The 72,089-nt window shown below is 38.1% G+C and overlaps 4 protein-coding genes and 1 pseudogene across 4 annotated transcripts; 4 read left to right on the forward strand and 1 right to left on the reverse strand.

Annotated features, from left to right (window-relative positions):
• Window positions 1-690: 690 nt before the first annotated feature.
• Window positions 691-2,862, forward strand: LOC110737941. Its single transcript, XM_021918290.1, has 2 exons — window positions 691-1,059; window positions 2,248-2,862. The coding sequence occupies exons 1-2, from the start codon at window positions 691-693 to the stop codon at window positions 2,860-2,862; spliced, it is 984 nt and encodes a 327-aa protein (XP_021773982.1).
• Window positions 2,863-35,695: 32,833 nt separating this feature from the next.
• LOC110737672 (phytosulfokine receptor 2-like) lies at window positions 35,696-40,495 on the forward strand. Its single transcript, XM_021918007.1, has one exon. It carries the CDS (start codon window positions 37,135-37,137, stop codon window positions 40,285-40,287), a length of 3,153 nt encoding a protein of 1,050 aa, XP_021773699.1. The 5' UTR covers window positions 35,696-37,134; the 3' UTR covers window positions 40,288-40,495.
• A 4,069-nt stretch (window positions 40,496-44,564) lies between these two features.
• On the reverse strand, window positions 44,565-46,563 carry LOC110737942. The gene is made up of 5 exons (XM_021918291.1): window positions 46,410-46,563; window positions 46,092-46,353; window positions 45,389-45,980; window positions 44,937-45,293; window positions 44,565-44,858 (listed from the first exon to the last, which is right to left on the reverse strand). The coding sequence occupies exons 1-5, from the start codon at window positions 46,561-46,563 to the stop codon at window positions 44,565-44,567; spliced, it is 1,659 nt and encodes a 552-aa protein (XP_021773983.1).
• A 15,327-nt stretch (window positions 46,564-61,890) lies between these two features.
• On the forward strand, window positions 61,891-66,058 carry LOC110737673 (annotated as a pseudogene).
• Window positions 66,059-70,337: 4,279 nt separating this feature from the next.
• Window positions 70,338-71,777, forward strand: LOC110737944. Its single transcript, XM_021918292.1, has one exon. The coding sequence runs from the start codon at window positions 70,338-70,340 to the stop codon at window positions 71,775-71,777; it is 1,440 nt and encodes a 479-aa protein (XP_021773984.1).
• Window positions 71,778-72,089: the final 312 nt, after the last annotated feature.

The raw sequence follows: 72,089 nt of genomic DNA on the forward strand, positions 1-72,089 counted from the left end.
GGGCAACATCTGGCACGGCCGTGCTAATGGCCTGCACGGCCGTGCGGGTGCGTGGATACTGACACGGCCGTGCTATTGGCTTGCACGGCCGTGCTGCCTTGCCTGGGGTTGCTTGCTTATAGGCCAGCACGGGTGTGCCTATGGTAACACGGCCGTGCTGCCTGTGCTATGTAATCAATGCACGGCACTTGAACTTCCTTAACTCCTCGGACTCCGGTCAAGGCTAGCTCGGTTACGCATCAAGGGCTCGGGATCCGATTAAACTCGGTTGATATTACCTGAAAACACATCAAAAACAAACCGAAAACCCGTGAAGCACGTAATATGGGGAACGTAAGCATAACAAGGTAATAATCGGCCAAAGCGGCCCCAAATACATCCAAAATCATCCTAAAATATGCTCTAAAGCGCGCCCTAAAGTGCGCTTGTCAGGTATACAATTACATTGCCATGCCTTTAGGGTTGAAGAATGTAGGGGCCACGTTCCAGAAAATAATGGAAAGGGTGTTCATCCACCTGAAAGGGTGAAATGTAGAAGTGTATGTAGATGGCTCGATCGTCAAAAGCATCACGCAGGGAGGGCATACCTTAGATCTGGAGGAAACGTTCGTCACGCTGAACAAGTATCACATCAAATTGAACCCGAAGCAATGCGTCTTCGGGGTGTGTTTTGGAAAATTCCTCGATTTCATGGTGAGTGAAAGGGGAATTAATGCCAACCCTGAGAAGGTAGAAGCAGTTCTTAGTCTCCTAGAGCCTAAGTGCACTAAGGATATTATGCGTTTAATAAGGAGGCTGGTAGCGCTGACCCGCTTCATCAGTAAGTCAGCAGACAAAGCCTTACTGTTTTACCAGTTGTTGAAAGGAAACAGAGAATTCAAATGGGGTGAAGAGGAAAAGAAAGCCTTCGTAGGGACTAAGGAACATTTGACCAAGCTCCCCACAATGATCAGCCTGGAGCAAGGTGAAAAGCTCCAGCTATATATTTCATCCTCAACACAAACCATAGGAGCAGTCCTCTTGGTTGAAAGGAACAAGCAGCAGCGACCAGTTTATTTTGTAAGCCACGTGCTAACCGAAGCTGAACAAAGATACCCGCTGGTGGAAAAGTTAGCTCTGCCCGTAATAACGACAGCAAGGAAGCTCAAACCTTACTTTAATGCACATATAATTCATATTCTTACAAACCACCCACTGGAAAAAGCTCTGCAGAAGATAGACGCTTTAGGGCGACTGCTGAAATAGGAAATTGAGCTATCTGAGTACGAGCTGGAAGTCAAGCCAAGAGCAGCCATAAAGGCCCGAGCTCTAGCCGATTTCATAGTAGAAGCTTTGTACGAAGAAAAGGAAGATGAGATTGGAATCTGGAAAGTGGCGGTAGACGGATCGGCAACCCAGACAGGCAGCGGCACCGGAAAAATCCTGACCTGACATGAGGGCAATGTGTTTGAGTATGTCATCAAGTTCAAGTTCAAGGCATCAAGCAATGAGGCTGAATACAAAGTGACCCTGGCTAGATTGCGCATGAGCACAGCTGCCGAAGCTAAGAAAGTACACTTATAGACTGACTCTCAGCTGGTAGCCAGTCAGCTGAAGCGGAGTACGAAACTAGAGAGCCAACAATGCTGAAGTATGCAACCAGGGTCAAAGAGTTGGCAGCCCAGCTAATGCATTTTCAAGTAGACCTGGTCCGCAGATCAGAAAACTCCCAGGTTAACGCACTATTAAATTTAGCCAGCTCCACTCTTCAAAGCCTCACAAGAACATTCGTGGTAGAAGTTCTAGAGGAAAGCAGCATTGCGGAAAACAAGCAGGTGAACTGCACCTTTCAGTAGCAAGTATGGTTCTCAGACATATTGACATACAAGATTCATGGCATACTGCCTGATGACACAGCAAAAGCCAAAAAGGTTAAGAGAGATGCCAATTGATATGTAGTGATGAATAGAGAGCTAAACAAGAAAGGGTTCTCCAAGCCACTCTTGAGGTGCATCCTAGAGTGGGAACAGGAAGGAATCATGGAAGAGGCACACTCTAGAATCTGCGCAAATCACATTGGTGGATAATATCTAGGAGTTGAAGTACTCCAAAGAGGAGCATACTGGCCATCATTGACATAGGATGCCTTGGCATATGTTAAAAAGTGTGAGAAGTGCCAGAAATACTCTCCAGTTATCAATTAGCCAGAAAATGATTTAACTCTAATTCTCAGCCGAATATCGTTTGCTCTGTGGGGAATGGACATAGGCCATTCACCACTGGATCAGCGGAAAGGAAGTACCTCATAGTAGTAGTGGATTACTTCACCATGAGGCTGAACCCACAAAGTACATAGCGACACCTCAAGTCAGAACGTACATTTGGAAGAACATTATCACAAGATTCGGGGTGCCACAGTGTATAGTCGTTGACCATGGCTGTCAGTTCGACTATGATACCATTAAGGACTACTTGGAAGAGTTGAACATCATGTATGCAAGTGCTTCAGTATGCCACCCACAAAGCAATGGCCAAGCAGAGGCAATGAACAAGTTGATCCTAACAGCCTTGGAGAGAAAGCTAGAGGAACATAAGGGACTTTGGGCTGACTTGGTGCCAGAAGTGTTGTGGGCAAACCGAACAACGGAGAAAGAAGCTACTGGCAAGAGTCCATTTGCCTTAGCCTATGGAGCAGATGTTATTGTTCCCGTAGAAGTACAAATTCCCAGCCTACGAATTCAGCACTACGAGCAGCAAGGAAATGAGAAGCGCCTGCTGGAAGAATTGGACTTCCTCCTAGAGATACGACTGAAAGCTGCCCTCAAGCAGGCTGCCCAGAAGAGCAAAATCTCAAAGGCTTTTAAGAAAAGAGTTAAGCACTGAGAATTGCTACCTGGAGGCTTAGTTCTTAGGAGAACCGCAGTAGTTGGAAGAAGAAATCAGCACGGAAAACTGTCAGCCAACTGTGAGGGCCCTTTCCTCATCCACGAGCAAGTAGGACATAGTGCATTCCTCCCCTCTAACCAAGAAGGTAGAGTTTTAAGGAACAGTTTCACTGCGGATGTGTTAAAAAGTATTTTGTTTAAAGTCGTGCAATCAAGTAAAAGCATAGAGAAACTCCTTTTATTTTTTGCAATTTTAATCAAGGCAATTTAAGTCATTCAATCAATGAAATACAAGCCTCTACATGAGGAGTATCCTATATGAACTTGTCTATACATGTTTATAAGTTATGTTATGCTTTAGCACCAAACACTAACATGCAGAGACGTTAGAAATATCAAAGTTGCCATGTCTATGCCAAAAGTACCAAGGCAACATATGGCAGGACATGTCACCAAAGGGGTTGGTCTCAAGGATCACCCAGAGTCATACTTTTCACCCAAGAAAAGACGACACCACTTCCTAGTTAAACTTACCAACTCAAAGTAAAACAGGGCACCACCATGGGGACGCTTGAGGTGGTTGCCTAACACGTTCAACTTGAGATGGTAGGGCAGAGCGAAAAACAAAAGGAAACTGAGTGGCCAACACCAAGGTTCTCTTGGTCTCACCTAGCTCACTTTCGTGGGAAGTAGAGGGGACAACACGCTCGCAAGCTCTCACATAAATTGAGTGAGAAATTAAATAAAACGCCTTCACCAAACAGGCTGAATGGCATACACATAAGTCCTTACATAGCCAAGTAAGTGACATAAACATAAGCTCTCGTCACATAAGATGAGCAGCACAAATCTATGTCCTCACCCAGTTAGTGAGTGACATAACCTTAAAGTCCTCACCAAATGAGAGACAAAATACCAACAATACCATGCAGAGAAAAAGGCTCAGCAATAAAACCCCACATAGCCAAGTGGGGGGTGGACAGGCTAAATAGCAGGGTGTGTGAGCTCACGTTGAAAAGAACGCACAAGCACAGCAAGCAAGAATAAAGCAAAAAGCGTATAAGCAGCAGGTCCAATGGGCAAGCACATCAAACGTAGTAAGAAACGCTAAAGAAAGCACTCAAGAAAAAAAGACATGCATTTCTTATTCAGCGTGGAAACCTAACCTAAGTGGTTTCACCTGGAAAGGGGAGGAGATACTGAGTTAAGGCTTAGGATCACTATACCATAACTCAGCAAAACTCCCAGAAAAGGAACATGCAAGAGAAAGCGAGCAATAGACAAGGTAACAACAAAGTTATCAAAGTGCATACATATATCCAGGCCGAACCTTCACCCACCAAGGTGAAGAAACACTCAGCCAAGAGTTGAAACAAAAGAAAATAAGTCAAGCTGGACAAGCCCATCAAAGAAGAAATAAAAAGTGTCAAGTACAGACACACATATAATAGAATCTCTGGGACTATACATCCCAAAGATAAAAACAAACACTACCTAGTAATTACAGACCTAGGTGAGGGAAACTCCGAAGAACCACTAGAGGATGTGGGAGACAGCCGCCAAAACCTTTATTGCTCGTCAGCCAGAGTCTCAACTCCAATGGAAGCAGCAATGTCAGGGCAGAAAGGCACCTCCAATTTTAGCACAGCATGGTTGGGAACCTTGCAATTAACAGCACGAGGATGATCAGTAGGGAAGTTGTATTGCTCAACATTCCCAACATTATCAACTATAGCCTAGAATATCTAAAAGCGAGCTTGTTGATCATCACTATCCCCATATAAGCGGCTCACACAACGGATTGCCGCTTCCCAGCCCCCATCGTGATGGTTAATGAGCAGCCTGGCAAAAGTAGGAGAAAGCACAAACGACTTAAGTGCTTCCTTCTTAACCGCCACAAGCTCAGCCCTCGTCCAGCCTATAGTTGAGCCACCTTAACCTCCAATGACTGCGCCTTAGCACGGGAAGTCTCCAACTCCTTCTCACAGTCTTCCAACCTCCTCTTGAGGGGCTAGAACTCCTCCAGCTGAAGTTGAAGGGCATTCACTCTCTTCTTCTGGGGGCCCACCTCACCAGCTAGCGCATCCCTCTCAGAACAAACCCACTGGATCTCTTTATACTTCTCAACAAGGGCAACACTCTGATTTCGATATTCCCTCTCTGCTGAAAGCAAAGCATTGGCTAAGTCCCCCACAGATTTGGTAAGCTGCAAAACGACAAAGAGCAAAAAGCAACAAGTTATAAAAAAGCAAAGTAAGCGAGAAAGGGAATAACGAAAAACAAAAGCAAAAGAAATAACAAGGGAGTAGAACAAGCTAACCTTTTGAAAGGAATGGTGTCCTTCCAAGAAGTGTATTATTCCGATAGAGGGTTCGGAATTATTAGAAAGTTAATTATTCAGTGAGGCCAAGTTATCGGAATGCCTAGGTGGAGACCGCTTCCGATTAGTAATATTAATGCATAATTAATATTACGGCTAAATCTTGACTGAACCCTTTGGGTCGCACCCCAATCGAATAACCGATCCGAAACGACGAATCAATCCGAAGGATTAAATGAGTCATTAGAGTATTACGAACAAAGACGTCGGATGTCGAGCTAAGAGCGTCGTAAGTCGAGTCGAATTTAGAATTTGACGAGACGTAGATTCAAGAAGCGACAAGTTCGAGCTAGGTCGTAGCCTCGCATTGGCCTAGCCATGCGAGTTCTAGGCTAGCCTAAGCTACCATGCACATCGCAAAGCATGCCGCAAGCCTAACATGCATTGCTTGCTAGGCCAAGCATGCTAGCATGGCTGGTGTTGCTAGTCGCAATCATGCTAGCGTGCTAGTGTGCTGGGCCATGCACCCAGCTGCAAGCATTACACGCACCTAGCATGAGCATCGCAGCATGCTGTGCGTGCGTGCCAGCTCTTCGCAGCCTCGCACCAAATAGTAGCATCGCATAGCAGCAGTGTGCTAGGCATGCTGGGCTATGCGTGCATGCTAGCGTAGCAGCGCGTAGAATCATCGCTTGCGTGCTGGATGGTTGCGCATGTGCTGCGTGCTAGCTGGCTACGCGTATGATGCGTGCTGGCTGGCTGGGCTGCCCGACCTTGGTGCTAAGCGCCAACTGGCAGCGAAAGCAGGCTGCCAGCCAGCCATGTGGCATGGTCAGCCGGTCAAGAGGAGGGGACCAAGGATTTGGTGTGTGGCTTGGGGAGAAAGGTGATTTGGTCCCCCCTTTGGTAGTCCTCACCTACTCTCTCCCTCCATGTGACACTTGGAGCTATTTGATCGCCTTGCATTTTTATTTTGTTTTTGATTAAAATAAAATAGAGGAAAATGCAAATCTCCTACATTGGTGGGAGAAGGTAGATCAAGTCTCTATTCCCTATAAATACCCAAGTTTTAGGTTTGGGAAAAATCACTTGAGTTAAACTAAAAAAGGCATGTCCTTGAAAAGTGAGAAAACCTTTAAGTTCGTAATGCTCTAGTTTTGTTTAGTCAAGTCCTGACTAACCTTCGAGATTAAGACCGTTCGGGTCGAGTCGAGGGTGCGAGCCGTAGGAGGTCGTCGCATGGCTCGAGCTTTGAAGTAAGAGCTCGTGAATCGAGCGAAGCACGCGTCAAGGTTAAGAATGTCTTTTCTCTTTCTCTCTCTTATGTTGTTAATTATATGATTGCATGTTTAGTTGCTTTAATTAGTGGGCGGGTCTTGGGCGGGTTTCTCTTCCGCATAGGTTTAGACGCTACGAAACCTAACAGCGGTATCGGAGCCGCGCTCATTTTAATTTTTGTAACTAATAATTAATTGAGGTGATTTAAAATGGATTTAAATTCCGGTTTTGCTTTCTAATTAGATTAGAAGCTCGTTTTAATCTCGTATTTTACTAATTTTGGCCAACGAAACCAGATTTTGACTCAAAAATAGTGATTTTTGGGTGGAATCGATGTTCTAAATCGTTTTTGACCTTTTTTATGACTGTCCGGAAGCCAAAATCCACCCAGAAACATGTTTTTCGAGGGGTTTTTCGTTTTTGACGAAAAATATTAAATCTTTTAAACCTTGATTAATTATGGCATGTTAAAGGTAGATTAAATGTATGGTGGCATCACTAATCTACTGCAATTATAAACCTTATTAAGCATGTTTATGAAGTCATAATTGGTGCTTAATTTGGTGAGTTTATTTTTCACATAAACTTGAAATTTTCACATTTTTGCAAATAAATTATTTCAAGTGTGAATGTTTATGGTGAACTTGTAATTTTGAAGTCCCTAATATGTTAATTGTTTATTCGGTTGGAACTTTGATTGCTAAATTCCATGTTGAACTAATTCTTGGATTAAATGATTTTTGAGTTGATTAAAGTCCTAAAAGTTCAAAACTTGTGTTTAAAATTTAATTAATCTTCATATTGGAAGATGTAATTTTTCAATTATACACAAGTTAGTATTGGAAATTTTTCATTAGATGAATGGGTTTATTTTTCCAACCTCTTTAATTTTGTCAAATCTCATTATTAATTTATGTATGGTTAAATTAATTATGAGTATAACCCATCAATTTTGTAGCATCAAGATAGACCTAAATTGATTTAAAGAATGTTTCTTGAATAATTTAGGCTTGTGCACTATTTAAATTGAATTTAATTAAGTTGGACTTGTTTTATTTTCATTTTGCTCTGAATTGGTTCTAAAATAAATTTAGGATTAATTTTATCACACATAAATCGGGAATTAAAATCCCGAGGCAAGTGCATGCAAATCGAGGCAAAATCGCCCAAGACACGCCCTTAGGCTAGCTATGCTGCTCAAGCAGCCCACATGTGGCTGCCAAGGTGTGTGATGGGCTGCCTTGCCTCGTAGATGCGCTAAAGTCTGGTGTGTGTGAGAGTGCGATGCACACTTGGTGCTATGGGCTGTGCGAGAATGATGCGTGTGCAGTATAAAGGTGCCCACAAGTGTTGCTGGGCAGCAAGGCAGCGAGCCCCAGCAAGCCCTGCACACGCTGCCAGCACCAGCATGCACGCAAGCATTCGTAGCTTGCTACGATGCGTGTGGTGCCAGCAAGCGTGTCATGCTCTGCTAGGCAAGCATGCCAGCACGCACAGCCACGACACCTAGGGGCAGCAAGGCAGCCATGGTGGGCAACCCAGCACCCTAGGCAAGCAAGCCACGGCCTTAGCGCCTAGCAAGCCTAGCCCCGTGGCTTTGATGCTAGGCACTTGCGACATGTTGAGGGCTATTGTTTTGCGTAATTTAGGTCCCTTTAATTATTTTATTTAATTATTTTAATGAAACTAAGCCTCGGTTCTTCCGGCACTTGCAAAATAATTTGGCAAAATATGGGTTTACCGACTTAATTAATTTGATTAACTAAGTTGGATGCGGAATTTAGTGGGAGCTTCGTTAATTACTTGAACTAATTGCGTTTTAATCACATAAAATGGTTAACAACTTTGACTAGTTTTAATTAGGCGCGTTATTTGGATTAACCACCTAAGTTAGTTACTAGTTCGCGCGTGTTAATGCATTATTACTTGTTTATCATTGTAAAATGCATGGGCCATTCACATATAGTGAATGGATGAATGGAACGTATGTTGTTTCATAGGTTTTGTGAAAATGGCTACTAGTGGGGCCCGACTAGGATAGTAAATACAGACTGCGATCCGTTATGTATTTTTGTAAATCTAAATACGGTATGCATACCGTTGCGTGTTTTTGTACCTTAATATTTAGATTATTCCTAGTCGTAGTAGCTAGTAGTTGCATAGATTGGCGTAGATGTCTCGAAGACGGTGTTTCTAAGAAGACAAGCCAAGAAGTTGCATTGGAGACCCTTGAAGATTTAAAGACTTAAGGGGTCATGCTAGTTGCCAAATGCATCTTATACTTATGATTTATATATATTGTGTTTATATATGATTGAATTGTATGATAGATGCATGTTTAGGATTTCAAATGTTGCGATGATTAATTAAGTTCACTTAAATCTACTAACATAGAAACCCTAGGTCCCTATAATATTGAGCCAAATTTTCCATTCCAAGAACGACACTTACCGAACTAATGCACGTGTTGATGGGCTACGCCAAAGCGAGGCATCACCGCTTCCCTAGGAACGTAAAGTATACTAGGTATACAAGTCGTCTTGGTTAAGATCAATGATATTAGTAAGGAGTCCTTAGATGTCGTGGAAATGGAGATAAAATGTCAAGGAAGCATTAGATGCGACGTTTTATAGAACCAAGAGTAGCTTGCAGCTATTAGCAATTGGATTGCTTACCCTAAAATATTTAGTGTTAAGACAAGCCAAAGCATGCTTAATCACTTTTCGATTTTTGGAATCTTGGAATCATTTTATTCTCGCCTAAAAGGGACTAATGTTTATGCGTGGATAAAATGCTCAATAAGATTGAAAGTTTGCATGAATGCTTTAAATTTCAAACTTATTGGTTTTATGAATGGTTTTTCATTTCAAATTATTTCAATTATAGAAACATGTCTGCAAGTAACTCAAACAACAACTCTATGTGTCCGGAACTCCATGACAAGTTGGCTTTTAGCCTTAACTTGGTCAACTTCAAGGAATGGGAAGAGGAACTCAGGAAAACTCTTCGGAATTGTTCCGGGGAGTATACTCTTGATACTCCCATTCCAAGCTTCTTCTCTAAGGTAATCATGAGCGATGAGGCTCATGATAAATGGTCTTCCGATTGCAAGAAAGTCTCACGACTAATGGCTAATTCCATCCCGGAAGAATGGAAGGAAAAGCTCTCCTTCTATTTTCCGGACATGTTCCTCAAAGCACTTGAGTACGTTGTCAATGTGAGAGTCACCAAGAGTGACAATGGAAACTATGATGGACTCGTGTTTGATGTGACTAGGTCACTTTCAAACATGAAGATAAAGCCACCGGAAGTAGGTTGTCTTGCTAAGGAAAGGCGCAGGCTTTGGTCAAGGGTCTACAATACCAAATTGAGACCCGGTATTCCCCTCCGACCTAGTGTGCTTGGAATGACTAGGCTCTTCAAGCACATGGAGCTTCTCGGAATGGTCATATCTTGCTTGCTTCACTCCACTCGGGCTATGATGCACTTAGCGTGCATATAGCTGCGGGAAAGGAGACACGCTCTTTAAGAGAGGTGGTGCAGCTGCTTCATCGAGCCACCTCCTATGGAGCAACCGAAAGGCCCTTAAGAGCAAGGAAGAGGGAGTTCAAGAACAAGGCGCAGATGAGATGCTTCTATTGTGGTGGGCAAGGCCACTATAAGAGGGAATGCAAGCTCTTCTGAAAGGATGAGGAGGAGAGGAATGTGGCATCTGCCTCAGGTATCTTCATTAACACTTGTGTATAAAGCTATTCATAGGTATTGGATACCATGTGTAACTCACTTTATGTTTCCTTTTCAGAAACCAAGTGAGAGGGCTTCATAAGTGGATGTGCAACTACAAGTGGACAACAAAGATGGTCTTTCGATCGTTCTTGTAGGCACATTTATTTTGTCTATGGCTTGTAATTAACTAATCTTAGTTTCTCATGCTTTTGAACATACTTTTGATCTATGGTGTTGGACACCGGGTTACTTTGATCACAAGACGAAAACAATGGTTGTTTTTGAAATGTCTTGCTTATATGTTCTATAAAATTGTATGTTTTACATATAATTAGACAAATTGATGATACCGCCAAAAGAGCTAAGACCATTGAGTCGAATCGAACCGACTTGTAGCATTGTTGTAAGTCGAATCGAATTAAGAATTCGACGAGACGTAGATTCAAGAAGCGACAAGTTTGAGCTAGGCCGTAGCCTCGCATTGGCCTAGCCATGCGAGTGCTAGGCTAGCCTAAGCTACCATGCACATCGCAAAGCATGCCGCAAGCCTAGCATGCATTGCTTGCTAAGCCAAGCATGCTAGCATGGTTGGTGTTGTTGGCCGCAAGCATGCTAGCAGCTAGCACATGCTAGCGTGCTAATGTGATGGGCCATGCACCCAGCCACAACCATTGCACGCACCTAGCATGAGCATCGCAGCATATTGTGCGTGCAAGCCAGCTCTTCGCAGCCTCGCACCAAGCAGCAGCATCGCATAGCAGCAGCGTGCTAGGCATGCTGGGCTATGCGTGCATGCTAGCGTAGCAGCGCCTAGCTGCATCGCATGCATACTGGATGGTTGCGCATGTGCTGCATGCTAGCTGGCTGCACGTATGATGCGTGCTGGCTGGCTAGGCTGCCCAGCCTAAGGCAAGCTGCCAGCCAACCATGTGGCATGTTCAGCCGGTCAAGAGGAGGGAACCAAGGAGTTGGTGTGTGGCTTGGGGAGCAAGATGATTTGCACCCCCCCCCCCCTTTGGTGTTCCTCACCTACTCTATCTCTCCATGTGACACTTGGAGCTTGTTGATTGCCTTGCATTTTTATTTTGTTTTTTATTAAAATAAAATAGAGGTAAATGCAAATCTCCTACATTGATGGGAGAAGGTAGATCAAGTCTCTATTCCCTATAAATACCCAAGTTTTGGGTTTGGGAAAAATCACTTGAGTTGAACTAAAAAAGGCATCTCCTTGAAAAGTGAGAAAACCTTTAAGTTCGTAATACTCTAGTTTTGTTTGGTCAAGTCCCGACTAACCTTCAGGATTAAGAACATTTGGGTCGGGTCGAGGGTGCAAGTCGTAGGAGGCCATCGCACTTGCGTGGCTCGAGCTTTGAAGTAAGAGCTCGTGAATCGAGCGAAGCACACGTCAAGGGTAAGAATGTCTTTTTTCTTTCTCTCTCTTATGTTGTTAATTATGTGATTGCATGCTTAGTTTCTTTAATTAGTGGGCGGGTCTTGGGCGGGTTTCTCTTCCGCATAGCGTTGGACGCTACGAAACCCAACACCTTCTAGAGGTCATGACAAGTAGTGACAGCTGGAAGGCTGATAGAGCCACTGGTAGAGTCTATAGGAATCCTGATACCTTTGGTAAGACGGTATCCTAGAGTACCACCCTGTTGCGGGTTGTCAACAAAGAGAGATTCGTCAGCCCGATCATTCATCAGAGGGAGAAAAGAAACATTCTCAGCCCTAGCGGGGCACAGAACAGGACGAAAGCAGCATCAATGGGCACCTCCCCAAACTCTATGGGCCTAGTAGGGCAAAAAGTGCCACCAGCTGATCGAGAAGTCGCTAAAAGTTGATTCTCAAAAGCATCACTTAGAAAATGGTGAATAAAGAGGTTGAGCTCATTGGAATTGTGAGTACTAGCCTCCTTTGCAACATTTTCGCCAAGAAGGCCAGTGAGAGGTAGGGGGATCCAAAATAGAGGAGGTGCGAGCCATCTTAGTAACGGGTTGCTCATCAGTAGCAAAACTGAAGACAAAAGGATCATCCTCCAAGTCAATATATTGGGGAGCCTGCTGCTATGTCCAAGCAGATTGAGAGTGACCACCCCTACTAGCGCTTCGCAAATGACTTGGAACCCCAAGAGAACGGAAAGAAATTTGGGAAGCTCCTTGATAACTTCACTAGGAAGCTCAAACTCAGCAGTTTGAGCAGGAGGAACAACAAATTCCTTGGCAAAAATAGAAGTGCCGATACTAGTACCAGAGAGCAGAACATGCTCAGCACAAGTTTTGCGTTTCTCACCCACCACAGTGTTAACCTCAACCTCTATTTCAGGAGGGAAGTTAAGAACACTGTTAGCAAAACCATCAACATTATCACCTTTAGGATCGACAGAAGCTCATTTTTCTGGTTGGTTCACTTGGGAGGACTGAGGTGCCACCTGGCCGGAAGCCGCAGCAGGGTCCTTCATAGAAAATGAAGTTCCCTGCGCCACTAACACCTCAGGTCCCGAAGTAACTTCTCTCGGCTTGTTCCGAGGTCCCCGCTGACTCCCCACAGTAGAAGAAGAAGGCTTATCTTCAGCTCTGCTTGGCCTTGCAAGGTCTGAAGGAATCACAGTTCCAAAGACAGACCTCAACTCAACTAGGGCCAAACAAATAACACCCTTTAACGCACTAACATGAACCTCCAAAGTGTCAAAAAGCTTAGGAGGGTTGTTAGGGGTGGTAGTGATAGGATCTTTCCAATTGTCCGGCAGACCGAGAATCTGCCTGTCCAACTTGTCATAACCTGAAACAGCAAGTAAACAATAACAAAGAAAAATATAAGACAAGGATAGGCAAAAATAAAAGGATGAAACTCTAAAGTAAAGGGAAAAAAATGCATACCAGACTCATGAGTAGAGCACAAGCGCATGGAAAAAAGTTGTGTGTTGCCTACAACGTAATGCGAGTTGGGTAGCCAGACCTTGGGATACCTAGAAGTACTAGCCCTTTATAGCGCGTCAAAAGCCTACGTCTCTTTGGAAGCCTCATAAGGAGTGATAGTAACACCATCCTTATTAATGCGAACAAACCTGAAGTTGCGCGGCACAACAAAGGATGAAGGAACAGAGACCCAAAAGAACTTACCAGTCCAGTCCTTGAAGCGACCAAACTTAGGATAAGACAACACCCTCCCATCTTTAGGAGCCACATAATACCAGTCAGACTCAAGAAAGCTGGAAGACATTCTCTTAAGGCTCATCAAGGACATAAATAGGTTTAACGATTCAGGGTAGCGCCTAAAGCGCAAGAACCATAACAAGCAGATCAGCGTGTGTAAGGAAGCAAGGTAAAGTATAGAAATGCAAAGGTTGAAAGCACGAAAAACCTTGTCTAGAGTAAGGTCCAGAGGGAAGCGCAAGCCCAAATCTAGCTGAGAGGCAAACCCAACAATGTGCCCGTTAGGAGGGGTAGATAACTTTGTGCCCTCACCAGCTTGTAGCCTAGTCCAAATCCATAAACTTTTAGCCCACTTCCGTAAGATCCAACTTCTCAGTGTCCTTACTCTAGTTGGAGTCAAGCATACAATTTTTTCAGCTGGCTGGCTACCAGCTGAGAGTCAGTCTGTAGGTGTATTTTCTTGGCTCCGGCTGCGATACTCATTCTCAATCCAGCCAGGGTTGCCTCGTATTCGACCTCATTGTTTGATGCCTTGAACTTAAATTTAATGGCATATTCAAATACATTGCCCTCTGGTGATGTTAGGATTATTCCAGCGCTGCTGCCTGTTTGGGCTGATGATCCATCCACTACTACTTTCCAAACTCCTATTTCATCTTCTTTTTCTTTGTATGAGGCTTCTACTATGAAATCTGCTAGAGCTTGGACTTTTATGGCTGCTTTTGGTTTGACCTCAAACTCATACTCAGAAATTTCAATTGCCTACTTAAGAAGCCTTCCTAAAGCATCCATTTTCTGTAGGGCTTTCTCCAGCGGGTGATTCATAAGAATTTGGATTATATGAGCGTCAAAGTATGGTTTTAGCTTTCTTGCTGTTGTTACTACTGCTAAAGCTAGCTTTTCTACTAGCGGGTATCTCTGTTCAAGGTCAGTTAGTACGTGGCTCACAAAGTATACCGGTTTTTGCTGTTTTTTCTTTTCAACTAGGAGGACTGATCCTATTGTCTGCACTGAGGCTGAAATGTATAACTAAAGCTTCTCACCCTGCTTCGGGCTGATTATAGTGTGGAGCTTGGTTAGGTGCTCCTTGATTCCTGCAAAAGCTTTCCTTTCTGCCTCTCCCAATTTGAACTCTCTATTTCCTTTCAGCAGTTGGTAAAAGGGTAATGCCCTGTTAGCTGACTTGCTAATGAAACCGGTCAGCGTTGCCATTCTCCCTGTCACGCGCATAATGTCTTTAGTGCATTTAGGCTCTAGGAGACTGAGAACTGCTTTTAGCTTCTCGGGGTTGGCATCAGTTCCTCTTTCACTCACCATGAAGCCTAAAAATTTTCCAAAACTCACCCCGAAAACACATTTCTTCGGGTTCAGCTTGATATGATACTTATTCAGCGTGGCAAATGTTTCTTCCATGTCCAGGATGTGTCCTGCTCGTGCGATACTTTTGACAATCGAATCGTCAACATACACCTATACATTTCGCCCTTTTTGATGAATGAACACCCTATCCATTGTTTTCTGGAATGTGGCCCCTGCATTTTTTAACCCGAAGGGCATAACTATGTAATTGTACACTCCCCCTTCAGTGATGAATGCAGTTTTCTGCCTGTCTGGTTTGTGCAGGCTGATTTGTGATATCCTGAAAAAGCATCCATGAAACTTAATAATGCATGTCCACTCGTTGCATCCACTAACTGATCAATTTGCGGCAACGGGTAACAGTCTTTTGGGCAGACTTTGTTGAGATCTATGAAATCAACACACAACCTCCACTAACCATTTCCTTTCTTGACCATGACCACATTTTCTAGCCACTCTAGGTAATCACATTGCTCGATGAATTTGGCTTCCAGTAGCTTGTCCACTTCTTTTTGTATAGCCTGGTTCTTTTCCGTAGAGAAACTTCATTTTTTCTGCTTGATTGGCCTGATGTCCTCTTTCACATTCAGCCTGTGAATCATGACCTCTGGGTCAGTTCCTGGCATTTCATCTGCCGAAAAATGCGAAGATGCTCTTGTTTTTTCTCAACAATTCTACGAGATTCACCTTTACTTCAGGCTCGATGTCCTTTCCGACCTTCACTATTCTAGAGTTATCCCCTTCTGTGAGCTCGATCGTTTCATGCACGCCACTGGGCAATGGTCTGGTTGCTTCTTCTTTTGCAAGCTCAAAATTTTCCATTACCAGCTTTTGCTTTTCTTTTTCTCCGTGGTATTCTTCTCGTTTTCTTTTTCTTGATTTCCTTTCAGCCTGGCCCTCTCGCTTCAGCTCTGAGATGGATTGCAGTCTTGCTTTAGCTGGCTGCTTCAGAGTTGTGATGTAGCACTATTGTGCTGTCTTCTGGCTTCCTTTGAGCTTGGCAGATCTTCCATCATTGGCAGTGTAAGCCATAGCTAGATGGTAAGTGGAGACCACTCCACCTATCTTATGAATAAGCATACATCCCATGATCAAGTTGTAGGATGAAGGTGAGTTTATTACTAAGAACTCAGCCCGGACATCACATCGCCTAAACCCTTCCCCCACACGGACTGACAGCTCCATTATGCCTTCTAGGATGAGACTTGATTCGTTGAACCCGATAACTTCATAACTCGCCCTTTTCAAGTCTTTTTTTGTCTAACTTTAGATCTTTGAACGTGCTAAGGTAGATTACATTGGCTGAGCTACCGCTATCAATCAATACACTATCTAGCTCCTAGTTCGCAATTCTCACCGTGACTACCAGATGATCATCGTGAGGATAGATTATGCCTTCTTAATTATACTCGTCAAATACTGCTCGCTGCAGTCGTAGTGGTGGTCATCTGCTCCTTTCATTATAATTTATTTGGTGAATCATTACTCGCAAGTCAGTCCTTGCCTTGTTCACCGTTCCTCTGTGCATTGGTCCACCACTGATCACATACACTCTGCCCTATGGTTTACTGTCTCGATCTCTGCCTTCAGCCTGGTCACTTTGTCCTCTTCTGCGGTCATTGCCAGACTTATCCTCTTCTCTTCGTCGGTTATAGTCAGAGTACTATTTGAACTGGCTTAGGTACCCACGTCAGACTAAGTCCTCTATATTGTCCTTCAAATGTGTACATTCATCAGTGGTGTACCCATGGTCTCTGTGAAAGTCGCATCACTTGTTGGGGTTACAGTTTCTATTCATCGTTTCTAGGTGGTCTCTGCCATTTATCATCAGTTTTGTTCATGATGAAGATGTGAGATCTCGAATCAGTAAGCGGAGTGTACTGCTCGAACCTTCCGGCTCGTGCTCCTCGTTTCGGGTCAGATCTCCTGACTCCTACTGACTTATCAGCATCCCTACGACTTTGTTCAGCCTTGCTCGGCTAATCCACCCTGGTTGTGTTCTCAGCCTGGGTGACTTCAGCCAGCTTGACTAGGTCATTGGGCGCTCTTCTGCTCAACATAGCCTTGTCAGTCTCGTCTGCTTTTATGAACTCATGCGCTTTTCCTAGCGCTTCAGCCAACGTCTTGAGACTTTTTCGTCCCATGTATGCTCTGAATGGTGAGCCGGGTAGGAGACCACTCTGCATTGCCAGCAGGGCCACCTCTTGGCTCATGTTTGGGATGGTTGTTGCCTCTTTGTTGAAACGGGTAATGAAGTCCCGCAGAGGTTCTTCTTTTCCCTAGACTAATGACATCAGCTCGGTAGTCATTTTGGTCCGATCTACCTGTGTGACAAAATGTTCCATGAACATCCTCTTCAGATGGTTGTAAGAATAAACTGATCCTTTTAGGATAGCTTCGTACTTGAGGGGCTAGAGGTATATAGGATGTCTTAGCCAGACGACCCGTTGAGCAATTACTGATAAGGTTACGCGCTCAGAATAGCTGGCATAAGAAACCTCAAACCACCTCTTGAGGGGCTAGTTATGGGATAGCTCCTGCTGAGCTATTCCCTCCCAGCTAAGCTCATCTAGAGGGAGAACACCGTTCAGACAAGAGCCGGCATGAGTGACCTCATACCACCTCTTGAGGGGCTAGTTGCATGGGATAGCTCTTGCTGAGCTATCACCAGGCCCCCAGCCTCGCTCACGGGGTGCGCACTCGCCGATGGAAGAACACTCAGAGGGGATCACCAGTCCAATAGAGTCAGCCCGCAGGTTGACCAAGTATGACTCCGCCCAAAGGAGATCGTACACCTATAACAAGGAACCAATTACAACAAAAAAGAGGTTAGACACACAAGTTATTACACTCTCTCTACCTCTCTAAGTATAGTTTGTCTTTCTAAACACATTCTAACTTAAGCATCAGAGGGGGGTTCCTCGAGCCACCCATGAGGGCAGTAACGAGTGTTTCCTTGCGCAGGTTACCATCTGGACCCAGCCTGCCCCAGTCTGAACCCCTAGATCCGTACTTGGAACACTAAGCATTTAGCATTTGATAGTTATTGTACATTAAAGTTTGTAAACTTCTTGTTGAATTGACTTTTGCTCCCACTAAACTTCTTATCAATAAGAATTTTCATGTTTCTCCATAAAACAAACCTTTTTCTAACTTTATGAGAAAACACATTCCAATTCCTACATGCAATGCTTCTCTTAATCCACCAATGGATTTCTTAAGCTTGCTTTCAAATCTAGCATTATTTAGAATTACAAAACCCTTAGGCTATATCCATAGTCTCTTTCAAAATCCCATTTTTAGGAAGGCGGTTTCGATATCTATTTTGCCATATTTCATATGCGCAATTTTCCTAGAATAATCACAAAAAGACTTAAGCATTCCGATTAGTGAATAGGTTTTATTAAATCAACGCCATGAATTTAATTGTAACCTTTTAAACCAATCTAGCTATATATGCATATACATTTCCATATTTGTTAGTTTTCTCCTTGAAAATTATTTGCGATTGATGAGTTTTTACCCTTCATGCAAATTAATCAAGTTTCAAACATGATATTCAAACATGGAGTCTTTTGGGATTTTATGGCCTCTAATCATTATTTGGAATTTGGATTTGTCGTAGCTAATTTACAAGACACTATTCCCTTACCATCAAATAGTAAATAGTATTCTTGTAAGTCTTAGGTTTATTTCTAACTTAACAGAAATTTATAGTATTCAATCCAAGCCTTTGATGAATTCTATACCTATACGGGGTAATTGCATCAAACACTGAGTTTCAAGGTGCTTTTAAATCCCTTTGATTATATTGATCTTACTCCAATACATCTAAAGTTTTGTGAGTAATGAATTCTCTCTTAAGGCACTTGTAAAGTCCTTTGAGTATTCTTGATCAATCATTCTCATGAAGCCCTTCTAAAGTCTTCCGAGATTCTCAGTTTTAGTTTGTTGCTAATCTCGATGGTCATGGAGTTCATTTTCCTCCCACTTGTCGTCTTGGAAATGTGTTATTTTCTAGAAGGACACCACTTAGAGTAACAAACACTATGTCCTCAATTAGATTGTGGAAGTAATGCTCGTAATCTTACTTGAATGCTTACAAAGAGATATGTATATTGTCTTTGGGTAAAAGTTTGTTGTGAAACAAACATTTAGCTCCCACTTGAACTATCTTAGCCCTTATTGAGCCACTTAGCTCCCACTGATCCACTTAGCTCCCACTGAGCCAATGAGCTCCTACCAAGGCTAAGAACCCTAGACATATACTTGAAAAGACGCTAGAAACTATTTCTATCCATAACTGAATATGGTGTCCTTTCTTAACTTCGACAATTTAGTTTAGTGTAACAATAGTTATTTGTGAAAATCTTTAAGAACTTTATAAGAAGGGATGTGATCCATCATCATTCGAGTCATTTTCAAATGGCATCGTGGTGTCCGTCAAGACATACAATATTCTTTGTGGAGCTAATTATGAAATTTTGTGGAGCTAATTATGAAATTCCAATTTCATAACCTTGATATGATCACTCTTGGCTTTAGAAAACATCGCTCGATCTAATCTAGACGTTTTGATATCTTGCCAAGTAAATTCTATACTTCACTAAACTTTTGAGCTACTCAAGATCTATTTTGTTCACATTTGATGAATATAGTCATATTCTTTCAAATTCTTGTGAAAACGTTGAATTAATGGAATTCTCTTTAGCTTTCAGAGTCAATTATCTATACCAAACACAATAGCTCCTTTCTTTGTCGGTTTCAACAACTAAGACTTCCTTGCCTTAGATCGATTCTGAATCGATCAAATTTCAAGAGTCTATCAACTTTCATTCCAAGCTCGTAAGTCAATAACTTAGCTTAACTTCATTGGTTTGAGGTCACTTTAAATTGGAACACTCAAGCAGTATTTGATACTTGTGAAGATAATGAGTTGCTAAGTTAACTACGATAACATGAACCCATAGGTAGAATTGGAATCTCATTTTCTTCTTCTATGTTCCTTGTTTCTTATATCTCATAACTTTAAGAACCACGTCTTTAAGTGTTTGACTTTTATACTTTGTTAGGCATAATTAAACATCTAATGGGCCGTAAAACAAAGTTCCATCTTTTCCTTTAATTTGTACTTGAATTACTACATCAATGAGTCCTACGCATTAGTGTATAAAGCAAAAAGATATGTTGGTTGTCAACTATTGACAATTTGAATTTTCAACTCAATACTTCATGTTTATCAAAACTACCTAGTATTTCGAATACATGATGTCTAACCGTCTTTTCGGACTTAGCCATAAAAGTCATTTATGAGAAGTTGTATTTTAGAAATCCATTTTCCTTTCTTTGACAACCATTCTCAAACTTTTCTTTTACCAATTGTTGGAAACAATATAATTTGATTTAGAATTCTACAAATATAAGTTTAAAGTATAACCATTTATCAAGATAATAACATTATAATAAGCTTTGAAATACATGCAAAACTAGTAATTTCAATCAACTAATTAACGCTTTATTCAATTTAAAATTTGTCCCATATGATTGAATAACGATTCCAAGATCCCAAAAATCAATAAGTGATTAGGCATGCTTTGGCTTGTCTTAACACTCAATATTTTAAGGTAAGCAATCTAATTTCTAATAGCTCTAAGCTATTCTTGGTTCGATAAATCGTCGCATCCAATGCTTCCTTGACGATTATCTCCTTTGCCACGACATCTATGGACTCTTTACTAATATCGTTGAGTTTAACCAAAACTAATGTGTACATGATGCCTTGCTTTAGCAAGCCCACCAACATACCTTACTTCCCTAGGAAAGTAGTAATGCCTTGCTTTGGCAGAACCCATTACTATTCTCATTAGTTCCATAAGTGCCATTTTGGAATGGCAAATTTAACTCAATATTCTTTGGGACTTAGGGTTTTTATGTTGGTTGATTTAAGTGAACTAAATTAATCATTTAACATTCGAAATCCTAAACATGCATCTAATATTGCAATTATATATATAAGCAAAATATATAAGGCATAAATAAAGATGCATTTGGCAACTAGTATGACCCCTTGAAACTTGAATCTCCATATCTTCAAGGGCCTTCATTGCATCTTCATGGCTTCGTCTTCTTAGAAACACCGTCTTCGAGACATCATTACCAATTGTGCAACTACTAGAAAATCTAGGACAAATCTAAATAGTTTAACAACAAAAATACTTGACGGCACGTAGTCCGCAGTCCGTATTTACTATCCTAGTCGGGCCCCACTAGTTGCCATTTTGTAAAACGAGCGCAAACTAGTAACTAACTTAAGTGGTTAATCCAATTAACACGCCTAATTAAAACTAGTCAAAGTTGTTATCCGATTATGTGAATTAACGCAATAATAATAGCTCAAAACAATTAATGAAGCTCCCACTAAATTCCACAACTTAATTAAAATTAATCCAATTAAAATTAATTAAGCCGGTTAACCCAAAATTTATCCAAATAGTTTTTGCAAGTGCCGGAAAAACCGAGGCCTAGTCTCATTTTAATTAAAACAAAACCGCAAAATAATAGCCCCTCAATGGCCGAGTGCCTAGCATCCAAGCCTTGAGGCTAGGCTTGCTAGGCACCCAAGCCTTGCTGTTGTGCGTGGGTGCTGCTCGCACAGCCATAGCAGTGTGCTAGCACCGGTGCTAACACTGGCAGCGTCTCAGCATGCTTGCGTCTCGATGGCGCTAGCAGCGTGCCTGCGTGCATGCTTGTGCTGGCCCCGCAGGCGCTGCTATGCAAGCTAGGCACTCCACGCACCACACGCACGCTCCCTCGCACACACACTCGCACATGCTTTGTCTCGGCAACAACATGTGGGCTGCCGTAAGGAGCCCTGCCTGCCGAGCCTAGGCACTCGAAGCTTCGACTTCGATTTTGTGCCCTTGTTGTGCTTCCGAATTTTATTCCAAATTTTTGAGTGACTTAAAAAAAATTAATTCTAAATTGATTTTAGAACTAATATTAAGCAATATTGAAAATAAAAAGACTTCAACTTAATTAAATTCAATTTTAGTGCACAAATCAAAATTAATTCAAGACTATTCTTTAAATTATTTTTGGCTCAACTTGATGCAACAAAATTGAGGGCTATTCTCACAATTAATTTAACTAACATAAATTAACAATGAGATTTGACAAAAGGTTGGAAAAATTCATAATCGTCCAATGAAAAAAAAATTTCAACACTTACTTATACACATTTGAATATTTTAATCTTCCAATATGAAGACCAATAATATTTCAAGCACAAGTATGAACATTAAGATTTTAATCAACTTAAAATGATTAAAACCAAAAATTTGTTCATTATGGATTTTAGCAAGTTAAGATCCAACCAAATAAACAATTAAAGATTGAATCTTTAACATTTTAGGGGCTTCAAAAATACATATTCACCATAAACATTCACACTCCAAGCAATTAATTTGCAAAAATGTGAAATTGCAAGTTTATGTGAAAATAAGAGCTAACCAAATTAAGCACCAATTATGACTTCATAAAAAGGGTAAAAATTGCAGAAGATTAATAGGATAATCAAACACATAATCCAACAATTGCATGCCATAATTAATCAAGGTTTAAAGATTTAAAAAATTTCGTCAAAAACGAAAAACCCTTCGAAAAACCGCTTTCTGGGTGGATTTTAGCTTCTGAAAGGCCATTTTTAAATACAAAGTGAGTAAAGTTTGATTTAGAACGTTGATTCCACCCAAAATTTACTATTTTTGAGTCAAAATCGGAGTTTGTAATCCAAAATTAGTATAAGTACGATTTTAATCTAATTAAAAACGAGCTCCTAATCTAATTAGGATGCTAAAACAGAAATTTAAATCCATTTTAAATCACCTTAATTCATTTTTTTAGTTGTAAAAATTAAATGCAAGAGGCTCTTATACTGTTGTTGGATTTACGGTGTCCGACACCGCACAGAAACAAAACCCGGTAACTGGATCACATGCATAATAATTACAACATAAACAAAAGCATGCAAATAAACAAAACACAAGAGAAGAGAGAGAAAGAATACTCACCCTAGAAGCGTGCTTCGCTCAACCGATGAGCTCGGACTTGAAAGCTTCAAGCTCCGCTAAATGCGAAACCTCCGACGGTTCACACCCTCGCTCACCGAACCGAAACCGGTCCCTACCCCATACCTTAGACGGGGCTAGAGTTTACGAACTAAGGTTTTCTCGCCTTTGGAGATCCCTTAGAGTTCACCAACTCAAGTGAATTTCCCAATAGCTAATGATTAGTATTTATAGGGAAATATTCCCAAGAATTCCCATCATCTTTCATTGTGGGATAGTTGGTAAAAAGTTAAAATTAAGATTTCATTTAATTCCAAATTAAACTAAAAATCCAAAACAATAATCAAACAACAAGTGGCATAAGGAGAGCATGGGGGTAGGTGAGGACCACAAGGGGTGGACCACCTTCCCCTTGCTCCCCGAGCAAACCCTCCAAAACCAGCTCTCACCCACACCAACCATGACGCGCCAGCTGGTGCTCGGCCTTGGGCACCAAGGCACGCCAAACTGGCGGCCTGTTACTCGCTTGGGCTTGCCAGCTAGCTTGCATGTGTGCATAGCCCAGTGAGCCTTGCGCACTTGCGGGCTGCTAGGCGCATGGTGCTAGCAGCAGCTAGCAAGGCCTAGCATTGCTTGCTAGCTACTGGCCTTGCTAGCGCTGCTAGCTTGCTGGCACGCTAGTGATGCTAGCTAGCTATGCTAACGAGCTAGCGCTTCTAGCATGCCCAGCAATGCGCAGCTGGCCTTGCTAGCCTCGCCTTGCCCACAAAGCTTGCTCGGCCAGCATGCCTGGACATGCGATGCATGCTGAGCTTGCGGCAAGGGCTTTGGCTAGCCATGTTATCCCACCTAGCCCTCGATAGGCTAGGCCATTTCAAGGCTAGGATTTTCACGTGCGTTGACTTGTTGTTTGACTGATTTTTCCGTCTCGTCGTCTCATAAATTCGACTCGACTTTCGACGCTCGGCTTCGACGCTCTAATCTAAGAATCCGACGTCATAGTTTGTAAAATATCTATTGACTCATTTAATCCTTCGGATTAATCATCGCTTCGCTTCAGTTACACGATTGGGTGTGACCCGAAGGGTTCAGTCAAGAGCAAACTGTAATATTAATTATACATTAATATTACTAATCAGAAGCGGCCTCCAGCGAAGCATTCCAATCACTTGACCTCATTGAATAATTAGCTTTCCTAATTAATTCTAAACCCTCTATCGGAATAATACACTTGTTTGAAGGACACCATTCCTTTCAATACCACCTCTTGAGGGGCTAGTTGTATGGGATAGCTCCTGCTGAGAAATCACCACGCTCTCAGCCTCACTCACGGGGTGCGCGCTCATCGCTAGAAGAATACTCAGAGGGTCTCACCAACCCGATAGAGTCGACTCACAGGCTGACCAAGTATGTCTCCGCCCAAAGGAGATCATACACCTATAAATAAGGAACCAAGTACAACGGAAAAGAGGTTAGACACACGAGTTATTATACTCTGTCTCTCTCTATATCTAAGTACACTATCTCTCTCTAGTCACATTCTAACTTAAGCATCAAAGGGGGGTTTCTCGAGCCACCCCCGATGGCAGTTACGTTTGTCACCCTGTGCAGGTTACCAAGCTGGACCGAGCATGCTCCAGTCGGAACCCCTATATCCATACACGGAACATCTGTGATTGTGAATGGGGTGTAACCTTCATAATCATGAACGGTTTACAAGTTCCTAAAACTTGTTGGCGACTCTTTTTCTCTAGCTTCTTTTCCTTGGAGCGCCGCCATGTAGGGCCCACATGTAGGGCAAAAATTCCCTACACTTTTTTGGCGAATTTGCTGGGGAGGATTTCTAAATTAATTCCCAATTTATTTGGCAATTAATTAGAAAGAGTGGATGAGACTTGAAAGATTCTTGATATTCCTGTGCGTAATTTTGATTAACATTGTGGCATAAGCATAAAAAGGTACGCATTAGAAAGACCATCTGTAATGCGTCAAAACATAGGACATACACAAAGGAAAGGCTGGAAATATTTTTCACAACTAAAATTGGAAAGACGCTACGAAAAATCGGAAAATATATTGAAAACTTTAATCTGCCGTAGAGCGTTAGAACTTGTCGTCTGGCAACAGCATCCAACGCTGGACGACAGCTTTATCGTTTTGCGACAAGGTTGTCGCCAGACGTTGGATACTGCCGTCCAACGACAGAGCCTGGCGATTTTGAGCTAGTTTTCTCTCTTCTTGTTTGGCCCGATTCTAGTATCGTCTTGACGATTTTACTTCTTAATTAAGTTTTTTTTACCTTTCTAAACTCATATGTGTTCTACATGTGGTTTTAGCCCTTGGGAATATACGCTTCGTCCACCCTGATAAACGCTTCGTGCAATAATGGGTGCATCCAAGTTTGTTGAATTCACCAAACCATGTAGTTGAGTTTAACTCGCGGGGTCCCGTCCATCGCACCAACCCTTCTAAGGTAAGGCTTCTGTGCGATGCATCTGGACTCTTAACCATGGACCCTCTTGGAAACCAAAATTCTTGACCTTAGAGAACTAGAGCCATGGTTAGGTTGTAAACTCATTGTATCATGTTGTGACTACTTGTGCATATCTTACTTGTGCATAGCTTGCTTGATTAAACTAACCCTTTGTCTTGACTTGTTTCTTGTACACATGTCTATACAAACTAACCCTTTGGATTGACTTGATTCTTGTACATATGTCTATACACACTAACCCAAAGGACCTTGCTTAAATAATCTGGTTAATTAAAATGAACCTAAAAAGAATGAATATACTCGACCTAGAAGACTTTAGGCCTAAACCTTCGAACGTACGACTGAAAAACAAGTCATTGTGATGTTTCATTTATGGCTCACCGCTTTAAACTTGTGATGCGAGACGATTGTAACCATCGCGACACGTCAAGCTTGACGCGCCGCGATGGAGCCATCACCACACGACAGTTTCATCGCTGCGCGATGGTTCAGTCCTTCTTTTAAAGTCTTCGCATCAAGTCCCATTACTATGGTTAACCAGTTTTTAATGTCAGTATGCAGTATTTTCTTGGTCTTGTATGACTCTTACCACTTGTCTAGTCACATGGTCATCACACGAGTCTTGTAAATATCACTACTACTCACGAGTCCTTGCACACACCTTGTACATGTTTTCTACCATGACCATGTCTTATTAGGTCCATGTGTGAGTCATCCTTTCCATCATTTAAGTTGAGGGTCCACCCTATTCCTTGAAATTTCCATATGCTTCCACAAATACATCTTTTCCCTTTACATCACTTTTCATACATTACATACCTCACACTTTCCTTCTTAAACACTTTCCACATTCACATACCTTCCCAATACACATATACCTCCTTGCATAATTTCCTCCTACATACTTTTCCCATACATATCATTCTCCCTCATACATTGTGCCCTTTCAGGAATTCCTCATATGTGCATGATTGAATCGAGTTCAAGTCATGTGATTGACAAGAAAAGTCCATGGTTTCCTTTCCTACAACCTTTGGTGAAGGAAAACACAAAGCACAAGTCAGGTTCCAATGACAAAGATTTCATGATTCTTTTCTTATTTTTGTTTTCCCTTTCCCTCAATGACTTTAACATAGGCGCCCCTCCATATTTTTCTTAGATTTATTTCATGAGTTTGTTTTTACCTTTTCCATTTTCAATAAAATGAGCATTTATTTCCTTGCATATGATCATTGCATTTTCTTTCAAAAAAAAAAGAAAAAAATTCCACACCAAGCTAAGCACAAGGTATACCAACGATTTGAAGCACCCCTTTGTAGCCACATCCTATCACCTTCACCCTTTCGAATATACAATCTCTTTTGATAAAACACTTTGAGCCTCGTCTAACGATTGGCCTTTCTTTTTCAACCCACATCTACCTAACCTTGGGATGGGATGGTGTGCAACTTATGCAATTTTCAAAGTCAAGTACAAAAGCTTGAGTGAATTTTACTAAAATCTCAAAGTTTCAAAAGTTCAAAAACACTAAAAGTGTGCAAAGGGAAAGTGTTCCAATGTCTTTGATATGAACACGTCTTAGATTGTGTCTCTTATTGAGTGCTCGACACCGTGCCTGAGAACACATGAATGCCAAGTGAGTGATAGACCACATGATCGAGATTGCCCACACTTATCTAAAGAAGATTCAAATACAAGTCCCAAATGCAAAAACAAAAAACGAGTTCAAAAGTGAGAAACCTCAAGCATACAAATACCAAGATTCAAATGCAAGGTCGCACACCTTGGGGGCTTACTTTGGATCTTGATCCTTTATCCCTTGTTCTTTAACCTTTAGCCTAACCCCGTTACAACCCTTCAAAGACCTCCTTGAGGTGTACACACACTTGTGCAAGGTTCGGCTAAAGCTACGTTCGGCCTGATTCCTAACGGATACGTAGGCAACCTTACATTGGGGTGCGGCCGTAATAATTATTTATCACATTCATTCATATTCATGCATGATCATATCAAGGGATCTCCAATACTCATCCCTGTCCATTTAGAGCTAGACTTGGGGGCTTTTTTTCTACTTTATTAGCCTACCCAGCCTAAGAGTCACCATCATCTTACTCTTCTCAAGATATTTTTCCACACCATTAGCCTTTGCAGCCTAACCTTAGTATCACTTTCACACACATCACAAATACGTAACCAAATAATCCTTCCCTTAGGAACCGTTTGTCATGAAATCTTGATACGATTCTGAAACATGCCTTGTCATATGAGAATCACACATTATCATAATCATCATCGCATCACAAAGTATGAGGTACTTAGCCTCCGAGCCTAAGTTACCCAAATACTTTCATTATCGAATCATCAACTAAGATAGTCTAGGATACTACAATCCTTGCACCATGATATGATATACAACGATTAATACATACACTTGATTAAGCTCATTCAACATGCATCATTACTTGATACATTATTTTCATCTTTTTCCTTTTGGGGAAGTTTATAAACTTCTATTTTCACCAACACTTTACCTCTTTTCATTTTCACGTCTTACTTTTCGGGAGAAGGCCGGTACCCTCCGAAAAATGACGAAAAATTTTTGCTCTTTCTGCATTTCGAATTGCACAAAACGATCATCACACAATGCACACACGAATCATGCACATTGATTCATGTCGTGTCACCACATCAAATTGAGTCTGCACACACGAGTCATACACTTTAAGTTATGTCATGTCAAAACACATCGAGTCGATTTGAGTACACAATGAGTCAGGTACACCAAGCCTTGAGTCAACCTCAAGCACACCAACTATGAAGGTCCTTTGGAAAAATTTGACTTTTGTAAGGCTCAGGTACATCACCTATGCGGCAATTTTTTCCAAGATTGGATTGTCATCTCAATTGGCAATGTTTCCAAGAGTGGATTGTCGCGCATCTTCCTCAACTAGCAATTTTTCCAAGATTGGATTGTCATCTCAACTGGCAATGCTTCCAAGAGTGGATTTTCACGCACTTTTTCATACGGCAACTTTTCCTAGATGGGATTGTCATCTCCACTGGCAATATTTCCAAGAGTGGATTGTCACACACCTTCTTCATTTGGCAAGTTTTTTCTAGATTGAATTGTCATAAATTAATCAAACCCTTGGCACTTTTTATGATATCAGATTGTACATTTATCAAATCCCTTGACAATCTTTCCAAGATTGGATTATCATTCACCGAGTTCACTATGGCAAAATTTCTCAAAGAGGATTGTCATGAGTCTTTATTCAACTTAATATTTCGGCAAAGATTCCCCGACGTGGATTGTTATGTCATTCTTTTCAAGGGTGGCAAATTTTCCCGAAGCGGATTGTCGATCAGCTCTTTTGGCAAATGTTCCAAGACATGGATCATCGATTGTGGCAATTTTCCTAAATGGATTGTCGCATAGCATTGGCAAAATTTCCGAAGTGGATTGTCTTTTTAGAGTTATTTTCCAAGGTGCGTGTGGATTGTCGATCGTAGCAATATTTCCTATGATGGATTGTTACGCAGCATTGGCAATTTTTCTGATCATTGAACTTTGCCAATTTTTCAGAGATGCGGATTGTCGTTTCATCTTGGCAAGTTACGTGTCATTGACAACTTTCCCCAAACCGGATTGTTGCTCATCATTTAAGATTTATGTTGGCAACTGTTCCTAAACTGGATTGTCATCACCAGTAGATACGCGTTTCTTTCCCTATAACTCCTTTATTTGTAGAACTAACGTTTTCCGCAGGTATCGGCGTTAAAAGGATGATTTAGGATCGCAGTACGTCCTGAATCATTCTCCGTCACTTTTGACTTACTTTGAATTTTGTTTTTGAAACTTAAGTTCCTCCAAATTCAGTCAAAGTGGGGGCTTCTATAGACACCTGATTGTGTCTCCCCAAAAACCAAACCCAGTGATGAGTACCTTTCACGTTTTGATTGATGAGTTTGGTAAAAAGTTGAAGAGTCTCACAAAGTTTCCTTAAGCCTTGACCATATTTCTAACCTTATATAAGGTATTTTTAGCTCAAATCTTTCATTTCATGTCTGTAGATCTAAAATCATTCATTTCGTATCCTTAAACCCAAAAACATTCATTTCGTGTCCCTTAAATCATTCATTTCGTGCCCAAATTATAAAAACATCCAAACCTGATTATTTTGGTCCATGTTCCTAGTCCAATTATTGTTTAAATGGATGAGGTTTGAAAAGAGCTTTCCAACAATATATTATAAGCCTAAATCCGACTTAAAACAAATAAAGTTATGGCCAAAATACTAAACCGAGGCCAAACCGAGCCTAAGCCCACCTTTAGTCTGTACAAATGATTATATGGAGTCCAAAATAGTTTAATTAGGCTCCATATGATCATATTCTTAATCCTAAATCAATTAGGATTCTTATAGAAATTTCTAAAAGGTTCTAATTTATCTTCTAAAGATCAAAGAGTTAGAAATCGAATAAAACTTCTCTTTTTGATAATCCTTGTTCTATTTGAATTCAAAGACGTTCGATTATCTTTGCATAGAAAACCCATCAGAAACCAAACTTCTAGTGAAGACCATTAATTAGGAGAGGACAAATCTGAAGGATTTTTCCAAATCCAAGAATCCGTCGAATGAGGGAGATACGTAAGGAAGTGGGAATGACAAATATATTTAGCAGTAACAGAGTGGACCCATAAGTTAGAAGGGTCGGACATAACCTTCCATCCTAATTTAGCTAAGAACGCATAGTTGACAACATCAAATTTTCGTAACCCCAGCCCACCCTGAATCTTGGGCTGATAAATAGTATCCCATGCAACCATTAGTAATCCCGATATAGCTGGAGATTGCTTCCAAAAGAAATCCCTATTAATTTTATCCAGTGAAGAGGTTACAGAAACTGGTAACCTAGCTGTAGAAATAGCATAAGACGGGATAACCTCCCAATGACTTTGGATAAGAACAACCTAACTTGCTTTGGAAACTTAATTAGAAGACCAAGTAATCATTTTCTGATCAGCTTTAGAGATTAGATGCTGAAAATTAACTTTGGTATAAGTCGTAAAATTAAAAAAGACCTTAAGATACCAGCCCAAGAAAGATTTCGGGGTCATATTAAAATAGCTAGCCAAGGATGTTTTAGACTGATTAGTGACATACTTAGAGAAAATAATATAGGACTTATGGAAATTTATTAGTTGCCCCGAAAGAGAGACAAATGCTAATAAAGTAGTACGTAAGGAATTGCAGGAGGTAGCAATTGCTCTACAAAATAGTAAACTATCATCCGCAAAAAGAAGACAAGGAATAAGAGGAACCGCTGGGGAAATTTTTATCCCTATACCTAAATTTCGTTTTTTGCTAAGTAATAACAACTTCTTAGATAATACTTCCGTACAGATAACGAAAAGATAAGGAGAAAGTCGACCACCCTGGCGTAAGCCACAGGAGGCTTAATGAGAATAGTAGTTGTATAATTAATAGCAGGAGAGTAAGAAACCGTAGTGACACAAGCTTTAATCGATTTAACCCAAGTGGGACAACAGCTAGAAGCAGTAAGAGTAGTCCATAAAAAGTCCCATTCCATTCGATCATAAGCCTTTTCCATATCAAGTTTAAGGGCTAAGCAACCTTTCTTACTTTTGGATTTGTTAAAAAGATGTAAAATTTCATGGACTAAAAGGATATTATCCTGAATAAATAAACACAAAGTGCACTATTATACCTAAGATTACTTGTAGCCTAGTGGTTAGAGAATGGATTTTTCCGCCAAAGGTCATGGGTTCAATTTTCTTCCCTAACATTCAATATTTGTTTTTTTTTTCCTAATTTGATTGTAATTTTTTTAATATTCTTTTTAACATTTGCACACTTGAATTATTAGTTATAATTGATATTTTGGATCATGCTATTTGATACGAATAATGTGTTTAGTGATTTCGAACCCATAAGAAGAAGATTTTTAAAAATAGGTCATTGCTTAAAGCCTTGAATAGGCCAGAATAACATTTGGTTGATTTTGGAATACTACATAAAATAAATTTGAATCTTAATATTAAAAACATTCGCATTACGTAGTTGAGTCTTGATTAGTCAAAAAGTGTAGGGAAACAGATTTTTGGGGCTTGATAAGAGGATTTCCGGACGGTATGGTGCCTTACCATTATAAAAATCCCGGCTCCGCCATTGCATATACTACGTTGACTTTAATTGGTGCTTTATATATAAATTAAGTCATGTGAGTATTTAGCTTTCGAATATCAACTTTTAATAATTTACTTATTATTTGTAGATAATTATATATATATTATTTGTCAAAGTTTTGCATTAGCAAAATACCAATTAAAGTAAAAATTTATTTTAAAACATAGACATTACTCCGTATAAGTTTATAACTCAATTACAATTTTCAACCATGCAATCAAAGTTTCAACATGTCATTTTCTCAAGTCAAAAAACGGTAAAGACATACATTGTCACATTGATGATAACTCGCCTAAAATAGGCACTCTAACAATATGTTGCATACCCACCTAATTATAAACCCAAATAACCAATAAAGCTTTCTTTATTAGGAAGTTTTTACAAATAAAATCATCAATAATTATGAAAAGCTAATTAGTTCACATGTAAGCACACAATTTAGAGGGCAGGTTGAGTAGTTGACCCAACTACCATCACCTTTTTATGCAATAGACCAATTATGTGGATTTTAGGATAATTCCAATTTCCATTTTACATTTTTGTATTTTTCTTTTCTTTTATTGATTAATAGTTTAATTAATTATTTTCATTTAAAAATATTTTTTTGGGTGTCAGTAAACACTTCCAAGTTCGAGTGTTGAAGTTCAACCCCTAGGAAGTAGATTTTGTCCGTGACTTTCGCATGCAGCAGTTGGGGCTAAAAAGGTGAATTCACCGGCTAATGCCGGTCAATGTCTGCTACCCCACATTTTTCCGGTTATTGAATCTAACCTCACCTCCTTATTACGTTACGTTAGTCTACTTTTGCATTTCAACTCTTACATCTAGAGTTGGTAAAAACTGACACGATACGACAACACGACACGAACCGACTATGACAAAAACGGGTTAGTGTCAAGGGTTTTCAACACATTTAATTGAAAGGGTCAACACGACACGACACATTTAATTGAATAGGTTAGGTTAGTATTAAGATTCTCAACCCGAAATTAACATGACTCAACCCGCCTAATCTAAAAACCCAATAATTTATGGAATTATTGATAAATATATTGAATAAAACCAATTTTTTTTCAATTCAACACGACACGAACCGAATACGAAAAAAGCGGGTTAGTGTTAAGGGTTTTCGACACGATTAATTAATTGGGTCAACACGACACAACACGTTTATTAAATGGGACGAGTTAGTGTTGACCTTCCCCAACCCGTTTAATTTACGACATGAAAACGAACACGACACGACACGACATGATTGTCAGGTCTACTTACATCCTTATACAAGCGCGTCTCCTACTTATCCTTTATACTTTCAATCATACCGCGACTTATTCTATTCACTTGATTTTAATTATGTCTGAGTGGCATCTACATTTTTTTTAGAGTTAGGTCGACACAAGTCTAAAGACAGCATTGGGCCGAGCCGCTCGAGGTACGACACAATCAGCATGAAAAAGCATGACACAATATTAGCGCAGTATAGGCACAACACATTATTGTGTGCATCGGGCTGTGTACCAAGCCTAGGTCGCCTTTATTTGTAGGAAGCATGACAACACATGCACGACCCGACTCAGCACCACAAAACATGTTAAAATCAATGAAATTTGGCTTAAACACACAAGTTCACTACGGTGTCACGGGGACTCAGGTTGTGCATGGTCCACTCTTTTGAAAATATCAACCCGATACAACATAAAAATTGTGGGGTGGGCCTAGCCAACACAGAAGCACGCATGAGGCACGACCTGCAACCATCATACAATCTAAGTTTACCATATGAAATAGAGCTAATTTGTGTCGTATATTATAAGGAGCTAGGACTTGAGAGTCCATAAAGAGGAAATAATATTTTATACTTCTGTAAATCATTTGATCAAACAATGATGTGTTTAACATAATTTTGTTTATGAAAAAATCAATTTTAATAAAATAATTTTTAGATAATTGGATCTTATAATATACATAGAGTACACTCTAATAAGAGCGATTTGAATTAAATTTGGTGCATTTTGTAGTCATAATATGAAAAGGTGCTCAAAGCTTGATAAAGAGTCTTACTTAATTTGGTCGTTAGCACGCTTTGGAATGTTGATTATACTAACAAGACCAATTTAAAAGTATTAGTATCGGTCAAATTCATGTTAGGCAAATGAATATGTTCGTTGTTCCCTTAGGACTTTGAAATTGTTAAGTTACAATCAAAGTCAGTTTTTTCATGCACTAATGGTCATTTCATCCTCCAACTTCTCCATAACTACGTTGACTATATGGTTTGTAGCTTGTAGGCCACAATTTGACTTTATTAAAGTAACGAGGTTGATGTGGTGTTATTTCATTATTTACCAACTAACCAAGTTAAAACCGGAGAAAAACAAAGAGCATAAAGATTGAATTATAAAGTTATAAATCTAAATAATGTTGTTTAATTTTGTACTAGTAAATGGTATAAGTATTAGCTCTAAATGGTAAGGACTATGGATAATTAATAAGTTAAGAGACCTAATGTAAAAGTGATGTTAAGTATTAGTACATAATTATACATTGAATGACACACAATTTTATTCAGGGTTGAGATGAGTTAAAATACATCTATTTGTCAACTCTATTAGTTACACAATTTTATTATTATTATTATCATCGAAAACATACTAAATTGCTTTTCTCATATTTTTCACTAACATATGTCACGATTTTCAACTTCTTACTTTATACTTGTGATCAACAAATTTTTAGTTAACTTAGTCAAAACAATTTTTAACATTTATACTTATCAAAAAGATTATTAGTTAGTGTTAGTGAAAAAGTAAAATAATGATTTTAGGCCCGTTAGCTTGTAAACAACTTAAATCCAACACGTTTAAATGTTAAATAGGGTGGGTATGAGCAAGTTTTGAAGCCCTTTAAATAAAAAGTGAAGTTAAGGCTCTACCCCTTTTTCCTCCCTAAGTCCACAAACGATCACCTTTGTTAGAGAGATTGAAGAAGAAATAAACTAGTGTGTTCAAGAGACAAGTAAAGAGAACCATTAGCTAAGTAGAATAATATTACAATTAATCTACAATTTTTTAAAAACTTAAATGTTATAATTACTCCAAAACAAAAGAAATATATTTCACGTGACAGGATGATCCTAGTTATCTGCTAGATATCCTGGATAAAAAAAAAAAAAGGATGATTTAGATTGTCTGCCGCATTTTCCAATAAAAAATATAATTATAATATCGAAAACAAAACCAATGTCATGGTTAGTTAATCTTATTTCACGACTTTATTACTTATTTAGATTAGATGATGAGATTTTTTTTATTGATATATATTTTTAACTCAATAATGAAAAAAATATATATGAAATTACATATATAAAAAATACACATTATGCTATATTTAAGTTCACCTTATTTTTGCTTATCTGACCTGACTTTTTTTTTTTTTTTTTTTTTTTTTTTATTATCAAATTTGACAAAACTTTGATATAATATGTACGCTAATTTATATATAAAAAAAAATTATATCAAATGGGTCTTATTAGAATTTTCCTCAAAAAAAAAAAGGGTCTTATTAGAATTGTATTATAGTGTGTTTTTTAATATGTAATTTTATTTATTTTTGATTACCAAATTAAAGATATATAGCGATGAAAAATCGCACATAACATAAAAGTTTTGTGTTTTTTTTTTCCTAATGCAAACTTATTTTATGATTTCTATTGGATTTGGTCTTAAATAAGAAGTTGAAATAAGTTGAGATAAAAATACCCTAACATCTATTAACTATTATTAAAACAAAACGTTGCTGACGTCATTATTGTCCACAAGTCAGTCTCATAATAATTTTTTTCCTGCCTAAATGCAAGGATGATGTCATCTGTTTATATTTAATTTTTTTTTTGTGCATGTGTGTGTGTAAGTGGAGCTACCATATTTAACAATTTGAAATTTGAATATTAGAAGTTTCTACATTACAACTATAACATATCAATTTATTCTAAAATGATGAAACAATTGTAAATAACACACCAATAAATGCTCTTACATTGAAATATGTATTAGACAACATTGAACAGGTATTATAGCATAATTTTGATGAAAATCTAAAATTTTAAAATTAAAAATATTTTTATACAAGGTGCATAATTCTTAAATGTACAAATTATAAAAATAGATTTTATGTAAAATCGTGCAACGCACGGGTTCTAACCTAGTAAATCTAAGACCCTATTTGGTATATTTTCTTTATAGATTAGCATGGTCCAATTAAACAAGGCAATCAAATCAAATTTGAAAAAAATAATAATAAAAAATTCATATTAAATCATATTAGATTAGAAGAAATAAATTTAGATTATACTAGATAAATAAAAATAAGGTGAAAAAAACATAACGTAACATAGACGCGCATGAGCATGAGAGTGGGAAAAGAGAGCATAGGATCCGCAACGTCCTCGTTAGACCGCACCTAACATCATGAATTTCCTACGTCCCCACCATCCCAACCTTCACCTCAGTAATCTCACTTTCAACAGATTTAATAATAATTTAATTAAAATACTAGAAAAATGACAAATTAAGTGCATTGACAATTAGATTTGTACTAACCATAATCTCCCAAATACCACTGTCCAAATTACAATTTCAGCACCTACTAAAAAGTCAGCTCATTTGTGTCATCATTTCTTTTTCTAAATCCACCCTATAAAATTACAAATATGAAAAAAAAACTTTCTTTTTAAGTCAATTTGTACAACCCAATTTGCCTGTTTATTCTTACTAAAACCTCTGTGTTTTCTTCTCTATACTAGATTCTATCCACATTATTTTTTCAGTTTGGATATCCGAATTTTCGGATTTTCAATTTTGTAACGCGGGGTCAAATGTTTTTTTTTTTTATTATTTTTTTTTTTAAAGGGTGTTGGTTTGTTAAAGATGTTTAATTTCTTCCATTAGAAGGCAATTGTAGAAGAAGATTATTAAAGGTGTATACAGTAAAAATCAACAAATTTTTTCTTTCTCTCTCTCCTCATTTAATAAACTTTTTGCCCACAAAAATTGCTCAACTACTCCTGCTACTACTACTCTACCCCATTTCAAGATCTGGGATTTGTTCTGAGTTGGGATTGAAGTGAAAATTGTCACTTCAATTTGAAGTTGTTGTTAGTTGGGGTTTTTCAACTTTCTCGGTAATATTTCTGGGAAATTAATTTCATTTTCCTGGGTTATTGTGCTACTATTTTTTTCAATAAACAATTAATCTGGGGGGTTAGAATTTCTTGAGCTGGGTTATTTTTTTAGGTTATAATTTCCCTTATTTCATGGTCTTTGAATGTGATTACAGATCTCAGTGGGGTGTACTACTTGTATGCTTAATTGCTTCAATTATAAGTTGCTTATTTTGCGGAATTAATGTAATATTTTTGATTTTGTGAAGTGGGTAGTTTTTAATTCAGTCAAAAATCTCACATTCAAACAATTGGGGTTTCTGGGTTTTTGTGGGATTTTCATGATTTGTGTAATAGAATATCTGGGAATTCTTTCTGTTTGGTATATTGGTGGAAAATTTTGTTTCTTTGGTGATTCAAGGTGAGATTATTGAGTCAGATTTTCGGGTCGTTTTCGAAACCAGATGGTTTGGATTTGTCAAAAGATTGAGTGACAAATTTGGCAATGGTGGCAATGCAGGCTATGTCAATTACTTTCCTGAAGTGTGTGTTGTTGCTTTGGTTTGTGGTTTCCATTCCTGGCTTCGAAACCATTAGCCAGGCATGCGATTCAAATGACCTCATTGCTTTGAACCATTTTGCTGGCAATCTCACAAATGCAGCAAATGTGTTTGCTTGGGTCAACACCACCACCACAACCAAATGCTGTGAATGGGATGGTGTTTCCTGTGATAATTCGAGTGCGAATAATAATGTGTCTGCTGTAAGTAGGGTGATCAGGTTGGTGTTGAGGAATAAGGGTCTTAGAGGAGTGATTTCGCGCTCCCTCGGTTACTTAGACCGGTTGGAGATGCTTGATCTTTCAGGGAACTATCTTGAAGGTAGATTGCCTGTTGAGCTGTCGAATTTACGACAGATGGTTATCATTGATGTTAGTTTCAATAAGTTATCTGGGTCAGTTGTGGAAGCATTTTCTGGGTTGGAAGGTGTTCAAACTGTGAATCTTTCCAGCAATTTTTTCAATGGGACACTTACTGATTTTGGGGTGTTCCCTAAATTGGCAGTGTTCAATATAAGCAACAATTCGTTCACTGGACAGGTGAATCCCAGAATTTGCAGTTCGAGTACGATTAAGATCATCGATATTTCGAAGAATCAGTTCACTGGTGTGCTTCAGAGCTTGGAGAATTGTACATCGTCTCTGGAGCAGTTGCACGCAGGCGATAATTCGCTTTCTGGTGAGCTTCCGAGCTTTATCTATGATATGTCTTTGTTGAAGCAGTTGTCAATACCTTTCAACAATATCTCTGGTGAAATAAGTGTTGAAATCAGTAAGCTTTCCAACCTTACAAACTTGATAATTTCGGGAAATCACTTTTCTGGCTTATTTCCTGATGCATTTGATAAGCTGACTAAACTAGAACAATTCATTGCACCTTCAAATATGTTTTCTGGGCCATTGCCCTTGAGCCTATCTCAGTGCACTAGGCTTCGGGTGCTTGATCTTAGAAACAATTCTTTCTCTGGCTCTATCGGACTTGATTTTACAGGACTATCGAGTCTTACTGTACTTGATCTTGCCAGTAATTTTCTGAATGACACCATTCCAACTTCACTTTCTAGTTGCAAGAAACTGAGAACGTTAAGCATGGCTAAGAATGAGTTACATGGTGAGGTACCGGAAAGCTTTGGAAACCTTGAATCTCTTTCCTTTCTGTCAATGTCAAACAATAGCTTGGTGAACTTGACAGGAGCATTGTCAACCCTGCAGCAATGCAAAAATCTTATAACACTTATCCTCACTAGAAACTTCCATGGTGAAGAAATTCCGAGAAGTTTACCAGGGTTCGATAAGCTAAGAGTTCTGGCACTTGGAAATTGTGGTCTACATGGTGAGGTTCCTTTTTGGTTACAGAATTGTGATAAGTTAGAAGTCCTTGATTTGTCGTGGAATCACTTAAATGGGAGAATTGCTTCTTGGATTGGGCAGATGGAAAATTTGTTCTACTTGGATTTCTCTAATAATTCGCTTTCTGGGGAGATTCCAAAAACGTTAATGCAGCTCAGTAGCCTGATCAATCCGCGTAGTTTTTCATCAGATCCTTCTTCGATCAATGGCATCCCACTTTATGTGAAGAGAAACAGCTCTTATGGCTTGCAGTATAACCAACTCTCCAGCTTTCCACCTTCTCTATATTTGAGCAACAACAGATTTAATGGGATTATACCAGTCGAGATAGGGCAGTTGAAGCAACTCCATGTGCTAGATTTCAGCAAAAATAACATCACAGGGACCATTCCTGATTCTATATCGAACATGCCGAATCTTGAGGTCTTAGATTTGTCCTTCAATGACCTATACGGATCAATACCTCGATCACTTGATAAACTCTCATTCCTTTCGAAATTTAGTGTTGCACATAATCATTTACAGGGACAAATACCATCAGGAGTACAGTTTCAGGGCTTTCCAAACTCAAGCTTTGAGGGCAATCTTGGCCTTTGTGGGTCAACTCAAGCTCCTCCTTGTAACAATGACCACAATATGAATATTCCTTCTGATTCAAGCAATAAATTAGGTAGAAGAAGCATTATTGGGATAATAATAAGTGTTGGTGTTGGTATTGCCTTGCTCTTGGCAGTCCTTTTGCTGAAAATGTCCAGGAGAGATGCTCGAGCTTCTTCGGTTGATTTTCTAGATGAAGAGAATGGCCGGCCTCCAAGACTGTCTGAAGGGTTTACTACTGCAAAATTAGTGCTTTTCCAGAACTCAGATTGCAAGGATCTAACAGCTGGGGATTTGCTGAAATCCACTGATAATTTCAGTCAGGCAAATATTATTGGTTGTGGTGGATTTGGTCTAGTATACAAGGCTAGCCTTCCGGATGGCAGTAAAGTTGCTATCAAGAGGCTTTCTGGGGATTGTGGTCAAATGGAGCGTGAATTTCGTGCAGAAGTGGAAGCTTTATCAAAGGCTCAGCACAAGAATCTTGTTTCCTTGCAAGGCTACTGTCAGGTTGGTGATGACAAATTGTTGATCTACTCTTTCATGGAGAATGGAAGCTTGGACTATTGGTTGCACGAGTGTATTGATGGTGGGTCAGCCCTTAATTGGACTGCAAGATTGAGAATAGCTCAAGGTGCTGGTCATGGCTTAGCATACCTCCATAAGGTTTGTGAGCCAAATATAGTCCACCGAGACATAAAATCTAGCAATATTCTTCTTGATGAGAAATTTGAAGCCCATTTGGCAGATTTTGGATTGTCAAGATTTCTTCGTCCTTATGATACCCATGTAACAACAGATTTGGTTGGAACTCTCGGCTATATACCTCCTGAATATAGCCAGACATTAACTGCTACCTTCAAAGGTGATGTTTACAGTTTTGGCGTTGTCCTTTTGGAGCTTCTTACTGGCAGGAGACCCGTTGAAGTCTGCAAAGGGAAAAATTGCCGGGATCTGGTGTCATGGGTGTTTCAGATGAAATTAGAGAAGAAAGAAGAGCAAGTGATAGATCCATTCATTTGGGACAAAGATCGGGAGAAGCAACTATTGGAGGTTCTGTGTATTGCCTGCAGGTGTTTGGATCAAAATCCAAGGAACAGGCCTTCCATAGACCAAGTTGTTTTATGGCTTGATGCCATTGGTGCCGGTTAAAAGTGTTATAAAATGTAGATTTTACTTAGTTTCAGGCGATAATACCTTTAATTCTGTAAAGAGGCTATAGTATTGTATCAAGATTGGGTAGCTTAAGTTTTCTTTGCAGTAATTCACTCTATACAAACAAAGCATAATCCTTTATATACTTAGGCCAATTTGGTCACTTCTATTGGAAATAAACTTAAGTTTTTCCAATTGTTCCTTACTTAGCAGTTAGCATATGCTAACACTTTTTTGTAGATGTGAAGTAAATTGCTCGAAGTATTCAGTTTTGTACCAGTATATTGCGATGCTGTGTACCTATAAATCTATAATCGGCTGAATTGCCAGATTGTTCTATTTGAATGAGGTTATATTTCAAAATTGAACATGGTATCGTAAACCCTCCGGCTACTAAGGTATAGAAAGTTAGATAGAAACTGATGTGATCATTTGAGCCTATTTGCTTGTTGGATTTGGGACGTATTTTTTATTAAATAATTTTGTTTTTGTCCTTATTTTTTTTATTCTCCATGGTTCCCCTGCCTCTTCTTCTCCTGCTCCCTGCTTCTTATTTTCCCTGAAGTACCGGTTTGTATATTGTGATATACATACTCATGAATGAGCATTTATCAGAATATCGATGTGTTTCTTACAATCCCTGCTTTGTTGTCTTGTGTGTATATATCTTAGTATCTTGGTAAAGTCTTGCTGCTTTATAATACTAGTCTATAGTTTACCTTACTATTTTGTTCTTAGTCTTAATCACAGTTAACTGCAGACCTAAAATGTATTTGTTTTCGCAGTGATGGAAATACTTAGGATTGGCTACATTACTTCTACATTACTTCTATGAAGTTGATACACTGTGATACTCTTATGCAACTGAACTTCTACCAGTCTGTTTGACATTTACTAAAACCTTTCCATGTAGAGGATTTTATCAGCTTGTATACTTAAATTCATCTCTGTGGTCAGTACCTGTATAATCTGAGTTAATATTGATAGAATACTTCATTAAGTTTTGTGACTCTTTACGTTTTCTAAGTCATGTTTTAAGATTACTACTCCTTCCGTCCTCAAGTAATTATGTTCAAATATCAGATCATTTTTTTTAGAATTTTAGTAAAAATACCTTACTATCGCACCAATATAGGACGATGTATTTGTTAGGAATTCTTAGTGAAACATGTTATCAAATACTTTGTATATTACGTGGAAATTTTAAAGTTAACTCACTAAATTTCAAGATGACCTGGTTTTTAGGGTCAATTAAGATATGATCGTGGCTTATTAATGAGGGACAGAAGGGTATTATATATCCGGCGTGGCAAAATATGAAAGTGCTCTTTTCAGACAATCAGTTAGCATAACATTCGCACTTTCGCAGTAATAGTTGAACTTTGACTTCATTTATTTTGTTGTATACTAATCAAAAATCTGCAGCATGTAAGCAATTAAGGATGATGTTCATATTAAGGAATAATTAGAGTATCTAATTATTCTTTCTGTTATTTTGTAAATATCTTTTATTTACTTAGACAATGTAATAGGATTGTTTTTCCTTTTTTTAGAGTAGTTATAGCTAGTGCTTATCTTTCTTTGTATAATGTAATCGGCTACTTATATACTCCTAAGGGTAACTCTAGTTTGCCTATTTAAAGAGGCTAAAGTAAATAATCAAAGCATCAAATCTTTTACTAGTCTTATAGTTCATACAGTGAAAATCAATTCCATTATTCTTCCTTTCTTTTTACTAGGAGGCGTGTTATGTAAAGGTGCTTTCAAATTCAAATGAAATAACTTTAAAAAGTTCCTTTTGCATTCATTCAGAAAATAAAAATAAAAATCATGAGTTGCAAAAAGATCAGAAAAACCAACAAATGATTCAAACATGTTTTAAATTCGGGTCCCAAAAATTAAAAGGTTTATTGAATTTGATTTCGACATTTTAATAATTTTCTACCATTGGGGACAATTCAGACTTCAAATTTAATAGTCTTAATAAAACTGACACATTAGATTCTAGTACTATAATATAGTCAATGACCACCTTTAATGAGGTTTGATATATGTCAAAAAAGAAAATTGTGGTTTTGTGTTATTTATCTTTTTTAAAAATAATGTTTCCCTTTCATATGCAATACATACGGACAATTTAAAGATGGCACTAAGCTACTAGTCTACTGCCTGACCCGGGCCTATTGTTGGGTCGGACTAGCCCGATACTATTTGTATTGTACAAATTTTTACCTACACCCACATGCAGCATTACCTGCACGGCTGCACCCCCTCTCCTCAATAACGACGTCATCTTCTAGATTTTCTATTTATTTGAATCTCATATAATATGTTTATTTTTATATCGGAAAAATTAACATGAGTGGACAAACCTTTTGCCGGTTCTCCAATAATAGACTAACCTTTAAATCTTCCAATTTTGGACAGAAGTTTACATAATTTCGCCCATATTAGACTGAGTAGGTAACATGACCTGTTATAACCGGTTTGATTGGTGACGTGGCACTTACCGTTGGTTTTTTTTTTTTGTTTCTTCAACATAAATTCTCAGGTTTTGAAATTTTTTTTGTTTATTTCTTCAACCAAAAATCTCAGAAATTTCGTTCTTCATCCAAAAATGGATAAGGCAAGGCATCAAATTGAAACTTCAGGGTCTTCTTCTTCATCAAGGGGAGGGGGGGTTTCATATGGGAGGATTAAAAGTAGTTGCGGAAGAGATGCGGTTGTTAGGTCGGTGAAAAATGGTCCAAATGTGGGGTTGAAGTTCCATGGCTGTCCATTATGGCCTGTAAGTATTAAATTGGTTCATTAATCATCTCAATTATCCAATGTAATTAGGGTTTATATAACTAATTGTTGTTTGATATACAGGATACATGTTGTGGTTTTTTTAAGTGGATAGGTGTGAGAGATGAGGTTGATGATTTACGGTTTCAATTGTTTGAAAAAGAAACCACCATTACTGAGTTAGAGATGCACAAGCAGATGCTGGAAGATAAGGTGAAGAGGGTGCAGCTGAAAAAGGAGAACTTGGAAGAAGATGTTCAAGAACTTAAGGGTGAAGTCAGTCAAATGCGAATTGAGTTGATGAAGAGTGCAAGGAATGAGAGAAATTTTTCTTTGGCTTTGGTTTTGTCATGGGTTTTGTTTGGGATAGTGATTATGGCCTTCAAGTAATAGGATGTTGTTAGTTGTATTTTGGTTGTGTTGTAGTTGAAAGGTGTCATTCAGGATTGATAATTGAATAAAAAAGGCTTCCCTTTCTTTTGGTAATTGTTATCTATTATCTATTTTGTTCTGTAATTGTTAACAGGGAAATAATAACAAACAAAACAGCAAGTTTTTGACAAAAGTTGACAAATTGTTCTGTAATTATAAGCAACAAACATATTGTTCTGTAATTAAAAGCAACAAAAACACAAATTGTTGACTAATTAAAGAAAAACACCAAATTGTTCAACATAAACACAAATTGTTCAGAAATTAAAAAAAAAACACCAAATTGTTCAACAAAAACCAACCCAAATTGATTACAGCAACACATTTTTTGGACCATTTGAAGGCTTCATGAGATGTGGCTAGTCTGAGTGGGAAGCAGATTTTGGGTGACTTGTGAAGGACCTTGGTGTACATCAGACTAAGATGCATCCTGGTTTATTGTAGGAGTACCATCAGCTTCAAACAACACTCCAACACCAACTAGAAGCCTAGTCCTGCCACCTTTAGAGCCCCTTCCACCTCTTGAGCCCCTGCCACCCCTTGAGCCCCTGCCACATCTTGATCCCCTGACACCTATTAATCCCCTGCCACCCCTTCCCTATCCTGTTGCAGATGCAGTGCTGCTTTCTCCACCAGAAGCTGAGCTAGTCCTTCCCCCTCTAATCATTCTACCACCCCTACCAAGTTTGCTGGGCTATGTTGTAGCCTGATGATGTGACTGAGCCTCTCCATCAGGAGGTGGGTGTTGTGGTTGAGGTTGAGCTGCAGTTGCTTGCTTCTTGGTGGGAGGCTCAGATGGATTAGGACACCTCCTTTTATTGTGACCCTTTAGTTGGCAATTACTGCATGTCATCTCCATGCCAACCCTAGTGAGGTGACCAGGATTTGAAGGATTTTCATGGGGATCTTTGATCCTGTTTTTCCTGGATCTTCCAGGCCCTATTTTAATTGGAGGAGGATCCAAAGCCCACTAAACTCTTGGCCAGTGTCTCTCCCCTTCACAAGGTGGAATTGACCCTACAAGAAAAAATAAGTAAGATGAATATAATAGTCAATCATTGAACATTATGTGCAACAACAAAGAAGTTCATTCCTCCATATGCTTTGAAATACATGTCTTTCCAGTAAGACCTGTCCACATAATCCTCAGCTTCCTTATGCAAGAAAAAAATGCATGCCACTGCATGACAGCATGATATGCCAACCATGTCCCACTTTCTACAAGTACATTTTTTTGCATCTAAATTGACCACTAAGAAATCCAACTGATAGCTGACATTGAACAAGATCTCAGATGAAGGCATAACATCATAATAAACAGCCTTGTTCTTCTTTATTTCTAACCTCTTCTGAATGTTTGGACACAAAACAGAGCTACACTTATGCATTTCCATCCTTTTCAACACAAGCCTCTACATCAGGCTTGCCCTTATCTCTTCAAGCATATAAATTAAATGTTTTGTTCTTGCATTGATGATATATCCATTAAAAGTTTCTGCCATGTTGCTGGTGATTGCATCTGATTTGACAGAAGTGTCCAGAAAAGCCCTACATAAAAGTTTTGGATTGTATGCTCTGAATGCATTTGCTGCATCAGGATCTAGTTGCTCTAAAGCCTCAAGATTTTCTGTGTAATCTGCCATGTTGTATGACTTAGCTATTTTCCAGAACATCAGCTTCAGTTCATCCCCTTTGTAGGTCTTATGCCACAAAGCATATATGTGCCTAGCACAATGCCTGTGTTCAGCCTTAGGGAGAATAGTTTTCACACCATTCAAAATGGCCTAGTTCACATCAAAAAAAATAACATTCACATTAACATTAAATTACTAGCACATCATACACAAAGAAAAATAAAAAAAAGCTAACAAATACTCACCATATGTACATCAGATATGATGAACACACCCTCACCATCTCCTAGACCAAGATTGTTCTTCAACTGCTCAAAAAACCATTCCCATGAAGAGTTGTTCTCCCCTTCTTCTACTGCCCAAGCTATAGGGTACATCTGCTCATTCCCATCCCTTCCAACAGCTGAGAGTAATTGCCCACCTAGAAAGGTCTTCAAGAAACACCCATCCACACAAATGACCTTCCTACAACCATCTACCCATCCCTTTTTCAGACCTTCAAAACAAGTGAACAACCTTTGAAATACAGGTGGTGGTGCAGGCTGTTTGTTCAGTTTTGTTACTGTCACCAACTCAACACAGCTACCAGGACTGCTAGCCTTCAAAGCTGCTATGTAACCTCCCAGCTTTGCATAATGTTCATGCATTGACCCATGTAGCATTCTATGAGCTGCATACTTAACCTTGTATGCAAATCCTCTCTGAACAACTACCTTAAAGGCCCTCCTGATAGTTTCAACTATCTCTTTTGCTGGCCAATGTGGTCTGTTCTTGAAAACCTCTAAAAATTGTTTAGCTACCCACTTAGACTTCAACTTCCTGTTCCTTTCCATGTTCCTGTGACAAGTGTGCTCCAACTGCACAGTCTTCACAACAAAAGTTGCCCTCCTACTCTCCCAAGCACCATACAATTAGAAAGCACAACCCTCCACACACTTCACACCTAACCTCTGATTTACCTTAGTGTTGCTTATGTCATAAGTGAGATTCCTTCCTTGTAAAATGGCATACTTAGAAACAGCATCCCTAAAAGCTTCCCTAGATGAAAACCTCTGCCCCACCTTCCAACTAAACACACTGAAATCAGTGTCTGCACTCACTAAGTTCCCTGCCCTCTTCCTCCTTTCCTCTCTAGTTTCTTCCTCATCTCCACTGTTTGGTGGGGTTATTAAATCATCCTCACTCTCATCATACTCACTTGCATATCCCTCTGCAACAACTTTAGGTTCTTTCCAACCCCCCTATCAGCCTCACCACCTAACTTACCCTTAGCAACCTCCCTCTGTAGCTGATTTGCTATCTGTAGCAACTTGGCAGTACAAGTTCTCACTCTCTCCCTTGCAATCAAAGCCTCCTCATCAATCTCAGAGTCATAACCATCATTTAACACCTCATTCTCTTGCTCATCCTCATCATCCATATCATAACTACCTTCAGATTCATTCCCTGCTCCTTTTTTTTCCACTAACAACACTTTTCCCTCTATCAATAGCTGGGTCATACAGTGGATCTTCTTCATCTCCACTTAAATCATCATAGAACCCCAAAAGCTCTCCCCAATCTAAAGGACTTTCTGGCCTATTGTCAACCCAAGCATCTTCATCAGTAACAAGGTGTGTACTGTTTGAGGTCAGATCTGGAATGGATGTGTTATCAATAACAACAGGGGAAGGCTGGAAGAAGTTTGCTGAAGGAAGAGTAAATTGTTTAGATTTACCTTTGTATTTTGGGAAAATAGAAGTAGGTGGGGAGGTTGTATCTGTATTTGTGGAGGGGCACAATATTGTTGATGTGGGAGTATCTTTTATCATTAAAGGTAATTGTGGGCCCCTCTTTATTGGTAGTTTATGTCTTGCAAGGTCATGGGTCAAAGGTTGCCAGGGTGTTGTTTGTACTTGGGGTGCAGTGGGATCTAACTTAGGTTTTTCAACCCCTTTATGTACATATATCTCCAAACACCTAACCTTCAACAGAATCTCCCTCATCCCATTCACTTCATTGTCAGAATAAACCTTCTTTAATCCACTCTCTAATGGCAACCCTGGTACCAAATACCACAAAACATCCATATTTTCAACCCCACACTGTTTTGCAAAGTCCTCTAACCACCACCAACATAACTCATCAGGATCAATACTAAAAGTCATACCTTCTCCACCCTGATACACTAATGTCCTATTATGCGTTTTAAAAGTCCCCCATACCAGTACTTAAGAGTTACAGCAGCAAAAGGATCACCCATATCTAGCATTTACCAACATCAAAATACCAAATTTCAGACACAACATTAACAACAACGATCCAATTAACAACAATTCAATTAACAACTTAACATAAACACAAATCGCAATTTATACGGCCAATGTCAGTCAACAAAATCCACAAATTCAGACAATTTCGCACACAATTTTGCAATCAACATCGAAAACATTAAGCTTTAGGTATCTAGAAAGAACATACCTCTTTTACGGCAATTTCAGACCCCAATGGCTTTCCCAGTTGCTATGATTTCACTTCAACGCTTCCAACAACCCAGTACAATCGCAGAACCAATTTTGGGAAAAAAAAAATTTGGGACCAGCAATTTGCAGAGAAGGGACATGTACGGAGTGTAAGTGAAAGAGGAAGCAGTGAATTTTGGGTATTAGGGGAGGAGAAGGGCGCAACATTAATGGCTGAGAAGACATTGTTAGTTGAAGGTTAATGCTTCTGTTGGAGGGAAACTAACTTCCAAGAGGTCAACATGTGTACTGCTGACTTCGTTTACCAGTTGTGGGTAAACTCAGTCTAATATGGGCGAAATTATGTAAACTTCTGTCCAAAATTGGAAGATTTAAAGGTTAGTCTATTATTGGAGAACCGGCAAAAGGTTTGTCCACTCATGTTAATTTTTCCTTTTATATATGTAAATGTTCAATTTTATATCATTAAATGTTCAATCTTCGTAATACGATGTGTTACATTCAAATTATTATATTTGTTCCCACTTTAGTTTTTAAACAATTTTGTCTTATTATTTAGTTAATTTAACTAGTATAGTACCCATACAATTGTACGGTATAAATAAATCTAAACTATTGGTTATCATAGTATATAATAGCGAAACCTTTTAATGTAAATTAATTGATTATTCATTATTTTATAACTATTTTAATCACAATAATGTGTATACATCTAATCATCAATCACAACACTCTGTATCATGTTTTCAATTCAATGTTCAATAAAAAAATTTAGAAATAGGTATATGATAAATGTTTAAGTTATGCCCTTCAAATATATTGGTCATGTTTAATCTTTTTAGATCATAATGAGTTACGCACATTCACATAGATCATATATTTCTCTTCATGGGCACTTTTTATAACAATTTTAGTGTACATCCCATGATATAGTACCCATGCAATTGTACGGTTTGAATAAATCTAAACTATTGGTTGTCATAGTATATAATAGAGAAATCTTTTAGTGTACATTAATTGATTATTCATTATTTTATAACAATTTTAATCATAATAATGTGTACATATCTAATTATCAATCACAACACTCTGTATCATGTTTTCAATTCGATGTTCAATAAATTTTTTTTTTTTAGAAATAGCTATGTGATAAATGTTTAAGTTATGCCCTTCAAATATTTGGTCATGTTTAATCTTTTTAGATCATAATGAGTTATGCACATTCACATATATATATATCACATATATTTCTCTTCATGTGCACTTTTTTTAATCAATAAAACATACTTTCTACATCCCATGATATAGCCACAGACTTTTTAGTTTTTTTTTTCTTTTTTTAATAAAAAAAAATACAGTGTACAATAAAACATTGTATATTGGTTAAAAAAGTCTCCCTAAATTGATAAATCAAAAGTTACCCGAGATAAATCAAAGCCATCTTGATATAAATAAAAGTTTAGCGCGTTTTCTGAGATGCTGGCCACACCGTGTGGCCGACTGATACACACCAAAACACTGGCCGGGTAATCCCTGACTGAGTAACCCCTAATCGATCGAGTAACCCTTGACCGAGTAACCCTTGACAGACTAAGTAACCCTTAACCGACCGAGTAACCCCTAACAAATCGAGTAACCCTTAACCAAGTAACCCTCACCACACGGTGTGGCTATCCAGCTCATTTTCAGTGTGGTTGGCCACACTGTGTGGCCGAATGACACACACCAAAACATGACCGAGTAACCCCTGATTGCGTAACTCTTGATCGAGTAACCTCTGACCAATCGAGTAACCCTTAACCACATAACCCCTTACTGAGTTACCCCTAATTGACCGAATAACCCTGGACTATGTAACTTTAGCCACATGGTATTGCTAGCCAAATATGAAACTTTGTGATAACATTTATATATGCTTTATTGATAAAGATACTCTATTTAAATTATTTAAAAATATATGAATGAGTAAAAAAAACTATATTACACTTATAAAACTTATTATCTTATTGTTTACAAACAAAATCATGTGGAGTTTTGTTAGATTTGTCTCAACTTTTTTCTTTCAAATATCAAATTCTTATAATTTTTGCTAATACGTAATTAAAAATATTTACAAATAAAAGTATGAGTTGGCAACCGTGCATAAATGAAATGTGTCATTTAATATAAAACAGATGAAATATATAGTAAATAGAAGGATTATTGATTTATTGATTACTTTAGGGTTATTTTTATGTTTTGTTTACCGTATTGGGCATGGGATTGCATGCGAATAACACTTGTTTTCGTTAATGAGAAGTTTAATTGTTGAGTTTATGAAAATTGTGAGTTAGTGAGTGAGTCATTATATTGATTTGTAATCGTTGATTTTTTATTGTTTGAGTGGAAAAGATAAAAAATTATTGAATTAGGTTGTTTTTAATTGTTAACTTAGTATCCAAACGTGATATAACCCACATTAGAATATCATTGTGGTCATTTACTTTTCTATTTAAAAAATAAAAATAAAAAATAAATTAAAAACTATATGTGATTTATTTACTTTCTTGCTCCTAATATCCTATTGTTATCATTGTGGTAATCATGCATGCATTCAACTGTTTATATTCTTTTGAAAAAGACTTTTGAACAAAATTTCACAAATTCTATAAATTAGATTGCATTGTACGATGCATTCAACTTTGATAATCTATCTATAAAAAAAATACAATACAGAGTACATATTTAAATTGCATTATTTCCTATATATTTCAATCATAAATTGCATTATTTGTGGTCTATTGAGAGTAAAAAAATAATAATATGTAACATGTCTTATAATAGAACCTATATATGAAAATAGAAAATTTTGTTCATATAAATAAGGTTATATTGATATATTATAATAATTGATTTTATTAGTATAATAATTAATATTATTACATTGCACTATAGTTTGCTATATTACCATATTTAGCTTAGTTATATAAATATTTGATTATATTATACTAAATTACTAATAGATCTTATTAGTATAATAATTGATATTATTATATATATTATACTTTATTTTGTCCCTATATGGATGTACATATAGTAAATCCAATATCACAATAAGATTTACTTCCTTTGTTTTTTTTACTTGACCTGTGATAGGCGGTCGCTCACCAAACAAAAATAATAAAAGCCTAACTATCCTCCTAATATGTAGTTGGGTAAGTCAGGGTCGATCCCACAGAGAAGGTAGTATTAATATTGAGTTGCTATGAATTATAACTAGTCGAGTCAATCAAAATAAGGTTGAAAATATTATACTACTAAGCAAGAAAATCAAATAATAAAAACACCTAGAATTAAGTATCACCACTAGCATAATCAATACAAGACAAATTCCTACCCCAACCAATTAGTTATATGTTCACAAGGAAAGGTACGCCATATAAAATACCAAAGATCTCTCCCGAGTTGTCAATGGCTTCCCTAATTAACAATCAAACCTACTTCCGTGGAATCATGTAAATTAAAGACATTAAATCCGGCACCCTAACTTCCCCTAACAATCCATTCTACCTACTTCCGTCGAGAATTTCATACCCTTAATTGATCTATTCAAATCCGTCAAAACCCAACTCCCATTGCGATCAAGACAATGGAATAATAACAATATCAATTATCCCTAATCTAGTATTGGCATAAGCAAAATCAATTAAGCAAGAACAATATAAATAATTAATTGAGAATTTAAAAGAATAAATCAAGTGTTAATCATATTAGGGTTCAACTTAAATCTCAAAAATAAGACTAGAACCCATAATAAATAAAAGAGAATCAAGCAAAAAAGAAACAATTAAAAGAACAACTAACTAGTTATATGGGGTTGCTGCTCCTAGTTTTGTATCATGCGGCTACCCCCTTTATTATCCCTAATAACTAGATATATATATAAGCAAAGATAATATTGGAGAAGTTGAATACAATTAGAACTCCCGAAAAAATCAGCCAATACGAGCCCAACTTCGTGTACATAGTGTCAATCACGAGCAGGCCACAACCTGGTTGTGGCACACCTCTGCTGGCCACAGGTGGGCTGTGGAGTGGGTTGCACTTGCCACTCTTCTTCTTCTCTTTAGTGTGCTATCCGCGGGTAGGATGTGGAGAAGGTAGTATGCCACACCTCGGTTGTGGAGTAGGTTGTCCTTGTGTAATTTCCTTCTCTTTATCGCATAAGAACATCTCCAATATGTAGCTCAACTCATATAATATGTTATCCTACAAAAAAAAAAAAAAAAAAAAAAAAGAACCTGAGGAGAGCAATAATCGAAATATATATAAATTGATGCTCAAATAATTAAATGTAAGGAGAAAGCATGACAAATATCATATAAATATGACATATAAAAAGTGTATATTATTGTGCTATCAACCTGTTTCTTTTATCACGTACACTTGCCAATGCAAAACGTTAACGATCAATAACTTTAATTCTCCATAAGTAAAAATTATATATTATGATAGTACTTATTGAGAAGAATTCAAAAAGATCCCACATGAATATATTTTTCCTTATATATTATTCGCAAAAAACGGTCAAAGGAGGAGTGGTGAATAGTGTAAAAGTCAAAGCGGGTCAAGTAAAAAAGAATGCAGGAAGTAGTTGATAAATTTAGGGTTGGAAAATTGAGCGGGAATATTTTTAACTACATAGCGACATGTGTCAAGTTGTAGATTAAGTGCCCTCTGTTTTAGTATAGTTATAGATAGATCATAGATAGATTGTCTTTGTTTGAAAAAATATCTTTCAATATCGAATAAAAGTAATTCAATATCTTCCAAGTGTACATATACTCAGTTTATGACACACTGTTGCCATTGTTCTTTTTCAAGTGAATGCTAGCATCATAAGGAATTTTAACAGGCACAACATCATAACTGTTAAATTTCTTTAACACTTTTTCCACATAATGAGATTGAGAAAAAGAGAAACCATTACTAGTTTTGGTAACTTTAACACCCAAAATCACATCAGTTTCACCTAAGTCTTTCATCTCAAACTGAGAGGAAAGAAAATCTTTTGTTTCAATAATAACATCAATATGTGTACCAAAAATCAACATATCATCTACATACAAGCAAACCATTACACAATCAGATCCAAATATTTTTTAGTACACACAAGTATCAGCACGGTTTGCTACAAACCCAAAACTAAGTATTGTTTTATGAAACTTTTCATACCACTGTTTTGGAGCTTTTTTTAACCCATACAAGGATTTCTTTAACTTACACACTTTTTGTTCCTGTCCGGGAACCACAAAACCTGGAGGTTGAACCATATAAATTTCCTCCTCTAAGTCGCCATTTTAAAAAGCAGTTTTTACATCCATTTGAGTAAGTTAAATCTCCTCCTCTAATGCCAGTAAAGTACGTATAGTGGCGATCTTAGTCACAGGTGAGTAAGTCTAAAAGAAATCAACACCAAATTTTTATGTGAACCCTTTAATTACTAGTCTTGCCTTATACCTCTCAACAATACCATCAGTTCTAAGTTTTCTTTTAAAAATTCATTTACAACCAATGGCTTTACTACCTTTAGGCAAGTCAACTAGTTCCCACGTATGATTAGACATGATGGACTCAATTTCACTATTGACAGCTTCCTTCCAAAAACTAGCATCTATTGAACTCATGGCCTCTTCAAATGTTTTTGGCTCATCATCAAACAAATGATAACATACAACAAGTTCATTTATTTCATCAACATCATTGAGTTCAGTTAAGAAAGTAGTCAAAAAATCAGGACCAAATCTAGTCTCGGTTCTACATCTCTTACTTTTCCTAGGTTGTACAACATAATTATTTTGAACAACAGGAAAAGGAACAGGCATAGAAGAAAATGAAGGAGCAGAAATATTTACATCACGTGATACATTACTTTTCTTAAAAGGAAAAACATGCTCAAAGAATTCAGCATCTCTAGATTCACACATGGATTTATCACTTAAACACATGAACCTATAAGTTGCACTATTTGTAGCATAACCAACAAAAATAGCATCAAAGGTTTTAGGTCCAATATATTCCCGTTTAAAGGAAGGTAAACCAACTTTAGCATGACACCCCCACACTCTCAAATATTTAAGGTTAGGCACGTGGCCTTTCCACAATTCATAGGGGGTTTTATCAAGTTTTTTATGAGGTACTCTGCTCAATACATAAGTAGCTGAAAGAATGACCTCCCCACACATATTATCAAGCAAACCAGAACTAATCAACATGGCATTCGTCATATCCTTAAGGGTTCTATTTTTCCTTTTAGCAATGCCATTTTGTTGGGGAGTATATGGAGTAGAAAATTCATGGATAATCCCATTTTTCTCACAGAGTCCTTTTAAAAAGGTGGTTCCATACTCCCCCCCCCTATCCGACCTAAGTCTTTTAATCTTACGGTCTAGTTGGTTCTCAACTTCTGCCTTATAAATTAAAAACAGGTTTGAATGGTTTGTTGGAATGTTTAGCTTTAACACAGATTCCACACTTATGACCATTACAAACTAGACTAGGAATTAAAAACATGTTTTGCAAGCGTTTCATTGAACCATAATTTACATGTCTTAATCTAGCATGCCAAATATCAAAAGTCTCAACAATATAAGTAGAAGTAGAAGCTTTATTAATAGAATCAGTAACAAATACAGTTTCTAAAATAAATAGCCCACCCGACAGATATCCCTTCACCACAAATTTCCCATTGCGAGATAACACTAACTTATCTCCTTCAAAAACAAGTTTCACACCAGCCTTGTTTAGAAGTGCACCATAAATTAAATTTCTACGAAGGGAAAGGACATACAACACATTTTGCAAAGACAAAGATTTTCCATAATTTAATTTAAGGATAATTTTTCCTTTACCGAGAACTTCGAAACTAGAGTTGCCCATCACACCTTATCAGCTTTGGCAAACTCATGGAACTCGGTAAAAAGGTCTTTGTCCGAATAGAAATGCTTGGTGGCTCCGGTGTCAACGACCCGTTCTGCTTTGTTGCCGACGAGGTTGATTTCAGAAGCTATGGCAGCAATGATATCATCAGATTCTTCAGCAATATGGCTTGGTTTTTGTTCTGGTATGGTTTCTGCCCATTGTTAGATGCATCTTTGCGGTTGTAGCATTGCCATTCCTTGTGGCCTTGGTTTCCACAGACATAGCAGCCACCATTTCCCTTCTCAGATTTGTGGTTTTTCTTGAAGTTATGGTTCCTAAACTCCAAGCAATTTCTGGTTTTGGTTCTTCTTGGAATGTGCAGCAGCTTTGTTTTGGAACAGAAGATTCCACAATGTTAGCTTTAACAGAAAGTTTGTAAGGGGAAGAATCCTTATCCTTAAGACGGTTGGCTTCTTCAATCTTCATATGGCCGACTAGCTCCTCAAGTGACATATCCTTCTTCTTGTGTTTGAGATGGTTGCGGCAGTTGGACCACGAATCAGGGAGCTTCTCGATCAGAACATTGGCTTGCAGCACCTCGCACATCTTCATTCCCTCTACCTGAATGTCAGCTACTAGGTTCTCGCACTGATGAACTTGCTCCATGATCGGCTTGTCATCAACAATCTGGAACTTTAGCCACTTTCCCGTTGCATATTTCTTCTTTCCCGCATCATCATTCCCATATTTCTTCTCAAGAGTCTCCCAAACAGATTTGGCAGATTTGTTGTTGATGAAGAGATCAAACAACTGATTGGGCATGTGACTTAGAACATGACCTCGAACAAACTTGTTATGCTTCTCATATTTAGTGATCTGTTTGTCTATTGTAGAAGACGAAGCATCGCTGGTATCTCTCAGGCTTGAGGGAGAACTAGACAGTCATGGAGAAGCACATAATCGACCTCCAATTGTTCGAAGAAGATGAGAAGTTTTTAAGACCAACGTTTGTAGTTAGTCCTATCAAGGGGTTCAAGTTTAGAGGGATCGGGTAGGGTTTTTGAGATTGAGAATTCCATAATATGAAATTACTGTAGGAAATTTTGCTTCTACATTGTAGGTTGAAAATCTGTAAAATCAGAAAACAAAATTGAAATGTGGACTGAATTTGTTTAATGTGTGAATAACGCTGTGAAGTGTTAGGAACACTGTCTTAGAAGCAAAATTCGCCCCGACTATGGTGCAATCGGAGATGGCGTTGCCCCCCAAGATTTAACACAACGATCTCCCTTAATGTGCACTCAAAAAGGGAGATTAGGAAGTCACAAAATGCTCAGAACAACATAGAGGAAAACCGAAAGCAAAACAGGAAGAAGAAATGAAAGAATTTATTGTGTTTTTCAAAGCCACGAAAACACCAGTTTTTCAAGAAGAAGAAATTGTAACCGCTAGAGATAATCAAGCCACACAAATAATCGTGGAGGAAAACCAGAGAGCTGTTACAACAGTTAAAAGACCGAGTCAAACGTTGTTGTGGACCTCGTAACTGAACAATCTCATAAAAACTGAAAAGTTAGTTACGACTTAGCCCAAAAAAATAGACACACCACACTGCACACGTGCCACGAATCGGCCGCATGACAACGTGCGCGGAATGCCCCCTTCTAGCCCAAAACAATAAGGAAAACACCTCAAACATCAAAGCATAAACTCACATATTTAAACAAAGTAATATTTACTTTTCCCACCAATGTGGGACAAGACCTCTTTGCTCCAATATATAAACCAAGTAAATCTTCCTTATTCCACCAATATGGGACAAAAAATTTTCCTTCAAAACAAAAAAAAAAAAAAAAAAAAAAAAAATTTCCTTAGCATTTATTTCCAACATCAGCTAGATATTAAAATTTATGCATTTATATATTTTTCCACGGTAATGTTGTCAAATCCATTGCACCGCCATTTATCGTTAGCAAATAAATCAAACCCATAAAACGTACTGATTACAATTATGACTTAAAAACAAAGTCATTAATCTAATCTTACCCCCAAAAACAAAATCACCCTCAAATTTGAGTTTTAAATTTCATCATTCACTCTTTAATGGCAGCTCAAACTTTTTTCAAAAAATTCTTCATCTTTTTTTCACTAATCTGCATAATTTCAAATGCCCAATTACAATCAAAACAAGATGGGTTTATTTCGGTATCAATTTCAGAAAAGGGTCTTGATTTTCTCAAAGATTTATTGACTGACAAAGCAATTTCTTCCCTAACCCCACTTGAACTTCCCCCAATTAAGAGAACTGTAAGAATTTTGTGATAAGGTCAGAATGATCTTGGCTGGATATTGGCAATATATGGCTAGAAAATGAATGTAACAGCAATCAAACGCACAGAAGAATAGCAGAGGAAAGGAGAAGAAGAAGAGAATAGAAGATAGAAGAATAGAAGGGAAAATGTGTTGATTATATTTCTGCCTTTGCACAACCTCAGTACAGCCGTTTTATAGCAAGTACAGAGAATCTAACAACAACCATTAGATTATTCTCTACAGCTCATCATTACAACTCATCAAAAACTAACAAACTCACAAAAAGACAAAAAGGCTAAATATTCCTTGCTAACCGATTGCTAACAGCAATATTTGATTATTTGAATCAACTAATATTATGCTAAATGAGTCATCACCAATTTCTGGCCATAACATACTCTCCTCCTTCAAAAGACTTGTCTCAAGTCTCAGGGAAAAAGTCTGGAAATTGGGACTGAAACTCTGATGTGGGAATCCAAGTAGCCTCATGAGCAGCTGTATTTCGCCAATGAACCAGTATTTGAGCTTGATCAACACCATTGATTGACTGAGTTCTAGTGTCCATGACTACAGCAGGAGTCTTAGTAGGTAGGTTCTGCCAATCAAGGTCGGTAGCCACCAAGGGACTAGGATCATAGAATGGTTTCAATTGTGAAACATGAAAGACATTGTGGATCTTGGAAGAGGGAGGCAATTGAACCTTGTAAGCAACATTGCCAATTTTCTACACAACCTTATAAGGTCCAAAATACTTGGCTGCAAGCTTTTATTGCTTCTGAATTGGACTGAGTCCTGTTTGTAATTTTGAAGCTTTAACCAAGCCCAGTCTCCCACATTGAAAGCTCTCTCTGACCTCTTCTTATCAGCTTGGACTTTCATTCTATTCTGGGCGTTGTGCAGGTGTAGTTTAATTAAAGCTAGCATCTCCTCCCTTTTCCTCATGCTTCTGTCAATTACCTCCTTTTTGGACTCTCCTGGCAGGTAGGGTAGGTGCAAAGGTGGAGGTTTACAATAGACTATTTCATAAGGAGTCTTTTGAGTGGATGTATGGAAGTGAGTGTTATACCACCATTCAGCCATAGGTAGGTAGGTATTTACACTATTCTTTAGGAGTGTCACTGCACATACATCTCAAATAAGTCTCCAAGCAGCGATTGACCACCTCAGTTTGGCCATCGGTTTCTGGGTGGTATGCAGAAGAAAGCATGAAATTAGTGCCTTGCAGGCTAAAGAGTCCTTTCTAGAAGCTGCTCAAAAATACTGAATCCCTGTCACTCACAATGCTTCTTGGCCAACCATGAAGCTTAAATACAAAATCAAGGTATACTTGAGCTACCTCTAAGGCTGTATAAGGATGCTTAAGGCTCATAAAATGGGCATATTTGCTTAATCGATCCACCACAACAAGTATGACATTCTTATTCATGGAGAGAGGTAAGCCTGTGATGAAGTCCATAGAAATATCGGTCCACACCAAGTCAGGAATAGGCAAAGGTTGCAGTTTTCCAGGCTTAGCTGCTGTATCATATTTAGATGTTTGGCAAACACTACACTGCCTTATGTAATAACCTACATCCTTAGCCATTCCTTTCCAATAAAAAATACCCTGAATTCGTTTCAAGGTTTGGCCCTTTCCTGAATGACCAGCTTCCATAGAGTCATGCTGCCACTGGATAATTTGTTTTCGGAGGGCCGGGTCAACTCCCACCCCAATTTTTCCTTTTCTTCTTAATAAGCCATCTTTCAAGGTGAAATGAGGATATTTGGTGCTGTTTGCTGACAAAGAATCCAAAATGCACTGAGTATTGTCATCAAGGGCATAGTTGGCTTTGATTGAGGTCAGCATATTAGAATCAACAATAGAGAGAGCCATGTACAGGACCTGAGATCCTTGAAGTCTTGAGAGGGCATCTGCTGCTAAATTTTGGCTGCCAGATTTATATTGTATTTCATATGTGAAGCCCATTAGCTTAGAGAGCCAAAATTGTTGGAATAGTGTAGAGATTTTCTGCTCCAATAACCACTTAAGACTCTTTTGATCAGTCTTAACAATGAAGTGATTCCCTATAAGGTATTGTTCCCACTTTTGGACAGCAAAGACTATGGCAAGCAATTCCTTCTCATATACAGACAGCTTTTGCCATTTTGGGACTAAGGATTTGCTAATAAAGGCCAAAGGGTGTTTGTCCTGCATAAACACAACACCAATGCCTTTGGTGGATGCATCAGTCTCTATGACAAACTGCTTGTTAAAATCCGGGACAACAAGAACAGGAGCTGAAGTTAAAGCTTTGTTAAGGTCTTCAAATGCACCTTGGGCAACATCATTCTAATGAAATGCCCCCTTTTTAGTAAGTCAGTGAGTGGCTTACTTAGAGTTGCATATCCTTTAACAAATTTCCGATAATAGCTTGCCAGCCCTAGGAAACTCCTCAAGTCTTTAATAGAAGCAGGCACTAGCCAAGATTACACTGCATCTATCTTGCTAGGATCCGTCTCTACCCCTTTGCCTGATATAAAATGTCCTAAGTATTCAACCTTAGGAGTGGAAAATACACATTTGCTGAGCTTTGCAAAGAGAGAGTTCTGCTTCATAACTTCAAAGACAGTAGAAAGGTGAGATATATGCTCAGACATATTTGCACTATAGATAAGAATATCATCCAAGAAAACAAGCACAAACTTCCTCAAAAAAGGTTTAAATACTGCATTCATCCATCCCTGAAAAGAAGAAGGGGCATTAGTTAACCCAAAAGGCATAATCAGGAATTTAAAATGCCCTGAATGAGTTTTAAAGGCTGTTTTGAAGACATCTTTTGCGTGGATCCTTAACTGATGGTATCCAGCCCTGAGATCCAGTTTACTAAACACCATAGCATCCCGAGCTCATCAATCAACTCGTCCAAAACTGGAATAGGAAATTTATTTTTGATGGTTCTTTTATTCAGCTCTCTATAATCAACACAAAGCCTCCAAGAGCCATCCTTCTTGCCTACCAAAACCACAGGGGAAGCAAATGGGCTAGGGCTCTGTTGAATGATGCCCCTGCCAAGCATTTCTTGGACCAGTTGCTCTATAATATCCTTCTGCTTTAATGGATATCTATATGGTCTGATGTTTACAGCTCCACTGCCCTGCTCAAGATGAATTCTGTGATCATAGATATCCCTGCTAGGTGGTAGTGCAGTAGGCTCCTCAAAAATGCAAGCATAATCATGCTTAAGCTTGTCTAAGTCAGCGCACTGATCCCCTATCTCAGCCAAGTGTAACACACTAGCAGAAGTGTTGCTCTGATGATTAGCCAGCTGAATGAAGGAGGAGGGTATGTTATGGGGTTATGGCAGAACTATTAGGCTTGGAATTTTGTGGTGTATTAGGTAATGGCTTAGTGTTTGGTAAGGGAAGAAGAGGTGGTTTGTAGGAATTGGAGGTGTATGATTTCTGGGAGTTGGATTTGGCAGGATAGTTTCTGTTGAGGCTCAGAGATTCATCTTGCAATCTGGCATAATCTATAGCATCAGATATAGATTGAGGTTTGAATGCCCTCACAAAAGGCCTAATACCAGGTTTAAGGCCCCCAATAAAACTCTCAAGCAAATACTTCTCAGGTAAGGCATAGCTGTTTTGCATCATTACAGCCCTTTGATTTTCAAATTCATCAATATAAGCCTCAATGGTACTGGTTTGTTCAAGTTATAAAAACTCCTCTACCACATTCACTCTTGTTTCATCCTTAAATCTCACATTTAAATCAACAATAAAATCATTCCAGTCCACAACACTTCTATAGGACAAATAACTAGTCACCCATTTTTCAGCTCTACCAATCATATTTAAACACGCTGATCATCAGGAATTTTGCAAAGAGAGAAGTACTTACTACACTTTTTGACCCATGTTCTGGGATTATCTCCATCGAACTTAGGAAATTCCAGCTTAGGGGTATACCCTAGCTTAGGCTGAACTGATCTCTCTTTTGATCGTGGCCCAGATAGCTGGTCCTTCATGGCCATTATCAGTTGTCGAAGCTCTTTCATCTATAGAGATGCAGCTGAGTTTTGAGCATCCATCTGACTTTGCATGGCTGCGAGCTGTTCTTCCATTTTTTTTTGCCCGGTAAGAGACAGTAGGTGCCAGAATGTAGTATGCAAGAGTGGCAGCGGCTGCTCTGATACCAATGATAAGGTCAGAATGATCTTGGCTGGATATTGGCAATATATGGCTAGAAAATGAATGTAACAGCAATCAGACGCACAGAAGAATAGCAGAGGAAAGGAGAAGAAGAAGAGAATAGAAGATAGAAGAATAGAAGGGAAAATGTGTTGATTATATTTCTGCCTTTGCACAACCTCAGTACAACCGTTTTATAGCAAGTACAGAGAATCTAACAACAACCATTAGATTATTCTGTACAGCTCATCATTTCAACTCATCAAAAACTAACAAACTCACAAAAAGACAAAAAGGCTAAATATTCCTTGCTAACCGATTGCTAACAGCAATATTTGATTATTTGAATCAACTAATATTATGCTTAATGAGTCATCACCAATTTCTGGCCATAACAGTTTTCTTGTGGGAAGAGTCAAAATTGTTCTTTCCAACATAATAATTTATCAAATTAATGTTCTTTCATCAAATGTTGAAGTGGGTGATGATGAAATTGAATCAAAGCTTCAAAAGCAACTGCTAATTTAAGTATGGATTGGAAGTATACTTACCAGAATTGGTTTGTTGAAGTTTCTGATTAGGGAATAACTTCAGTTGAGGTATTAATTTTATCACTCTTCTTTTAGTTTTACAGTATGTCATGAGGTTAAATCGATGAGGGTTGTCGAGTTTATAACGGTTATAATTTTATCATTCCGGTTTGATTTTACTGTAACTGTAAACTGTTTGATTTTGCAGTTTCCTCTTTTTGGAAGGGAAAAGTGTATAGACAAGCAAAAATTAGTCTTTATTGGAATGTAGTTTTATTTATGGATTGCTAGAGACTGTTGTATTCACGAAAATTTGATCGATTTCGGTGGACTACATAGCCGGAAAAAAAAAAACTTGGTTTAGACTTTTCTGGTAGCTATTATTGGTTTGTTGATTTGAGAAGATTGCAATTGACTGTTTTATGTTCATTGGGAATCTCTAGAGAGCAGTCTTCCTAGTTGTTTAGACTATTTGGAGGTGATTTAGTGTAACAATGTATGCATATGATTCGGCAAAAACCCTGCTTATGTTGTTGGTGCTGCGGTGATCTGTGTGTGGACAGTTGATATGGTTTCTTTTACAAGTTACAAGAGGAAGCATTCGGAGAATATGTTAGCTAAGAGGGATGAGTGATGATTCGCTTGACTTGTGATTATGTTGCAGCAGGTTTAAAGAGAAAACTTGGGCATTCTGCTTGTTATTTTTAGGAGAGCCTGATTAGTAGGTTTAAGGAGAACTTGTCACATTGCTTGTTATTTTCTACTTGTTCATATTTTTGTCTAGATTACTGCCAGATGAGTGAAAGCAGAGTTTTTTGCAAATGGATTGAGTATTTCTTAACTATCTTTCCTGATTTTGATCAAGAATTTGAATGGTAAAACCATCATAGGTATGTGATTTTTGTGTTATTGGTCCAACGGGATTAATGCAAGTTAAAAAAAAAAATGTCTTTGTGCATATTCCTAGTCAGTAGCTAAATGTGAAAGTCATGATCTTTAAGAAGGAAGAGGGAATAGAACATTCATCATTCATTATCTACCTCTATCAGTTGTTACTTGGATTAGTTGGATTTATTGAAAATTATATTTACAGACTCCTTTGAAGGATTTATGAAACTTAAAAAAATAATTATTAATTTGCTCTTTTGTCAGTTATCGGGAAAAGAAATTGATGAAGGAAACACTAGAAACTGTAGGCCTATCTGTGGCGTTTTCTTTTGAAGAAATGTACTATATATAGACAAAAGCAAGGATCAAATCTTTATTGGAGTGTAGTTGTATTTATGGATTGCTAGGGAGTAGGGACGGTTGTATTATAAACTCGATTGATTTAGCTAATTAGCTGGACTACAATTCAGACAAAAGCTTGGTTTAGGCTTTACTAGTAGCCATTGTCAGGTTTGTTTAATTGGGAAGATTGAAATTGACTGTTCGTTGCTCCCTTGGAATCTCTAGAGAGCAGTCTTTCTAACTGTTTGGAGGTGATATAGTATAAAAAAATATATACATATGATTCCATGATAACCCTGCTTATGTTGCTGCTGCTGTGGTGCTTTGTGTGCGTGGACATAGTTTCTTTTACAAGGTACAGTAAAATATGTTGTCGGGGGTTTTAAGGTGAACTTGGTCATTCTTTTTCCAAGAGATTTTGAAGAGCCGTCATATTGTTTGCTTTATTGCTCATTTTTCTTTTTCTTTTTTTTTTTTTTTTTTTGAAGTAGACGACGTAGATATAAAGTTAGATGGTGGAGCGTCATGGCTATATCAAGGGTATGGTTTTAGTAATTGGTGCTTAAGATCTTAACTCGGTGTCTTTTTTTTATAAAAAATTTCATGAGCTATTACTTCTCAAATAAGACTCCAAATTTTGTGGCCTTGAGAAGTCCCTGAGCTGGTTATAGGATGCTTTTAACAGAGTACATGTGATGCTTAACTCGCAGGATGGTGGATGCCTTTAGTGACCATATTGAATCAGCAGTTGAGAATGCTATTGTAAGGAAACTTAATGAAGGGATCTCAAAGATTGGTTCCTTGTTGCAGTCTCTTCCTACAGAAATAAAAGTGGATGAATCTTCTGCGTTAAATGTTACCTTTGTTGGAGATCCCACCTTAAGTGATTCTTCCATTGGTTTTGTGATAAATGGGTTATTTATTCCAAGGAATGGAGCTCTGGCCACCCCACATCAGCACCGAATATTACAAACTTCAGTTCCATGCTATACTCCTGCTAAGATGATAGCAATGTCATTGCATGAAGATGTTTTCAACTCTGCAGCTTTAGTGTATTTCAATGTAAGTCTTTTTGGCTTGATAGTTTTGTCTCTCGTTCCTCTGGGTCCCATTATGAGTTAATCTTGATACCTTTCTGTTGGCAAGGCATGCTGTTTATAATAAACTTCATTACTAACCTCTCGTCAATTTTAGTTAGTTATGCTTGTTTGTTTTATTTTGTTTTATACCCAAGATGTGTAGTTTTACTCTTTAAATCCTAAAGTATGACCATTCTTCCTACTTTACCCGCCATGCATGCACACAGCGTGTCAGCGTACCTCAAATGCTATCTACTTCCCTCATTAAATTCATGCTTTCAAAACTTAATAAGGATATCTTATGAATTCTTAAATAATAAATGACACAAAAGCATTAATGAACTGTATATTGAATTGAGCCTTGAGGATGTAGTATTTCTATTTAAAAACTATGAAATATTACATGTCGCTCATCTTTGCAGAAAACACATTTGGAAGGCAAAGCTACAATCTATAATAAACTTAAGAAATCATCTCTTAGCATTGCAGAGATAAGATTAAGCTCTTCTAGTTTCCATCTTCTAATATATTTGGCTTGCACACTTGTACCAAGCTGAATACTACAGACTTCACCAGTTCACTGTGTCAAAAACCATCTTGCTCAACTTCCTTGCAGCATGTGATGTAGGGCCGAAATTAACTACATTTTCTGTAGTTAGGCAGGGCTTATGGAGAGGAGAGTTGACAAAATACCAGATCAGTCTCTTTTGAATACTAGCGAGTGGAAAGAAGTTGTTTCCAAATTTACGAGCAATATCCCAATGCCAAAATGGCTTTAGACTTATCAGTGGCTTCTCCTCCACATTGTTTGCTTTATCTACTTTGAAGAATTGAAGGATCAATAGGGTAATGGAACAAACAATAAATATACTCTAGAAGGGGGTTGAATAGAGTATGACAACTTTTCGTAAATATGAATTTCAAGGTTTGCGGAATAAACTAATTCACTTTCCAGAGTCAAGGCTTTGAGATTCACTTCAAAATTGAAAAGCAAACTTTGAATATAAGAAAGAATATAAATTTGTGAGTTAAAATAGAAACGAAAACAAGCAAAGTAAAACAAATAAAAATGAGACAAGACCCTGGGATATTTTTACGAAGTTTAGCAAATATGCCTACGTCTCCACCTAGGATTGTTCAACCCGTAGGATTTTAACTTCTTTTTATTTCTCCCTTTAGAGTCCTAAAGCACCTAGAAGATCAACCTATCTTCTCTCCGCAGCCATCTAGCTACACCTTAGCAACTCAATTCCCAAAATTAAATTTTACTATACTTTGAGTATTATAATATTACTCTTAATATATCACTCTTTTGATAATAAAATTTATGCGCTCATGATATACTACTCTTTTCTCTCAATCTAACTACAAAATAAAGTATTTGATAACTAGAGAGAAAGTGTTTAACAACTCTTGTTATAGCGAATGAAGCTTGATAATTCTTGTGTCTTTCTTGTGAAGTGTTGCACGCTTTTTATAGAGTTGATATGTTAGATTTCTGATTTTAAATTTTGAAGCACCATTGAGAGTTCAACGTTATTTGAATAATTCAGCCTTCGCTATTCTCAAGGCTTCAAAAACAACGTTCATCTTCAACAGAAATATCCGGCTGATCTTCAAGGGATTCTGTTAAAACAAACTTTGAAACTCATACTAATCGGTTAGTCAAAAAATATGTACATGATTTCAATTTCAAATCTTATCCCTTATATGAAGTATTCTGTAAAACAGAATTTGTTAGTGTAAAAGATAAACATTCACTCTAACAATATATATCCAACATACTAAAAGATAAATAAATATCAGAAATTAATCGTTAGATAATATTAACTTAGGTTTAATATTCGAGCAGCCCAAAACAAAGACAAAGAACCCTGGACTGTGGCAATATCAATCCTAACTATATTAGGCTTAATAAAACCAAACACATTATAGCAGCAACCCATAAAATATAACCTATTAGGTTTGACTTCAATCATACAGTAAATAAAATATTAAAGTCAATCTTAGTGGAGTCTTCAATCTCCTCCTTGATGGAAGTCAAAACCACCAATATAAGTAAACCTGTGCACAAAGATTAATATCCAAACATTCCAACCATTCATCATATAAAAGAAAGCACTAAACTTTCTCCCCCTTTTTGACTTTCAACAAGGGAAGAGAAAATGTTTGGAACAAAAATAGTTAAAGCAGCGTTTAAAAAAAATATTATAGACAATTAAAAATAAAAGTTCAAAGTGTGAATCCGAAATAGAAAAACAAATATCAAGGCCTTGAACCCAACATCAAATCACTTCCTGCCTTGCTGGTAACGCACATCAGCCTGCTAGCAAAAGGCTTATGAGCCTCCCTCATAGTCTTATCCCATTGCATCTCATCCAACCTTCTCTGCTCTTCAGTTCTATATTTCTTCACTACACCATATTCCTCAACTATGATAATCAAAGGCTCAGACACTAGAAGTCAAAGAATGGGTCGGTTGCGCACAGTACATTCACAGTGTAGGAGGACATTTGCAGATTTCTCCTTGGCATGCTCAGCAGCATCCTTATGAAGAGGCATAATACTGCCAGTGGTGAAAAAGCTAATTGACTTTGGCAATAACAATAGCCAAGAGTTCATGAGTTTAATCTAGCTTGGTTTCAAGGTCTTGAAATTGTGACATAGTGTCACGACGGAGTTCATCTAGACCAAACTCCAAAGCATCTAAGCGAGAAGAGGATAAGGAGGAGTCAGGCAGTCAGCAATGCCTTTCCCCTTAGACAGAGATGAGGGTAGGGTTTTCCAAGAACATCTAGAAGAAGCAAAATACCAATTTTAGTAAGGGAATCGAGACCACCTTTAGGAGAATGAATTCGCTCTACTTCCTCATTGTCAACACAGATACTGAAAAATTGGAATATTTTAGGAAGCAGATTTGCGTAGGGCAAATGCATAGGCCGTGAAGAAGAGATACAATGCACCATTGAATAGCAGAAACAAAATTTCAAGGGCTTGATCGGTGATTAATTCTCGTGAGTTTGTTCGGGGAACAATACAACGAACCGAATAAGTGAAAATTATTTTGGGTTTGAGGAGAGGAGATGAATGAGTCTGTTGGCGAGAGAAGGGAAGATTTGGAAGCAAGAATTGTTCCCTAGCCTTAGTGACACATTCGGCACGGGGAGGATGTGATTCTCGGGAAAAGTCAGGGGATGTGCCCAAGATTTGGGCCAAAATTGAGGAATTAAGAGAGATTTCTCTCCCTTTGACAAGAGTATCAAGGGTAATTTCCCCACGACTCTTCTTAACCACCATATTAATGTAAAATAGGCGGGTGAGGCGAGGATAGGCAACATTAGAAACAGAGGATAGATTAAATAAATTTAATTCTTGAAAAATCCTAAAACAATCTAGTTGAGCAGAGGAAATGAATTCAATATCCATCAATTCAGAAAAACATAATCGTCTAGAGTGAAAACCATCTTTCCACTTGCCAAGGGTTTGATTATTTCTAAACTAAGATGAAGGTATAGAAGAGTTTACCCCTGGTTCAATTTGAGTTTCGGGAACAGATGGATTAGGATTTAGAGCAAAGACGAGTCCGAATTTGATGGCTCTGAGTACGAAACTTGAGGAATCTTCTGATTTGAGGAAGAGGCACGAGTTTTGGAGACCTTAGAGGAGGAAGCTACTGACTTTCTTTTGGGGGCCATTGATAATTAAAGAAGTATTGAATTTGAGATGAAAAATTAGAAAACAATTGCGGATGAGTTTAAGAGGATGAAGTGAAGGAGGAGAGAGAAAGAGGGAGAGTTAAATAGAGAGAGAAGAGTGACGGTTTTAGGGAAGAGGGAAGGTAAAAAGATTGGAGTGAAGTGACATGACGAGGGGAGATAATGACGGTTTGGAGAGGTTCAAGGGTTATGGAAGAGTTGCGTGATTCAAGGCATCTTTTCAAAATAGAAAATAATTACACCTGTTAAATTTTTTTTTATTTTTTATTTACAAAAAAAAAAATTAATGTTTACCCACTTGGATTAACCACCAAATTTTAATGTTCCAAGAATTTTAATATTCTGCTATTTTATTTCAAGGACTTGACATACAGGTTAAAGTCTTGATATAAGGTGCAGTGTAACAACACATATTAAAGCTGTAAAATGCGTACCTTATCTCCCCCTAGGAAGATGCATCCTTATTTAACATTCCCAAATCAAGCCGAATAAAATTGAATCTTTTTTCGCTTAAAGGCTTGGTAAAAATATTAGCAAGTTAGTAAGTGGTAGAAATAAAAGAGATAGACACTACTAGAAATAGGCATATTTCCGACGGACCAGAATTTCCGTTGGAAATTTTGAATTTTCCGAGAGAATATAATTCGTCGGAATACCAACTTTTCGATGGAATTTTTCTCGTAAATCTTCCGACGGAATTAGTTTCTGTTGAAAATTAATACTTTCGACGGAATATTAACTCGGAAAATATCTTTCGATGGAATATTCCGTCGGAAGTACTAAGTTCCGACATAAATTATTTCCGTCGGAACTAACAAAAAAAAACAATGCATCTTTTTGGACTTCTGGTTTTTTTCGAAATAGAAACAGAAAAGGCAAAGAGAAAGAGAATGAGAAAGAGGAAGAGGAAGAGAAAGAGAAAGAGAGGACCACCAGGTCCGCCGCCGCAACCACCGTCCTTACACCGCCGTTATTCCCTCGTTGCCGTTGGGTAAGTGTAGTACATTTTGTTTTTTTTTAATTTAATTATTTTCGGTCGGATCCCTAACCGGAACCACCATTTCTACAGCCACCCTCGTTCCTCCTTCATCGGTGCGACCAGAACCACCTGCTGCTGCCCTTGACGCCGCCGCGAGGTTAGTGTTGTTGTTGTTGTTGTTTTTATTTTTTTTAATTTTTTAAAAGAACTTATAAACCCTAACTGTACTACCTCTTCGCAGCCACCACCGACGCCACCTCCACCAAGCTACCTCCTCCCCTCCGTCGCCGCGACCAGAACCACCACCCTTTCCCCCTACTGAAAGTTCCAATAAGTCCTCCTACTTTCCCCCCTTTTTTATAATTTTTAATGAATTAAAAATCTTCATCCACCCCCTTATTTTGCAGCGAACATCGACGCCGCCTCCACCAAGCTTTCCGTGCAGCCACCACCGAGCTTGTATCTACCCATAGTGAGTTCCTTTTCCCCTTTTTTCCATTTCAATTTTATTTTGGTATAATAATAAACCCTTATTTATTTTTTATTTTTAATATTTTTTTTGTAGAATTTTTAGAATTAGTTGGTTTAATTTTTTATGTTAGTGTAGTTTAGTTTATTTTAATATAATGTAGTTTAATTTAGTTTAGTTTTATATAATGTATGTTAATGTAGTTTAATATTATGATATGATAGTTTGGTTTATTTTAATATAATGTAGTTTAATTTAGTTTAGTTTTATATAATGTACGTTAGTTTAGTTTAATATTATGATTTGATAGTTTGGTTTGGCTTAGTTTGATATGATGTATGTTAGGTTACTTTATTTTAATATAATGTAGTTTTGTTTTGTTTAGTTTAATATAATGTAGCTTAGTTTAGTTTAGTTTAGTTTTATATAATGTATGTTATTTTGGTTTAATATTATGATATTTTAGTGCAGTTTGGTTTTGTTTGATTTGGTTTATTTTAATACTATGATATTATATGTTAGTTTTGTTTAGATTAATTATGATATATTTGTTTAATATAATGTATGTTAGTTTAGGTTATATATTTTTAAATGAATCATTTGCATAATCATATGCCTAGATACCCGTTCAAGGCATACATGTTAGGAGTATGTCTTGAATAGTCCCCGGTTGGGACTGTCCTTATACGCTTATTCTCACTTAGGTGGTGAATGTATGCCTTGTTATTGATTCTAGGGAATATCGTGCCTTCTCATTTCTCTACAATGTTCTCTAGGTACATATGTAGGTGTGTCTAATCGCGTACATCGTGTACTTGGAGAAGTATAGGGAAATGCTTGCGGATTTTCCATAGAATTGAATACATGGCTTACATTCACTAGTGGGATTAAACGTACAAGGATGGGTAAGGTTGGAGTGATAAGGACCCTTTGGAAGCATTTCAAATCTCATTTGCATTTCCATAACACTTTAATGGATAATGAATATTAAATACGCTTTATGACTGATGTGATTATACATATGCTTGAGTTGTGTAGAAGTTGTAATCATGAAACGAACAGAACGTAGTTGGATGTATGAAAGGAAGGTTGGGAAAAGTATTAATCCATAGTTCGTGAAAGGGGTTAATGAATTCATTCAATACGTCAAAGATAATCCTGAGAGTAGTAACCCGAATGAAGTTAGGTGTCCATGTGCTAAATGTAAGAACAAACGGCTTTGGGATCCAGAAACGGTTAAAATTCATCTGTTTTGCACGGGTATTATACCTAATTACTATGAGTGGATGTGTCACGGGGAAGGGTTTCCGATAGTTCCTGAACAGCAGTCCAATGAATATCGTGAAATGGTTTTCGATGCTTTTGGTCATATTCAGGAACAAGGGCATTCCGAGCAAGCTAGTGTTTCATCAGAGGAGGAGCCTATTGCACAAGCTAACCATTTTCTGGAGTTGTTGAAGGCTTCTAAAAGGCCATTATACGAAGGGAGTTCGTTGTCTGTGTTAGAGATGGTCGTTAGAATCACTAGTCTAAAGTGCGAGTATAATCTGCCCCACAGATGTGTTGATGGGTTTGTTTCTTTGCTCAGTGAAGCAATTCCTAACAACAACCATATGGTCGACACATTCTATGAGGTGAAGAAGATTGTGAAGGGCTTGGAACTGCCTCATGAAAGGATTCACGCTTGCCCGAAAGGATGTATGCTGTTTTGGAAGGATGATGCTCAGCTGTTTACATGTAGGGTGTGTGGCAGCGACCGATACAAGAAGACTTCCAAGGGTATCCTAGTGCCTTTGAACGTTTTGTTTTATTTCCCGATCACACCCAGGTTGCAAAGGCTCTTTACAACCAAGAACATTTCGGAGGAAATGACATGGCCTTCGAAAAATCCTCGAGTTCAAGGCACAATGGCACACCCTAGTGATAGTGAAGCTTGGAAACACCTCGATAGTTACTTTCCAGAGTTTGCCTCCGAGCCTCGTAATGTTCGGCTTGGCTTGTGTACAGATGGTTTTGCTCCTCATGGCAAGTTTGGGGGACAATATTCTTGTTGGCATGTCATTTTGACCCCTTACAACCTGCCTCCCTCAATGTGTATGAAAAGACAATTTATGTTCCTTTCATTGCTCGTTCCTGGTCCTAAAAACCCTAAGGGAAACTTGGATGAGTACATGCAACCATTGATAGAGGAGTTGAAACAGTTATGGGAAGTTGGCGCGCATGCGTGTGATATTTCCATGAAACAAAATTTCAATCATCGAGCAGCCATCCTATGGACCGTTAGTGACTTCCCGGCTTATGGTATGTTGTATGGTTGGGTCACATCTGGTAAGAAACCTTGTCCATATTGCATGGAGAAAAGCAAAGCATTTTGGCTCGAACATGGTTGTAAGGTTTCTTGGTTTGATTGCCACCGCCAGTTCCTTTCGACAGATCACCCTTTTTGGAATAGTAGAACTGCATTCTGCAAAAACAAAGTCGAAAAGGGTGCACCTCCACACATTATGTCAGGAGAGGAGCTGTGGGAATGTGTGAAAGACCTTCCGAAGGCTACAGATGGGCCCGAGTCACTTCAACGCCTCAAAAAAGAAAAGAAGGGGTGGTTCAAGCAAAGCATACTGTGGGAGCTTCCATATTGGAAGCATCTACTTATTCGTCACAACATAGATGTCATGCACATTGAAAATAATTTCTTTGATCAGTTAATTCACACTGTAATGGATGTGAAAAAGCATATGTGTGACACGCCATCCGCTCAAAATGACATTACCAAATATTGTACGTAGCTTCATCTTCAGGAGGGTGATAAAGGAAAAGAGTTCATACCGAGAGCTCCATTCGCTCTTGACAAGGCTCAAAGAAAAGTTTTGTGTGATTGGGTTAAACAACTATGATTTCCTGATGGTTACGCCTCCAATTTGAGCAGATGCGTAGATATGCAAGCATGTAAGCTACACGGAATGAAAAGCCATGATTGTCATGTGTTCATGGAGAGGTTGTTGCCTACTGCTCTGAGGGAATTTCTCCCTTGCCATATTTGGAGTGCAATAACAGAGATCAGCCAATTCTTTCGCGATTTGTGTTGCTATACAACATCA

The sequence above is a fragment of the Chenopodium quinoa genome, unplaced genomic scaffold (genome assembly GCF_001683475.1).
Source record: "Chenopodium quinoa cultivar QQ74 unplaced genomic scaffold, ASM168347v1, whole genome shotgun sequence".
Classification (NCBI taxonomy): domain Eukaryota; kingdom Viridiplantae; phylum Streptophyta; class Magnoliopsida; order Caryophyllales; family Amaranthaceae; genus Chenopodium; species Chenopodium quinoa.

Coding starts and splice junctions, on each gene's coding strand:
- LOC110737942 (XM_021918291.1), bottom strand. CDS start 46,563: ATGGATGATGAGGATGAGCAAGAGAATGAGGTGTTAAATGATGGTTAT. Junction 45,981..46,091: donor AACACTAAGGTAAATCAGAG/GTTAGGTGTGAA, acceptor CACTTGTCACAG/GAACATGGAAAGGAACAGGA. Junction 44,859..44,936: donor ATATGCTTGAAGAGATAAGG/GCAAGCCTGATG, acceptor CCAAACATTCAG/AAGAGGTTAGAAATAAAGAA.
- LOC110737944 (XM_021918292.1), top strand. CDS start 70,338: ATGGTTTTCGATGCTTTTGGTCATATTCAGGAACAAGGGCATTCCGAG.
- LOC110737941 (XM_021918290.1), top strand. CDS start 691: ATGGTGAGTGAAAGGGGAATTAATGCCAACCCTGAGAAGGTAGAAGCA. Junction 1,060..2,247: donor AGCAGCGACCAGTTTATTTT/GTAAGCCACGTG, acceptor GAATGGACATAG/GCCATTCACCACTGGATCAG.
- LOC110737672 (XM_021918007.1), top strand. CDS start 37,135: ATGGTGGCAATGCAGGCTATGTCAATTACTTTCCTGAAGTGTGTGTTG.